We start from the raw sequence: 72,089 nt of genomic DNA on the forward strand, positions 1-72,089 counted from the left end.
AATTCGATGTTTTCGAATACGATTTTCCAAAGAGTACCAGATGTTTTGAATAGGATTAATGTATGGTGATTGCGGGACGTATGGAGTTATTTTTAATTCCATAACAACTCTGCACGTAAAAGATAAGATGGGTGTTTTGGGTCGTTATCCTGCTGCAAATAGAAGTGACCACTATTAACAGCCGATTTAAGCACACTTAAAACTTAATTTTTTTTCTTAAAATGTTCAGATACATATGCTTATTCATTTGCATATTTATTTATTATAGGCGATCCTGCTAGTTGCTTTATCAGCCCAATGGGTATAACCAAAACTTGCAAGTAAGAATACAGTAAGAATACTTGACTTTGAAAAAATTTTTTTTTTTTGATTTTGGAATATTATAGTGTGCTTGGAAACACAAAATAAGCAGTCGGCAGGTACCGAAATTTTTTCATTTATTTCGGTACCTATCTACATACATTTATATACCGAACTGTCTAACTGGTTTTTCGTACAGAACAGTTGGGTTTTTTGTAAGTAGCTGTATGCCGTATTACAGCTCAAACTGCATATTAACATACATACATACATATGTGCATAAAGAATTCTTTTAAAAATTTAATCGGAATGGACTCACTTTTTTCTCCGCCAAGGGTTATGGGTAGCAATACTTATGTGTATGTCTTCGTTCTTTCTCTGGTTTCTTCTCGTTTTCTCTTTTTGGTTTTTTTCTTTGTTTGATGTTTTCCGTGTCGAGTTTTTATTTTCTTCCCACGTTGCTTGTAATTCTTGTCTGCTCTGCTGCATGTTTTGGGGTTTTTTTTTGCTTATTTGGATTTTTACCGCGCCCGTATTTGAGTTTTGGTTTTTTGTATTTGTTTTGCTTTAGTTGGTTTCGCGCCCGTTTCATAGATTTGATCACTTAATATATGTATGTATTTATGTACGGGAGGATGGAGTCATGTGTAGAAGTTCACACAAGTGAGGAAAGTTCTCTGATCGCCATTCACTTGGGAGTGGCCAGAAGCGATTCTTTTACACATGGCTCAAGCAGCTCACTACTTCCAGTCTTTGACCAAGTATCCTCTGGGTAGCCTAAGAACATCCGTTCGAAGGCGAGCTAAAGTGAGAAGGCGAAACATCCCTTACATAGGGTTGTGCGCTGGGTTTGGGACCCGCCACGTAAAAAGCTCACCCCAATGAAAAACCAACAGCAGCCTCGGATGAGAGACCCCCCTATGATGACGACCATGGCAAACGAAATAAGGACTAAGAATTCAGGGCATGCACCTGGAATGTCCGGTCCCTTAATTGGGAAGGTGCCGCTGCCCAGCTGGTTGATGTCCTCGTAAAAACCAAAGCTGACATCACCGCCGTCCAAGAAATGCGATGGACGGGACAAGGACAGAGACGAGTAGGTCCTTGTGACATTTGCTACAGTGGCCATATAAAGGAGCGCAAGTTTGGTGTTGAATTCGTGGTAGGAGAGAGACTCCGTCGCCGAGTACTATCATTCACTGCGGTGAATGAACGTCTAGCCACAATCCGCATCAAAGCGAGGTTCTTCAACATATCGCTGATCTGCGCCCACGCCCCGACGGAAGAGAAGGACGATGTGACCAAAGATGCCTTCTATGAGTGCTTGGAGCGCGCTTGGCGACTTTAACGCCAGGGTGGGCAAAGAAGGTATCTTTGGCACTACGGTCGATAAATTCAGCCTCCACGACGAAACTTCCCCAATAGGTTGAGGCTGATTGACTTCGCCGGGGCCCGAAATAAGGTTATCTGTAGTACTAGATTCCAGCAGAAGAAGATTCATCAAGCTACCTGGCTGTCTCCGGATTGAAAAACTACCAACCAGATCGATCATGTTGTGATAGACGGAAGACACGTCTTCAGTGTTTTAGATGTGCGTGCGCTCCGAGGTCCTAACATCGACTCGGACCACTATCTTGTTGCAGCTAAGATTCGCACCCGCCTCTGTGCAGCAAAAAACGCGCGCCACCAAACACAAGGAAGGTTCGACGTCGAGAAGCTGCAATCACAACAGACAGCCGAACGGAAGCGAGACTCATTTGTAGACAGAAAAAAGCTCCGTCAGAATCGGGAAGGACCTCTCCGAGCCGTTCGATACCAAACGAGGTTTCAGACAAGGCGATTCCCTATCGTATGACTTTTTCAACCTGCTTCTGGAGAAAATAGTTCGAGCTGCAAAACTAAATAGAGAAGGTACCATCTTCTATAAGAGTGTACAGCTGCTGGCGTATGCCGATGATATTGATATCATCGGCCTCAACACCCGCGCCGTTAGTTCTGCTTTCTCCAGGCTGGACAAGGAAGCACAGAAAATGGGTCTGGCAATGAACGAGGGCAAAACGAAATATCTTCTGTCATCAAACAAACAGTCGTCGCACTCGCGACTTGGAACTCACGTCACTGTTGACAGTCATAACTTTGAAGTTGTAGATAATTTCGTCTATTTAGGAACCAGCGTAAACACCACCAACAATGTCAGCCTAGAAATCCAACGCAGGATAACTCTTGCCAACAGGTGCTACTTCGGACTGAGTAGGTAATTGAGAAGCAAAGTCCTCTCTCGACAAAGAAAAACCAAACTCTATAAGTCACTCATAATTCCCGTCCTGCTATATGGTGCAGAGGCTTGGACGATGTCAACAACTGATGAGTCGACGAAGTTCTGCGAAAGATTTATGGTCCTTTGCGCGTTGGCCACGGCGAATATCGCATTCGATGGAACGATGAGCTGTACGAGATATATGACGACATTGACATAGTTCAGCGAATTAAAAGACAGCGGCTACGCTGGCTAGGTCATGTTGTCCGAATGGACGGAAACACTCCAGCTCTGAAAGTATTCGACGCTGTACCCGCCGGGGGAAGCAGAGGAAGAGGAAGACCTCCACTCCGTTGGAAGGACCAGGTGGAGAAGGACCTGGCTACGCTACGCTTTTAGAAAATAATAGCGCAGCAATTTATGTATTTTTTGCGGGAAAAAAACTTCAATATAATTACAAATTTCAAAACCTTTACACACTATCTTTTTATTAAATTGTTCACTGTGGACCACAAATTCAACTAAACCTGGACGTGTGGATCAACCGTTGAAGAACTGGCGAGACGTATGTATCGTAACGGGCGTAGAAATTGGGGGCCACCCCGATCTAACCAATCCTTTTTGAAGGGTTGGGTGGTGAAAACCATTATGGTGTTTAGTGTGGTTGGTTTGTTGCGTGGGGTTGCGGGGTGTGATGATGTAAGTTGTGCGATGAATGTTGTGTTGTGTGTTGAATATTTTTTTTGTTTTTTAATAGTAGGAGGAAGCATCGAAAGCCGGTGTGCGGGACTTTAATCCGCTAAACCTAACCTACTCCCAACTCAAGACTCTCCCACGGAACCACCAGATAAGGTATTACATACTTCATGGGAGTGACAAGACATTTTACGTCTTCTCTATAGCACAGACGGGCTGAATGTTGTGTGGTGTGATGAATGTTGTGTTGTGGGGCGAGATGCCATGAAGTCGGTTACTCTGATACGTCAAAAGCGTACCGATTATATGACAAGAAGACACAAAAATTGATAGTGAGCAGAGATGTCTACTTTGTAGAGTGAACGCCGGCGTCAAAACAAGTATGTGACGAGTTGAATGTTAAGGTTGCAGAAAGTGGAAAAGAGCATCCAATTGAATAACGAAATGAAGCAACTGTGTGTCAATTCAGATGAAGTACCGATCAACGACGAAGTTGTAAATAGTGTAATCAACAGTGAGGATGTATTTGGGTCGGCTGAAGACGATCAAGCTATCGATATACCTTTAAGAAGGGGTCCTGGTAGGCCACAGTTAATTCGTAGTGGAGGCCCAGGTAGACACAGAAAACAATTCACGAATTTAAATTTGTTAAATAGTGATGAGCAAAAGTGATTATGATACAAGTGTACAATTAGAACAAACACTCGTGCCAAAAACAAAACCAAATCCATTCAGTTCAGCATAGACAATATTGTTGATCAATTCAAGTACACGCCAGCGTCAACTGATCTGATGCAACACGACCAATCTGTTCTTCGGCAATCACGATCGTAAATATATATATATATATATATATATATATGTAAATGAGTACAGCATACATACATACATGTACTATATATACAAACATATGAATTTGAAATAGAACATAAGTGCATGAGCAAATCAGTGTTTAAGGGATGATATACATACAAACCGAACGCTGTCGATCATTTCAATCATTGAAGCATGAGTTTGCCAAGCGAGTACTACGATACTTAAATGCAACGCAAGATAAGAAGCTGACTTATCCTCAAACAGGTAAAGAGATGGAATGCTGAACGCAGATTGGGGCGGAGATAGTATTGACCGTAAATCGTATACGAGGTATTCATTCATATTTGCTGGAGGTCTTTTTTCATAAGAATCAAAGAAACAATCGACAGTAGCCCTCAGCAGCACCGAGGCCGAATACATGGCACTTACGTCTGCCGTGAAAGAAGCAGTATTTTTACAAAAACTTTTGGGAGAAATAGGACTCGAATGTCCTAAGACGATTATGGTAAATGGAGATAATCTCAGTTCCATGAATCTTGTGAAAAAACGAGTGTATCACGCAAGAACAAAACACATCGCCATAAAATATCACTACATACGGGATCTTGCATCGATCTCAAATATTGTTGCAGTAGTGACATGATTGCTGATATCTTGACAAAATTTACGCCACGAGAAGTTAACGAACATGCTAGGTTTAAATTGATTAAAGGAATTGCATTTGTAATATGCATGCATATGAACGTTGAGGAGGCATGTTGAAATGCAATCCTGCATACAACAACGTGCATTGTTGTATTGTAACTGAATTTTTTATGTATCTACACATTTTTCATTCTTGTTTTAACCATTTCAGAACGTACCTGAAAGCACAAATTTTTACAGCTTTGTCTTCCTATTACTAAATTTTTCTTATTCTGAAAAGATTCTAATTAAATAAATATTAATAAAATATTAGAAACTTACCTACATTCTTCAATTTTTTCGAATGGCGATTCATTGTCAATATGTGCATCTCATTCTTACACATTCGAAAATTATTTATGACGAATATTGCTATTCTTACAACAGAATTTTCCATTTCTAAACAAAAAAGTTAAATACGGATATGAAGTAGTATGACAGGTGAAACTTTACTTTAGTTGTGAATTGGTTACCACCGTCTTATAGGGTACCGACATCTAATTCTAAAGAATTTTAACAACGCACTACTTTGGCAGTTCGTTTTAGCGCTATTCTTCTGGCATCCCGCCTTTTTCATTAACAGCTGATTGACGGGACCCTGATTGTGTTTTCTTGCCGGCTTAAGCGAGAGAATAACAAGTAAGGAAGGGCTAAGTTCGGGTGTCACCGAACATTTTATACTCTCGCATGGTAAAGTGATAATCGAGATTTCATTATTCGTCATTTAAATATTTTTCAAATACCGTATTTTTGTAAAGTTTTATTCCGCTATCATCATTGGTTCCTAATGTATACATATATTATACAGAGAAGGCATCAGATGAAATTCGAAATAGCGTTATATTGGAAGAAGGTGTGGTTGTGAACCGATTTCACCCATATTTCGTACGTGTCATCAGGGTGTTAAGAAAATATTATATACCGAATTTCATTGAAATCGGTCTAGTAGTTCCTGAGATATGGTTCTTGGTCCATAAGTGGGCGGCGCCACGCCCATTTTCAATTTTTAAAAAAAGCCTGGATGCAGCTTCCTTCTGCCACTTCTTCCGTAAAATTTAGTGTTTCTGACGTTTTTTATGAGTCGGTTAACGCACTTTTAGTGATTTTCAAAATAACCTTTGTATGGGAGGTAGGCGTGGTTATTATCCGATTTCTTCCATTTTTGAACTGTATATGGAAATGCCTTAAAAAAACGGCTCTGTAGAGTTTGGTTGACATAGCTATAGTAGTTTCCGAGATATGTACAAAAAACTTAGTAGGGGGCGGGGCCACGCCCACTTTTCCAAAACAATTGGGTCCAAATATGCCCCTCCCTAATGCGATCCTTTGTGCCAAATTTCACTTTAATATCTTTATTTATGGCTTAGTTATGACACTTTATATGTTTTCGGTTTTCGCCATTTTGTGGGCGTGGCAGTAGGCCGATTTTGCCCATCTTCGAACTTAACCTTCTTATGGAGCCAAGAAGTACATACGTGTACCAAGTTTCATCATGATATCTCAATTTTTACTCAAGTTACAGCTTGCACGGACGGACGGACAGACGGACAGACGGACGGACGGACGGACAGACGGACGGACAGACAGACATCCGGATTTCGACTCTACTCGTCGCCCTGATCACTTTGGTATATATAACCCTATATCTGACTCTTTTAGTTTTAGGACTTACAAACAACCGTTATGTGAACAAAACTATAATACTCTCGTTAGCAACATTGTTGCGAGAGTATAAAAAGAGTTTCATATTATTTTATCTTTGCAGCTTCTACAATGAACGGCGAAATATTAGTGGTACCTGTACTTTCTCGTTTTTGCGTTGCGTTTTTAAATATTAGTTAAATGAAGGAAATTCGAACATGAAAATATATGTTTTGTATTATTATTATTTTTTTAATTTTTGTAAAAAGGCCTTTATTATATGTTTTAGATTTTCTACTCCTGAACAATAATTTATTAAGTCAGAGCTTCCCTATAAACGATATTTGATGTTAATTTATTTGCGGCAACAATTTGCGAACCTCCGACTCGCAATAGACCAACTTACAGTTGGCTATGAGTAAAACATTTTTTTCGCAGGTCAATCCCTACTAATTTGTAAGTTTGACCTTGGGTTTTGTTTGTAGTTAGAGCGAAAGATGATTTCACTGCATTACTTGGGATCCTCGGTATATGAGCTAATAAGCAGTCTCGTCTCGTTGCACATGCTTGGAGGAGTTAAATTCCTCAAAAAAATAATTGGAATTCCCATTTTTAAAGCCTATTCATGTGGTGGCAGTCCAGAACATTTTAATTAATTCCAAAACTCCTTGGGATAATGGATTGCGTCATCGATATTAGTCACAGTGTCTATCGATTTGTATTTTTTTATAACTTTTCGAATAATTAGATCGTTTATTTCGTTGATACTATCATTCCTGGGTGATACTAGTGCCCAAGAATACAACCAATGAAACTCCTTTTCTCGATGTATATTGCATCTATTAAAATTTCTAAACTATGGACTATTTGGTCTATAAACTCATCCAGAGGAATATTACAACTATTGCTTAAATTTGGACTGGGAAAAATTCCTTCCCCAAGTTTAAGCAGTTGCTGTGGAAAATCGCCATCAGTGATTCCATGAAGATGAATTCGTAATTTCTTATCTTCAATCTAAGTCCATAAGGGCGACGAAATTAAGCATGCTTTGATAATATCTGCTCGCGTACCTCTGTTAACGGGGTATTCTGGTCTAGAAGCATGAATTTCAGGTAATTTTTAAAGTGTCGTAAAAAAAAGGCAATTAATATTTTTACTATCCATTTTTTTTATTAGTTACTAGCTTTTTACCCGCGACTTCGCCCGCAGTGGAGTCATTAAATAAGTATGAGAGATAAAGGGTAAGGGTATAATAATAGAAATGAGTCAAAATGATAACTAAATTTTATTGCTTGGCTGAGATCAACAATTTTTAAAAATTACTACAGACAATGAAGTTTCAACACCTTAAAATACATATGCGTATTGAGATGCAACAACAAAAGTTAAAATATATTTCACCGAAACAAAAATAAAGAATTCTTAATTCTAACAATTTAAAAAAAATAAAATAAAAAGTATTAATATAGGATATTTTTGTAGACAATGTTATAAGTTTTCCCGTCAGGTGCAAATATGTGTAAATTCTGGGCATTAGATACCCGTGAACAGGCTACATAAAGTTGACCATGAGAGAAGCATGGGTTTTCTAAATGCACTCCTGCTACCTGTAATGTTTGTCCTTGTGCCTTGTTTATAGTAACAGCAAAGCTTGTCTTGACGGGAAACTGAATCCTTTTAAATTGGAATGGAAGGTCAGTGAGAATAATTGGTATCCGAGGTATTATAACACTATTTCCCTTACCGACACCTGTTAAAATAGTAGCACCAAGTATGTTCTGTTCCAATTTTATTATCCGAAACTTTGTTCCATTACATAGCCGAGGAGCATCTAGATTTAGCATAAGCATTACTTGTACATTTATTTTCAATTGAAGTTTATGTGACGGTACACCCGATAGTTCATGTGAATTTAAAAACTCCACAGGATATGAAGTACTTAGTTTCGTATCTATAATTGTATCCATTGACAAATATTCCTTCATTTCTCCTTGAACCTCGTTTAAAATGTCAGTGTTGATTCCATTAACAATTTCTCTTGCACACAACCACTGATCACTACACAAATTTTGTTGCAATTCCGGAAAAACATTAGCAATGAGATCCACATCACTTTCTACTAAAGTACAAAATTCTCTTGACAGTAATATACATATAGCCTTCAATGTCAACATCTAAACAACCATCACCAATTTCCAACAACATTTCTCCGTAATGTAATGCTAGATGGCGCTCAAGTAGCTAAATTTGACGATTTTTTGACAAACAATTTTTTATCTTTCTTAAATTTTTTTTTTTAATATAAAGTACCCTATTTTACTTCTAATACCTTCAGGAGTATATGTACAAAGTTTCATGATGATCGGTTAAGTAGTTTTTGCGTGAAAGCGTAACGAACAAACTTACATTCGCATTTATAATATTAGAATGATTTGTTAATTTTAGAAGAGTACAGAAAAAATTGAAAAGTAAAAAAAGTAAAAAATTTCAAAAATTATGAGCTGACGAAGTGGGTCTCCAAAAATTTACACGTGACCACACCCATGATTTCAACCCTCCTAGTTATCTGAAACCAAAAAAAAATTTTATTAATCTAGAATAATGTCGCAATGGCCGGAATTACGGAAAAGTGGGAAAAAATTTGTTTCACAAAATGGCGATTGCCTGAAAAAAAAGTTTTTTTGGATCACTTTTTTTGAATATTTCGAATTTTTAAAAATAATACAAACAAAAGTTTGGGGATGGGGCTACTTCCAACCATAGAGAAGCCTATAAAAAAGACGAAGTAAATCGGTCCAGTAGAACTTGAGAAATCGTGGGTATCGTTCCGAAAAAGTCAGTTTTGAGAAAAACGCGTTTAAAGTTTCGCGTAAAGTCTTTTGTTCGATTAGTTCCAGCCGAACCAGTTTGAATGCTGGGTCAGAAAAATGCCTATATCTCCGAAAATAATTTGAATTTTGAAAAATCCTCTTGCACACATATTCTTGAATAGTTAAACTTTGAAAATATAAAAAAATCGATTTCCTTAAAATTTCTAGACCGGAATACCCCCTTAATGACGGGAAGAGCTTGTCGAAAATTTCCAGCAAATATAAAAGTTATCCTTGAAGTATGGAGTCATGTGTAGAAGTTCACGCAAGTGAGGAAAGTTCTCTGATCGCCATTCACTTGGGAGTACCAAGAAACAATTCCTTTACATATGCCTCAAGCAGCTCACAACTTCTGGGTAGCCTAAGAACATCCGTTCAAAAGCGAGCTAAAGTGAGAAGGCGAAACATCCCCTACATAGGGTTGTGCGCTGGGCTTGGGAACAGCCACGTAAAAAGCCACTCAAAATAAAAGATTACATACTGGACGATGTGACCAAAGATGCCTTTTATGAGTGCTTGGAGCGCACTTATGAAGGCTGCCCCCGCCACGATGTCAAAATCGTGCTTGGCGACTTTAACGCCAGGGTGGGCAAAGAAGGTATCTTACACACTGCGGTCGGTAAATTCAGCCTCCACGACGAAGCATCCCCAAATGGGTTGAGGCTGATTGACTTCGCCGGGGCCCGAAATATGGTTATCTGTAGTACTAGATTCCAGCATAAGAAGATTCATCGAGCTACCTGGCTGTCTCCGGATCGAAAAACTACCAACCAGATCGATCATGTTGTGATAGACGGAAGACACGTCTGTTTTTCCAGTGTTTTAGATGTGCGTGCGCTCCGAGGTCCTAACATCGACTTGGACCACTATCTTGTTGCAGCTAAGATTCGCATTCGCCTCTGTGCAGCAAAAAACGCATGTCAACAAACACAAGGAACAAGGAAGGTTCGACGTCGAGAAGCTGCAATCACAACAACACTAGTCAACAATCGGGTACCGTGGGACGGTATTTCAAACTCCTTACGTACAGCTGAAACCATTGGTTTTCAGAAAGCGCAAAAGAACAACTGGTACGACGAGGAGTGCCGTGTCGTAGCGGAGAGAAAACAGACTGCCTACCTCGCAAAGTTACGATTGACCACAACACGTGCGGGATGGGATAGATACCGAGAGTTGAAGAGGGAAGCGAGACGCATTTGCAGACAGAAAAATAAAGAGGCTGAAATGCGTGAGTACGAAGAGCTTGATAAGCTGGCCGACAGGGGTAATGCTCGAAAATTCTACGAAAAAATGCGGCGGCTTACAGAAGGTTTCAAAACCGGAGCATACTCTTGTAGAACCCTCAAAGGTGATCTAGTCACCGATGCCCAGAGCACACTTAAATTATGGAGCTCCAGCCTGCTGAACGTACAACGCCAGGAGAAGGCGAAACCGATTCCCCAATCGACGACGATGGAGCAGACGTTCCATTATCCGACCATGAAGAAGTTCGAATAGCAATTGCCCGCCTGAAGAACAACAAAGCGGCAGGGGCCGACGGATTGCCGGCCGAGCTATTCAAACACGGCGGCGAAGAACTGATAAGGTGCATGCATCAGCTTCTTTGTAAAATATGGTCGGACGAAAGCATGCCCAACGATTGGAATTTAAGTGTGCTATGCCCAATCCATAAAAAAGGAGACCCCACAATCTGCGCCAACTACCGTGGGATTAGCCTCCTCAACATCGCATATATGGTTCTATCGAGCGTATTGTGTGAAAGATTAAAGCCCACCGTCAACAAACCTTTCTCCAGGCTGGACAAGGAAGCACAGAAAATGGGTCTGGCAGTGAACGAGGGCAAGACAAAATATCTCCTGTCATTAAATAAACAGTCGTCGCACTCGCGACTTGGCGAAATCCAACGCAGGATTGCTCGTGTCAACAGGTGCTACTTCGGACTGAGTAGGCAATTGAAAAGTAAAGTCCTCTCTCGACAAATAAAAGCCAAACTCTACAAGTCGCTCATAGTTCCCGTCTTGCTATATGGTGCAGAGGCTTGAACGATGACAGCAACCGATGAGTCGACGTTATGAATTTTCAAGAGAGAAAGGCAAATATCGCATTCGATGGAACGATGAGCTGTACGAGATATACGACGACATTGACATAGTTCAGCAAATTAAAAGACAGCGGCTGCGCTGGCTAGGTCAAGTTGTTCGGATGGACGAAAACACTTAAGCTCTTAAAGTATTCGACGCAGTACCCGCCGGGGGAAGCAGAGGAAGAGGAAGACCTCCACTCCGTTGGAAGGACCAAGTGGAGAAAGACCTGGCTTCGCTTGGAATATCCAATTGGCGCCGCGTAGCGAAAAGAAGAAACGACTGGCGCACTGTTGTTAACTCGGCTATAATCGCGTAAGCGGTGTCTACGCCAATTAAGAAGAAGAAGAAGAAAAGTTATCCTGCCCATGAGAGCAAAAGAGTTTCTTACGTCTTTAAATGTTCTGTCTCCGGTCTCTATGGTACATTCATGGTAAGGCTGAGCGCAGGCTACTACCGGGATCACAGCTGGCGGATAGTGGACGGCCTACGCTAAGTAGGTCAGCTGCGAATAGTAATACGCAGCCCCGACCAAGAGCTGCAGGACAGGAGGGCTTGGCTCAAAATGCCTCACGCGCCCAATGAACCTACCGCGAAGAGGCGAGAAGATGCCGCCTTTAAATAAGCGTCCACAACCCCCACCGGGGCTGCACCGAGGGAGAACCCACCCACGAGAGGGAGGCAACCAAGTAAATGTGCATAGAAAACCCTGGGCAAGAGCCCATCAGAATCGAGGCCAGTAAGATTCTAATTATGGCGTACAGTAAAACCGAAACGGATCAGGTCGACAAAGGGCTGGGGAGGGCAGTGTTCTGTCACCTCAGTAGATAAGAGTGGCATCTTACTGAAATGGCTGGCAGGCTAATACCGCTCTCACCTCCGACTCGTTAAAACCATGGAAGGTCTTCAAGTACGTTCAATGCACGTCACCATAATTTCTTTGGCCGTACAGGTTCAGTTGAGATGAACTCCTGATTCGTGCCCGAACCTGGCTCTGAACATAACCTTCCATAAGCACTTGTGTCAACCCTTGCGAGTTATGTGTACACTATCACCCCAACTAGACACCACACAACAAAATATTGTAAATTGGTCAAAATAAAAGATTAAAAGAAAACAAGTAAACATTACTAGAACAGAAGAAACAAGTAGAGATAAAGAACAAAAGAAAATAAATGAAAAAGAAAATGCATAGAAACATGTTTTGGTCCTTATGTTTGACTGTAAATAAAAACCAGACATTATCGGGTAAACCACACAATCATGTTTGTTTGCATTCAATAGAAAATAAGATTATATTTCACAAATATTGTATTTCCTCCAATAATAAGAAAATAGATAAACAAAGAAATATATTAAGAAAATTGCAATCACTTTAGTAGTTATATAAGCAGAAAATAATTTGAAAAAACGGAAAGAATAAAATATAATGTTACAGAAATAACATCGTCGGCATTTTTATTTTCTCCTCCGTTCGAAGAACCAAAACTGGGGCAGTCGGTAGGATCAAACTGCAAAGTTAAGTGATACTAAAAATTCAGTTTTTAGTAGTTTCTTAAGCTTTAGCAACGGGAAGCAAATCCTAAGATTAGTTCCCATTTTAAAGATCTCGATTATACATATATATAAATATATAAGTCGGTCGGTACAGATAGCCAAGTTTAAGAAACTTAAGTTTCTACACTAATTATCTTGAACGTTGGAGAGCAACTCAGAGGAATACAATTTGTGAAGGCGAAGAATAGCTTCATTCCGCCCATTAGTATTACCATGAAAAGTGAGATTGAAGATTAGTGCCCCACACACAGAAGACGCAGAGAGAGCGAAGTGCAGATACATCAACAATGAATCCAGGCGAACAGCAACCACTTCAAATTATGATAGAAAACCTTTAAAACCAAAATTTCAATTAACGGAAACACCATCAGATATAAATGAAATAGTTCACGCAGATATATATGTACATAAATAAAAAATGTTACTTTCTTACTTTTATAGACAAATTTGCGAAATTTGCTACGGCATTTCAGCTAGAAGATAGAAACAGTATAACTATTATAGAAAAACTTAGACTACTTTTCTATCAAAGGAAGACCCAGAAAGTTAATATTAGATAATGAATTCAACTGAATTAACATAAAAGATTTTTTTAGGAAAGAAGAAATAGAAGTTCATTTTACAAAACCGAACAGTCATACTGGGAATTCAGATATCGAAAGATTTCATAATACTCTCTCCGAAAAAGTTAGAGTCCTAGAAATTGAAAAACCAAGCCTTTCGAAAGCAGAAAAAGTATTTCAAAGCATAGAATGGTATAACAAATCTTATCATTCTACAATTAAAACCACACCTCTTGAGGAAAAACTGATAAAAATTTAATGAAAGACACTATTCAGAAGACTAAAGAAAAATGCATAGGAAAACTAAATGGAAATAGAGAAGAGTTTAATAACCCTCAAAAAGAAGGTTACGTAAAAAATTATAAAGCGGTTCGGCACAAATACGAATCAAGATATAGAAAATTGCCATTCGATAATATTCACCCGTCAAATATTAAACGTCCAAATAATTTTTTTAGGTCAAATACATCTTCAAAATAACATTGATGATAGCAATCGTAATAGTTAGTAATGCAGCCACACTGGAAGTATGTATATCAAATACATACCGACCATGGATACGCAGAAATTATCACCAACACTAAACAGATTGTTACGTCATCTGACCTCGTAATTCACATAATTGACCCTCTTGAAATTCTTTACATACTAAATAATATACCAAAAATCTCGCTAACATATTCACATCCACATTACTACACCCTGTATAATGAAATTGAAATCTTGAGAGGTAAAATCAAAACATTAATCCTAAGAAAAGAAGTTAGTAGAAAAAAGAGAGGTTTAATTAACGGTATAGGTTCTGTACATAAATTTCTATTTGGAACGATGTATGATGGAGATAGGATAGACATTGAAAATCACCTTAAGAAAGTTGATAAAAATTTACATAATTCAATTACAGCTCTCAAACACCAAATAGAAATTAATAATTTCTTTTCGAACACTTTCACAAAATTAAAACAAATTATTGGAGACGAAAGAAAGAATTATTTAATGTATCGAAAGAGAACAGACAAAATATTGATTCTTCATGAACAAACAATAAAGATAAACATTCTCAAAGACGTAGTCAATCAGATTCAGGAAAACATTATTTCAGCAAAAAGTGATATTTTTCACCCAAGTATTTCAACAAATGAAGAAATTTATAATTACAACATAGACCTCAACAAACTTCAATATATAAAATTATGTGCCTTGGAATATTAAGAAAATTTATTAACGTTTGTGGTCAAAATACCAAAAGAATTTCAATCGGTACAATTAAAAACTATTATTCCTATACCATATTCAGCAGGTAGAGAAATAACAGCAGAAATTGAAAATGTTTTTGAATATAAAAATGTGTACTTATAAATTCGAAGTAGCTAATACCCTCAATGAACTACAAATTTCTAAAGATTGAATAAACTTATTAAATTCTGAACTTAACAAAAACAGCATTACAGAAACTTTTCAAATTGATGGAAAAACTATTTTAATAAAAAATGCAAATGGCATAGAACTAAACCCGAATTGCGACAACAGAAAAATTAAGTTGAAAAACACTACCTTGATTCATTATAATAACTGCACAATTAAGATCTTATACCAAACATTCTCAAATACTAAAATATCATACAATCAAAGATTTTATTATCCAAACTATGATACTCACAATTTCATTAATAAAATTACAATTAACGACCTTGTATTTAAAAACGAAGAAAATTTAAAAGAAATTAATGAATTAAAATATCACAAAAATATCTCTCATATTGGAATATCAATTTTATTATAATTATAATTTTAATATCTTATAAAGTTGAAAAAAGAAAAACAATACTGCTCAAACTCAGGAGAGTTTTCCATTAAGGGAGGGAGGAGTTATGTGTACACTATCACCCCAACCAGACACCACACAACAAAATATTGTAAATTGGTCAAAATAAAAGATTAAAGAAAAACAAGTAAACATGTATGATGGAAAAAAACATAAAAAACAATAAAATATGCACGAATATACGTACACGTAAATACAAAAAATTATAAAAAAATAACACACAAAAAATCGCATGCCTGGTAGAATAACATGAATAACAAAGAAAGTTGCAAAAAGTTGCAGCTGAAATCAAAAGCATAGACTTAGAAAACATTAACTAATATAAACAAACTTGATTCATTTAAGGGCGAGACAGGGATCACAACTTTTTGTATACCTTAAATCGATGTATAAGGAAAAACAATCCACTCAAAAGGGCACTTATAAAACAATTGTTTTAAAATAATAAAACAATATATTATTACATAAAAACTACTTTGTTATATAACATATGCCTTTATTATCAATACACATTTTGATTTATGGGGATTAAACACAATTTTATATCGCAATTTAATTTATTATAAGAGCTAATTTTTAAGCTATTTTCACTGCACAGTCAGTGTGTTTCTATTGTCTTACTTCTCTTGCTTTTCGTAGCCCCTACGAATGGGATAGACCAAAAATGTATTTACCGTTAGTTTTATTGGTATTTTAGGAAATAGCCTTGATACAAACAGTGGTAAATTTCAAAATTTAATTTTTTTATTTTAGGCCTATGAAACCGACTAGTGTGCGATGATGCGGAAGGCATTTGCCACCCCCTAACCCGCAAAAAAAAAAAACCAAAAAAAAATGGTACATTCATCCCACATAATCAATGAAGTGTCTTGCAATAGTTAACCAAGAGGCCCATTTTTGCGCATAGAACATATTGATTGTTGTTCAAGATTTATGGATAATGGAAGTTTAAAAGATGAGCGATTTTTCCATCCTTTAGAAGAGCTGCAGCAATTTCTGACGAAGCAACTGCTATCGCTCTCTTCCCTGATTCTCTTATTTTAGCAAGTATGTATTAAATTTGCAAGAAACGTCTTGGCGTATCCAAAATTTTTTTTTGCTATTATTCACGCTATACATAACTCGCCCTTTTCAGTTTGTTGTCATGTTAAATAACATTCTCTGTATAAATTTAGCATTCTATGTTATAAGTAAGTAATGAATTTTTTTCTTTAATTTATGTTCGTATGTCGCCAACCCAACTTATTTTTATATAAAGGATGTACCTCGTTTTGGAATAATAATAATAAGATTGTTTATTGAAAAAAAAAACTTTTTATAACTCTTTAATATTGTATGTCTTTTATTTTGTATGCGTCTTTGTGGTTACGTGGGTGGTGATCCGTAATTTGAAGAAAACATTCACCAAATATTTTTAAAGAATGATGCCGTTTTGATAGGGAAAACTTCTCATATAAAGTATGTATATAAGTTAGCACTCCACACATTCAAAAAGTAGCATATGATGCATTAATATCCTATGATATAAAGCAACCCTACAAGAATTGAATGATAGAAACTAACACAATAGCAATTTTCTCACTAACACAAATGCATAGACTTCAGAAATTATTGTATACCTATCCACAAGTAAGAAAGAGACGATTCAGATTATTTTCTTTCGGGCTATGATTACACGTGCAAAACTGAAATAGCTGATATACACACAGTGTAGAGTCAGAGAAACTAAAAACATATGTTCTCTGGACATATACTGTATGTATATATATCAGCCGTTATTTATTCTTATTAAACGCGAAAATATAGTGGAAGAAGAAGAAAAAAAGCGCAAACAAGTGTAAACAAGTGCAAGCAAGTGAAATAAAATTTTTAAATTTAAAAATTTCGAAGAGGAATCTATTTTAAAACATTAAAAAAAATAAGTGAAATGAAAAGAAGACATTTTGCTAATTGTCTTTCAAAAGAAAAAAGGACTTTCCAGTCCAATATAAAAGTTATAAAAAAATATTTGAAAGGTGAAAGTGAAAATGAAAGTGGAAGTGTTAGTTCAAGTGCGTTTTTTGAAGGGATTCCTCTTGTAAGTAATTGGGAACCTGATCCTTCAGTGTTAGGTTCAGTAGTAGCAAATTATGAAAGTGATGCTAGTGATACTTTGAGCTTTTCTAGCGATGTAGGTTCTGATTCTGAGCCCGAAGCGTCCACCTCTATAGGGTTTAGTGTCGTTTCAGAAAATAACGACGAAATAAATAAATGTAATGAAATTAAGTCGTGGGCTATCAGAAACAACATATCGCAAATCGCTTTAGAAGATCTTCTAAAAACCTTGCGCAAAGTAGGTGTTGATGGTATGCCACTATCTGCAAAAACACTACTAAATACTAGTAAAGAAAAAATAAATATCACTGAAATGCAAGATGGGGAATTTTTGTACCTAGGAATTCAAAACTATTTTGTTTCAAGTCCTTTTAATTACTTGGAAGGGAAAAATGAGGTTTATTTAGATATAGGAGTTGATGGGTTAAAATTGTACAAAAGTTCAAACAGGGTATTATGGCCTATCTTGGGTTCAGTTGTAGGTTTCCCTAATATAAGCCCGTTTATGATAGCATGCTATTCCGGGTTCAAGAAGCCAAGTAACATAGATCAATTCATGTCCGAATTTTGTGCCGAGGTCGTGTCGCTAAGGGCAACCGGCATTAAAGTTGGATTTAAGCCAATCGTTTTGAAATTTAACATTCGTCTTTTTGTTTGTGATTCCCCAGCGAGGGCTTTTGTAACAGGTGTTATATCACACAACGGGAAAAATGGTTGTCCAAAATGCTGCCAGGAAGGTACTTACCAAAAAAAATAGAGTAAGTTTTCAAAAAAAAATCGGTTCCTTAAGATCGGATACAACGTTTATGTTACGTTCAAATCCTGCGCATCATTTGGAAGATTTCAAATTCAAAAAGAGCATTTTGGAAGAATCAGATTTTGGGATGGTTTCTCAGTTTCCTCTTGATAGTATGCACTTAGTCGACTTAGGAGTAACAAAGAAATTACTTAAACTTGCAACAAAAAAGGCCAATCATACTATTATTAACGAAAAGCTTCACTATGTCTCTAAATTTATCCCATCAGAGTTTGGCCGCATATATAGAAGTTTAGATGAGATTCATAATTGGAAATCGACTGAGTTTAGGCAGTTTTTGCTTTATTCTGGTATATTCGTTCTTAAAGATTGTATCAGTACCGATCAATACTATCACTTCCTGCTGCTACATAGTAGTATTCGACTTTTGTCAAATGAAAAATCGCACCGAATCGAAGCCGATATTGCCCAACAAATGCTAACAGATTTCGTCAATATTTTTGGAATTTTATATGGTGATGAATTGGTTAGCTTTAATATTCATGGACTACTTCACTTGGTAGATTGCGTAAAACAGTTTGGACCATTAGATTCTTTTTTCAGCGTATCGTTTCGAAAACTATATGCAGAATATAAAAAAATTGTAAATAAACCCAATAAAATTCTACAGCAAATATATCTTAGACTTCATGAAAAACAGGATATTGAATCAAATTCAGAGAATGTGCCAAAATTTGCATCATTTGATTTAAATCCCAACAAGCCGAAAGATAGTTTTTGTTTTAGTGAGTTGACAGGACCAAAGAAGGTATTTAATGTCATAAAGTCTCAACAGTCGCATCAAATTGTCTGCAAAGTTTTCAGAAAGACTGAAAACTACTTTAATGAACCTGCAGAATCGTCAAGTGGCCTAGGGATTGTAGTCGCAAGTGAGTTAGATGAAGAAATGGTAACAGTTCCTATCGAAGACATTGATTTCAAATACTTTTGTATTCCTATCGAAGAGAAATATTTGCTAATACCACTTTTACCCCACCTTTTTAACACATTTTCCCATTAACCACTGATTTGCACATTCCACTTTCAATTCCACAACTTTCAAATTTAATATACAATTTTGGTTTTACTAATATAACCAAAACTGTATATAAATGCAATATAATAAAAAACATAATAACAAATATAAACATCATAAAAAATATACAGTATTGTTCATATGTTAAGCAACAAACTCCAAATGCAATATGTTGAACGACATTTTAACAATACTGTATATTTTTATGATGTTAACCTAATATAATTAATAAAATATAATATAATAATAATATAATTATTATATATACAAATGAGTAACATATTCGAGACGCAAGATGAAGGTGGTAAGTTAAAAGGAAAATACTCATCGAAATAAGTATAAATATATTAAAAATTATTAATCGTTGAGAGGATTGAGCGGCGCCAATATTCAGTGGGAATATCAAGAACGCAACAAAACTCAGGTCATTTTTAACATAAAGCTTCTAATAAAATATACTATATATTAACTTTTTAAATTTAAGATATACTTGAAGCGTTGAAAACGATCATTGCGGGCCAAAAGAATATTCAGGAAAGGCTGGAAAAATTGGAGGAAAATATATGTATAACTTTGCAGAACCAAAAAACGCTTAGTGAAGGCCAATCGTCACTGGTTCACAACCAAACTGCAATATTTGAAAAACTGAATGAGATGGAGTCGAAAGTAAGTGTTTTACAATATTGTATGTACACTCAGTAATAAAAGTAAATCTAAGACTTTATTTATATCTTTTCGTCTAAATTTATTTCTTAGATTGTCGAAAAGGCTGAGGTTTTGGCGCAAAATAAGTCAACCAGAGAATGCAAAGTTCTCTTAAAACGAGTTGAGCAGTCAGTGTGCCGCATGACTGGCGAAGTGACTGATAAAGAGCTGGACGACGTCGCTAGCACTTTTCCGATGGAGTCGCAAGCAACAGTTGCGGAAGTGGAAGATAGACTGCAAAGCCAAGACTATGCCCAAGCAATGGTAGCCTAAAAAATAAAATATAATAAGTTTACTACTAGTTACAATACTTTTACTTCTTTTAAGACTGCATTTCTCCACAAACTTAAAGGCGCCAGTGATAATGTGGCTGACGTAATAAATAAGGTTTTCTCAGATGAGCTCATGGAAGGTTATAATTGGGATGGCAGATGGAGCAAGAAATCCCTATGCAAGTTGGCGCTGGTTGATACCATTTTAAGAAGTACATACATATACATAATTGCAACTTAATGTTTACTTAAAATGTTTACTAATATATATTTTTCTTTTAATTTAGATGTGTTTCAACAACAAGGATGTAGGAGTTTTGAGCAAAATATAAAGCGGTCAATACTGCTCAGCCATCACATGTTAAAGCAGCGTAGTTATTTAAAAAAAAGGAAACAATAATTACATTTCAAAACTAAACAAATTAAAACCAAAAAATGAAGCTTTAATTTTATATTAATTTGTTTTTACTTTTTGTAGAATTTTTTTATAACATGTATTAATGAATATTGTATGAATTAAAATGAATTTTTTCTAAATAAAATAAATTACAATAAATTAATAAATACATAATTTTTACATGTGCTTACATCATATATGACTGTCACAACTGCATGATATTTACATCATATGTGATAGTCACACATGCCTGAGTTTTACATCACATATGATTGTCACAACTGCATGATATTTACATCATATGTGATAGTCACACATGCCTGAGTTTTACATCATATGTGATAGACACACATGCATGATGTTGACATCAAGCATAACAGGCATTCATGACAGAGATTTATATCATTAATGACACAAATTTTTATTCTAAACACCGTTGGAGTGAGCAGTGTAGCTATATGTTGTTCGGGTTGTTAAACCCAGTAAGTAAGAAAGAAATGCAATATCACATGTATACAAAAGTTTTTGTCAACTTTTTCATATTGCCCTTAAAAATGTGATAGAAACTTGCACTGAGCCAGTGACAGAAAATTGTGTCACTAGTGAATGTCATATGATTGATCATTTGATTATCATCGTTCTTGTAGGGCAATAGAATATGTCGCTGAGAGTGCGACATATGAGTGGCAACCTGTTGGAAGCGCCACCTTAAAAATATAGAATCAGTATTTTAAACCTTAGAAAATGGTAACATGAAAATCCAACTAGACAAATAAACATTTACAAAGGAAGAAGTAGAATTTTTAAGATACGTAATCAGCTCAAAAGGGATAAAAACCAATCCCGAAAAAGTAGAAGCGGTAGCTAAATTTCCAGTCCCACAAACTCTCAAAGAATTAAGATCCTTCCTAGGTATGTCAGATTACTACCGACGAACAGCTAAACCACTAACAGCACTAATAAGAGGAGAAGCCGGTGAAGTCTCCAAACGAAACTCAATAGAAATAAAATTACACATTAAACCGGACAGAAGTGAGAATTCCAAACTACAGCTATGCTACTCATTTTTACCTACGACAAAATATTTTTTTTTTAATTTTTAAAAATTAGTGTTTTTGTTATAGTGGGAAGGTCCAGTTATAAATTAATTTTTTCATTAAACTACAGGGTTTCTACCTCTGTTAAAAAAAAAACACGCTGTATTAGGTTGGTCACTTGCATTAAATGAGTACCGCTTTATTTATTTTTTTAATTAAATACTGAAATTCTGCTAAATTATTCTAGACGGGAGGTATATAGATGGTATAAGGTGTCTTTATCGGAGCCGGGGTGAAAATTGGACAATGGGCGTGACACCGCCCACTTTTTGTGGTAATCCCATATCTCGGAACCCGACAGACCGATTTCAACCAAATTATATGAATGCAGTATGTGGTATTCGGAGGATGGAGTCATGTGTAGAAGTTCACGCAAGTGAGGAAAGTTCTCTGATCGCCATTCACTTGGGAGTGGCCAGAAACAATTCTTTTACACATGGCTCAAGCAGCTCACTACTTCCGGTCTTTGACCAAGTATCCTCTGGGTAGCCTAAGAACATCCGTTTGAAGGCGAGCTAAAGTGAGAAGGCGAAACATCCCCTGCATAGGGTTGTGCGCTTGGTTTGGGACCCGCCACGTAAAAAAACACCCCCAGTGAATAAGTATAACCAGCCTCGGATGAGAGACCCCCCTTTTGATAAATCCAACGCAGAATAACTCTTGCCAACAGGTGTTACTTCGGACTGAGTAGGCAATTGAGAAGCAAAGTCCTCTCTCGACAAACAAAAACCAAACTTTATAAGTCACTCATAATTCCCGTCCTGCTATATGGTGCAGAGTCTTGGACCATGTCAACAACGGATGAGTCGACGTTGCGAGTTTTCGAGAGAAAAGTTCTGCGAAAGATTTATGGTCCTTTGCGCGTTAGCCACGGCGAATATCGCATTCGATGGAACGATGAGCTGTACGAGATATACGACGACATCGACATAGTTCAGCGAATTAAAAGACAGCGGCTACGCTGGCTAGGTCATGTTGTCCGGATGGACGAAAACACTCCAGCTCTGAAAGTATTCGACGCAGTACGAGCCGGGGCAAGCAGAGGAAGAGGAAGACCTCCGCTCCGTTGGAAGGACCAAGTGGAGAAGGACCTGGCTTCGCTTGGAATATCCAATTGGCGCCACGTAGCGAAAAGAAGAAACGACTGGCGCGCTGTTGTTAACTCGGCTATAATCGCGTAAGCGGTGTCTACGCCAATTAAGAAGAAGAAGAAGAGTATGTGATATTCTTTTAATATTTTTATGTCACAGTGTGAAAATGAACAAAATCTGACTACAATCACGCCTACTTCCCATATAACACTATTTAAAATTCCATTTGATTCTTTCACTTTCCAGGACAAATAGAGAACTAATTAATATAACGGATTAAAATTTTGCGGTATTAATTGCCTTAAAGTATGCCAATTTTTGACCAAAAATTGTGGACCCCGGTAGCTATAGTTGACTTTTGACCGAAAATATCGTTCAATATGTGATATATAATTTAAATTCACACAGAATCCTTTTCTCACAAAATAATATAAATTCATACCTACGGTTCATAGCGAAGAAAACTCAACTCATAATTTAATCCCTTGTACAGAAGTTGCAATTAATGTTTTCAAAACCAAATTGTTTTCAAACTTGAGGAAATATCTTCACATCAATTTAAAATATTTTTTTAACCGCTCATAAACAAATAATTACAGAACCAGTGTATAACGAACAGTTATTGGTTTCTTACATGTAATAAATATTATAAATGAATTCATACAGAAGAAAGGATAATGGGTATGATACAAAATATTTATCCTATTCTTTTTAGTAGCATTAAAAGCCGATATATCCAAAAATTAGTTGAAGATATTAGTAACGAACAAAGTAAGGAAGAAACTATTTTCCCGGTATGTTAAATAAAAGAAAATGAATAATGGCCAACTGAACTGTTTGTACATAAAATAAGTACGAGAGACATCCCACTCTACCGAAATTGCAGAAACTCCATAACCAACATATCCAGGACACACAGTCCATATCGATATATTTTTAACAGAAGGAAAATTAGTTAGCTTTAGATAAATTTACAAAATACGCAGTAACAAAAAGCATAAATAGCTGAGCAATAGAAGTCGTCAGAAGACCTCTAAGAGATATTATATTTTTCTTCGGAGTACCAAAATTAAGAGTAATTCCCATCTCTCAGCCTCTTTAAAATTTATCGAAAGACGAGTTAGGAATAGAAGTTTACACTACTCCTCCATACAAAAGCCAAGCGGACAAGTGGAACCTTCCACTCTACATTAATCGAAATAATGCGCTACATAAAAGAAAACGAAGAACTTTTAGAAAGAGTAGTATCTGAGTTCATTCCACAACACTTAAAAGACCGGTAGATTTATTTTTTCATAGAGATGTTACATTTACCCTCGAGAACATAGAAAAAACTATACAAAGCAATTTAGAAAAATTAGCTCAGAAACAAAGAAAAAATATCGAATACCATAATAAAAATAAGAAGGAAATCAGAGCATATTTACCAGGACAAATAATACCCTATAGTAAAGAAATACATAGTTAAAGGGGACAGAAATAACTAAGGTAGGATACGTAACTAAATATGTACTGACATTTTTTTCCAGAATATTACTACCGCTATGCCTGGCGGAAGTACAGATACTCGATTACTCAAACTCATAACTAACAGTAGAAAAGGGAACGGCTTCATATTCTACCTAATATTTAACACAAATAAGAGCCCAACTGAATAATTTAAAAGTAGAAAAATATAAAAAGGTCAATAAATTTCCTGAGTAGCGCATGGAAATGAATTGCAGGAAGTTCAGACCATGAAGACTAAGAAGTAATTTCAAATAATATACATAATTTCTTACAAAATAATATAATTAAAACTATACAAAATGAAGAGAGTTTAGAAGAAGAATCATTATTATAGCTAAAATACAAATTAGAAATAATTAAAGAAGAATTTTTAAGTATTGCATACGCAATACATTGGACAAAAGCCAACATAATAAATTCGTTTATCTTATCAAATGAAGAAATAAATACTGCCAAGAAAGTAATAGACAATTACGATATCCCATATGTAGATGAACCTCTCGAATTTTCAGATATAAAAATTGCAACTGATGGCAAAATTATAATCTATATTGTAAGCCTCGCAACCGTAGATAACCAAATTTGTAAAACTTTAGACATTAGAGCTGTAAAAAATTATGGGAAAATTAATAAAAAATGCGAAAAGAGAATCTATGGAATAAAAAAATATTGTAGAAAATATAATTTCCTACAAATATGTTTAACTAATAATGTAGTAGATTTAAGTAATGAATCGTATATAAACAATTTTTTAAAAAGACGTTTGCCAAACTGCACGGCTGTCAACAACCATCATATCTCAACTATAGAGCAAATGGGACCTGGAACACTACTACTAAACTAATTCAATGGACAAATTTCAAAAAATAACGAATCTACAACAGGTCATCCATTATTTTGTATACCATCGTAACCATTATTATCATGGTGGAAAAAATCTTTAACGCGGAAAGAACAGCAAGTAAACCATTGCCAGCCATCCTACAACCGTCATCCGCACCACTCAACATAGAGGAATTCCTCTCGCTGGAGATGCTGAAACAGCTAAACTTCAACAATATAAAAGAATTAAATAGAGCCAAACCTGCAACCAGCATCACCCTAATTGACATTATAATAGTGCTCGTCTGAATTATCGGCAAAAACCTTTTAAAACAACCCAAGGAAGATGAACATACACTATCACAACCGAATGTAAACATTTTTAATACCTAAAATACACATATGTATATGATATGTAGGAAAATCGTGTATATTGTGATTTTCCTGCGATATTCCATGGTCTGCGGTGTCTGTATCTCCAAATGTATCAGGACAATACCAACGTTCGTGATCGTTCAACATTTCAAAATTGTGAAGAATCAAGCAGGTTAACACAATTGTTTCGCATTTCTTTGGGCTAAAGTCTATGGACCTTTCGTAAAACAAGCCATCGAGCGGTTAAAATACCAAAACTATTTTCTATTACTCTACGAGCTCGCGACAACCCATAATTGGAAATTGCTTTGTTTCATTGCAGCTGTGCACCGAGATAAGATCGCAATAAGTTTTCCTTCAACGGAAACGCGACGTCAGCCACATAAAATTTGGAAAATCTGTAGTGGACTCATTTGATAATGGAATTCTTGGTAGTAGTGCCAATCTGTTTTCCAAAAATGCTGGACCAAAGGTAGATTGATGAAAACACCTTAAAATAAAATGTAATAATTATTCGCTCCTCCACGCCAATTTGTTGTTTTGGTTTTAAAAAAGGACTAATAATATTTATAAGAAGGTTGTATACTGGCCGATTCATCCGTGTTAAAAAAAAGTTTCTGATCGTCTTCTTTTAATTTAAAAAAAATCTTCCAGAACAAACCATTTGGCTTTCTTTCTAGTTTCGCTGGATGAACGCACCAGCGGTGTGTGCGCCTTGATATTATTTTCTTCTTTGAAGGCGAAGAATATTTAAATATAATAACTCGTGGAATAAATCGATATCCATTTTTAATGTAAATACATTAAAATAAATTCCGCAAAACAATTCGTGTTAATATTAATGCAAACTTCTCAACTCTTCTTCTTTTAAAGTAATATGTCACATTTGTGTGCTCTCTCATTATTCGAAAACAGCTGATTCGCAAGTCAAGTGTTTCTAAGCTTTGCTGAGTCAAGTATGCTGCTTTGGCCGCAAGGACATTTTTAATGTTCACGTTAGCACTTTTTAAAATCAATAGAAAAACGAGTTTATACGTATAGTATTTAAAAAAAGCGGATTTAAAAATTTGGTAAGCTTAAAAATGAGGGAGATGTTCTGACATACGTGACGTGATATGAGTGGGAAAACTTCCGACTGATCGCTGTTGTTACTGAAAAAGAAGTGTGGGGGATCCTCTCGTCGGACCTTTTATTCCCTTTCGTGTGACGAATCAGGTGGTGTGATTGTGTTTGATGTACTTGTGTGTGGCTGTCGATGTGAGTAGTACGTATATGGATTGTATGTGGTGATATGGTGAGTGTGGTGAAGGTTGCGTATCAGTGTTGTGAGATATTGTGTGTTCGCTTACCCTTACATCCCACGACCATGAAATTTGCTTTTATTGTAGTATACGCACTTACTTATCGAACATGAACGACATCTTTATATCACTTTTTCCAATTCAGTTTGGGAAGTGTAAATATTTCATTACAACGCCGCACTAGAATAAAATAATATCGATATTAATGACTTACTGTGTAGAAAATGTAAACTTGCAAAACTAAAAATTTTTATTTTGAATACAATTTAAAGCTCTTCTCGTTTGATGAGATGGCTTTTCCCAACTCATCTATTTAATTTTTTAACTCTTATTGAATATCAAGTTGTTTGCAGTCTAAATCACAGCTGTCATTTTAAATCATTTTTGGCGATTAGTTTGCGTGAGAAACATGAAGTATTAAACACATAGACGACGACAAGCGAGACAGGCCTCATCTATAAGTATAAGTATTAAATTACACACGTTATTATGGGCACAGTGATTTGGATAACAGCACAACTTCACGGCAGAAGGCTATCACTGTCCCTGTCCATTTCCAATTTTGCCGACGACAATGGGCGGCTGTAGTTATGTCCCTAACAGATGAAATGTTTTAAGCTTCAAAGCATGTTCATAGTTTTGTACTTCTGCACGTAACAAGCACTCCGGCTTCCTAGAATCATTTAAAACAATGAAATTCTTACTTTGGAATAAAATTGATTTTGCCATATTTATATTAGAATATATGTACACAATAAAAATTCATTCGGATATAATCTCTCATCTTGACTTCTGATTGCAGACTGATGTCCAATCGTAAGAGCAAGTATTGCCTGACAATTTTCAAGAAAAATCTGTCATGGAAAAATGAAACGAATTTAGATATTTACAAGTCGCAAAGGAATAATGTGTTTCATAATTTTGTCTCCTCTAATAACAACTACAAAATATCTTCGAGAATTTGTAAGACGCTGATTCGTTATAAATATATTTGCTGCCAAATTTATTAAAATGAGATATAAATGTATGATTTAAGTAAAAATTTAAGGATTTTCGATATGCTCACGATATCGCTCACTTCAATATTCTTTTTTATTGGCGTAGACACCGCTTACGCGGTCATAGCCGAGTTTACAATACGCGCCAGTCTTTTCTTACGACTGTTTGTTTGATGACAGGAGATATTTCGTCTTGCTCATTCGCATCCTTATTCAGTCAGTAGAAAGCAGACCTAACGGCGCCGTTGTTGAGGCCTGTGATATCAATATCCTCGGCGTACGCCTGCAGTTGTACACTTTTATAAAAGAGGTCCATCCCGATCCTGACGGAGCTTTGGTATTGCTCAACCTCAGTTTACACAGCCTTATTAGTTTTTCGAGGATACCAAATTCAGACATAGCGGCTTAAGGCAACTCCTTTTCGTGTTGTCAAAAGCAACTTTGAAATTGACGAATCCTCTTTTCACTGGTCTTTTCCTAGATCTGGGCGATTGTTTATTGTCCAGGCCTAAAGCCATACTAATAAGGTCAAATCAGAACGGAATATAACTTTATATGCGTTGTTGGGGAGGCTTTTCCCGTGGTAGTTGGCGCAGATTGTGGATTGCGCAGAGCATACTTAAATTCCAGTCGTCGGCCATACTTTCGTCCGTCAGTTCTTTGCCGCCGTATTTGAATAACTCTGCTGGCAATCCATCGGCCCTCGTCGCTATATACGTGACGAGTATTTGCTACATGAATTTCTTCATGGTCAGGCAATGGAACGTCCGCACCATCGTCCTCGATTTCGGAATCGTGTTCACTACCTCCTGGTGATATGCTTTCAATGTCATTCAGAAAAGTGTTCCCTCAATAATTTCAGAATGCTCTGGGCATCTGACTCTTGTCGGCCAGCTTGTTAATCTCTTTGTAATCACACATTGCAGACTCTCTCGTTTTTTGTCTGCAAATACCACTTCAACTCTCGGTATCTATCCCATCCGTTTTATGGGAGTGAGCGGGGTTATAATCCGATTTCATCAATTTTCACATTTTTGATAACAGTTCTTATAATATTTGCGCTGAGCAAATTCAGTTCTTGTACGATTTTAGGGGATACGTATTTTAACTAATTAGAGGATGGGGCCACGCCAACTTTCTGAGAATTTTTTGCCCACAGATGGTCCTACTGCGATCCCCTGTGCAAAATTGCAGTTATATATTATATATCTTAATTTAGTCCTTATTTATGGGACTTAATAGATTTTCGGTTAATGGCGTTATGTGTGCCGTTAGGTGTTTAGGTGAAGAAAACAATTATACTTTTGCAACATGTTGCTACAGAGTATAAAAATGCTTAACAAGAATAATTTATTAGCTTTACTCTAAGCTGACGCTGATGAGTTGGCGTATTGCAACTTTGTAGTTCTATATGCTCAGCTTTAGGTTTAGCAGTAAGTCAATTTATATTTTCAGTTTAATTTTTGTCATAAAGTTAAAGTGCAGCGATAAAATACTATCTTCGGCACTAAAGAAATACAAGGTTTACCGACATCTAGCCATGCTATTTTCGTATGTGCAAAATCAAACAGCTAACAAAAATTGTAAATTTATATATCAATTTCTACAAGTATTGCCAGATATCTGGATATTGAAGATATTTTTATATGAAATTTTATTTTTGTTTTAATATCTTCAGTTTAATATTTTGAAGCTATTTTTTGCTAAAAAATCGAAAGAGCTATTTTTAGGCTCTTCGTTGGCATCAGTTAGTGACAATACTTGTTTATACGTCTTCCCAAGAATAATATAATACAATATTACGCCAATCACCATCTTTGAGATGTAATCTTTAGCGGCCAACGGAAATCCATACAAGCTGCGATCCGAATCTGCTTACGGATGAATGGAAATTCGTTAAAGCCTTCGCAGATCCCGTAGTAGAATCTAACCATCGAAACACCAGCGAAAAGCGGCGGGGAAAATCAATTGCGTACAAGTTAGACAACAATGCTGCAGAGTCTTCATCGAGGTCTGGGCGTGCGTGAAAGGCATACAAAGAGCAGATAGCATACGCATCAGTGGAGCTCGCAGAACAACGTCAAGTTAGGTACAAAACGTCATATTACATTTACTGCAAACAAACTTTCTCTGTAAGCAATTGGCAGTAGAGTCAGCTTTTAGACTAACTTAGGCGCCCGCAATAAGGATCACGGTTTTTCAAAATCCTTTAGAATTGAAATTAAATTCGGTCTCCAATATTGCCTACCCTACCACAGAAGAGTGGGAAAGGACGCGAGGTGGACAGGGACGCAGGGTCAAAGATAGTGAAATAATGTCTTGATCTCTTAGCAGTTCTAACATCTTATTTCACGATAAACCTGCAATAGGTTTCAGGACAAAGCGATATCCTTGGTAACTGTAAGGTGGATGAATTAGCCAAAACAGTCACCACCCTACAATTCGACTCGAAAACGAGGGAATTTATATGGCTCTGACCACTTGTAGCTATTTAACTAACTAAGTGTATCATACAATGACTATCGTAGAAGTTGCCACGAGTTGAGACTCTAAAACATCTTCCATACAAGGCTCTATACGGAAAAAGAATCGCAACTATCGGTCGGGGTTTTTTGGACGACAGGACAGATGTTACACCAATAAAACTTTTTGTACTGATGAACTTCATCAAAAGCACGCGGTGGTTCAGAGGGAGACAATAGAATGAGAGAAAATTAGTCCCAGTGGTATCGCAATGGATCTCCTTAAGGCCTAGGTGCTTCGTCAGATAGTCCCTCTCTCTGCCTACCTTCAGTCGTTGTTGGGAGAGCGACGAAATAACATCTCGTATGGTTGTGCCGCTAATGCAAATGTCCACTGATGCAATTTTTTATGATTAACAATATTTTAAGTTATTTAAAGACAATAAAGGAAAGGTAAAGTTTCGCGGCCAATTAAATTATTTTAATCCTAATGTGTATAAAATTAATAAAAAAAAGCACGGAATTCCTTGTTTCACGAAAGAATAAAGATATTTTAAAAAAGTATGGTTGGATTTTATTTAGTAGTTTTTCACAAAGCCGGTCACTTACTCTCTTTTAGCACATCTTGCCAGTAAATGTCAAAATAGTTTATATACACTCAAAGCATTCACACAAACAAACATGAACACAATATAAATAAAGTAATCAAAAAAATTAAAATTTTTTGTAATATTAATGTTTATTTTGATTATTATTTAACACATAGCACACTATTAGTTTAATCAATGCACTAATTTTATCAAAATATTCAAAAAATGCCCTAACTTAGTTTTCTTTTTAAATATTTTTATATCAAAGTAGTTGTCATAACACGTTTAATTACAAAATAAAACAAGTAAGGAAGGGCTAAGTTTGGGTGCAACCGAACATTTTATTCTTTCGCAACGTGCCAAAAATTCATATATACGTTGGCTAAATGAGTCTTACAGCCCTATTCTGAAAAAACCTCTCAACTGAGTTGAGAGGAAAAATTTGGGAGATTTCTTGTGAGGCATATTTTGTGAGGCTATTCTTGCTCAAACCTCATAAGAAAAAAGCTTAAAAAGTCACCACGTGAGGTAAAAAGCTTTTCGCTGTCAAACAGCTGTGTTAATAAAAATAAGCAAAGGAAAATCCACCTACTACGTACATTGCTTATCATCTACATATGCATATCGCTGATAACCAATAAATCAAAAATAAATCCAATATTTGTTTATGCATTCATAAAAATATATGGAAATAATTGTTGCAAACAATATAAGCGATAGTAGAAAATCATAAAATTGAACTCTGGTGCCTAATGAAATATTTTATTTAATTTTTGTTCAATTACCAGATGCAGTAGATTTGAAAATGCTTTCTAAAATTTTTGCTTTAATTAGGCAGAGTTTGATATTATATTTCACACGCTGTTCTAATTAACTTATCATTAACTTATAAAATCCTTTCCGGTTCATGAAAAGTGAGAGAGGAGTAGTGGCGTCTGTGCTTGAGGGTGAAACAATCCCAATAAGGGTACAATCGATTGAGCCGATTGTGCCCTTGATCTCAAAGCATATAACTATTACCAACGCATTTTTTGTAAGAGTCATGCCCGTAAAAACACAAACGCCAGGAAACGCAGATCAAAAGATATACTCGACTTCTGCACATCATGCGGCACCAATTCACCTATAAGTACTTTACATAGCGATTTTAGGAATCGAAATGTGCTTATAAATGTTGTGTCTTGCATAGTAAAAGGATCGCTTTTGTCTCGTAAACCCTTCAAAATTTTCCTCCTACTCCCCGATTCCTCCTCCTCAACAATTGCCGCATACACAAAGAATTGTTCCTACATGCTAGTTATAACACTTAAATATTTTTTAAAAAATGTCAAATATTGATGTAAAACAAAAAAAAAACACACATGTTTTCTATTATGATGGCTGCTTTCACACGTCACAGTTATTTGTGATAATAGTGAGCATTTGAGCTTTTGAATTTTCGCCAGAATAAGGTAACCCTCACTATAGTGAGAAACATCAATGTAGTGAGGTTGGTGACTTTTGTGAGGGCACGAGAATAGGGCTGTTAGTCGCCTGCCCCAAACAACACCTACACACATCACTAAATTCACATCAATACAACCCACATGTGAGAGCATCTCACGTCTACACATTCAAATACACACCACACTCGATGAAACGGAACGGGATCGTCCCCGCTGCACAGCAGTTAGTTTTTTTGGATAACTATGGAGCTATATTGTGATTAGTGATTAAAACCTTTGAATAGAACGATACATAATGTGATTTTTCGAAACTAATATATTTCCGATAAACATAACTACTCTAAAGCATTTTCTGAAATAAAACCTAAAATAAAAAATTAATATAGGTCGATTATTCAAAATTAGCTGGCCAAAAGTCCATTTTTTTAATAAAAGGTTATCAAAAAATAGTACCTAAAATAGAAAGTGAAATAGCCTGGTTGTTATAAAAGTGCACTCACCTTTTATTTCTTCACTTCACCACTAATAACAAAAATGCAATAAATACCGAAAAAAAGGGGGGGTTTATCTCTCCTTGTGAATGGTTATACCAAAGAGAGGTTTTATTTAACCAATTGAGAATAAATACACGGATTTTAAGTTACGGTTAACTATTTAATAACTCGCTTGATTTCGTAAAAAGATGGCGGCGGATAGAAGCGAGACGTGCCAACGTATTACCGATCGATGCTAGTGTGGCAGAACGAACTGATTCGAATCTGTTCATCGGTCCTTCTTTATCTCCGTTGGTGCTGAATCGGATGGTGTGATTGTGGTTGGTGGACTTGTGTGTAGGTGTCGGTGTGTGGTGTTCTCGTGAGTAGTGTAGAATATGGGTTGCAAGGGTAATGTGGTGAAGGTTGCGTGTCGGTGGTGTTTTTTTTTTTTTTTTTTTTTGTATAGTAGGAGGAAGCATCGAAAGCCGGAGTGCGGGACTTTAATCCGATAAACCTAACCTACTCCCACCTCATGTCTCTCCCACGGGACCACTAGACAAAGTATTACTTCATGGGAGAGAAGAAGACGTTTAAGTCTCCTCTATTGCACGGACTGACTGACGCCTAATCTGTTCTAAATGTCTCAATTTTGTCATAATTTGATTTGCCGCTTTGCTGACAGTATTCCACTTTACAGAGGACTCGCACATAAGTGCTGTCAAATTTTCCACCGTGGTTTTCAGCTTTTCCCTTATACTAGAAAACCGAGGGCAATAAAAGAACACGTGTTCAGAGTCTTCTATACACTCTGTACACGTCGGACAGTATTGACTAAAGTCATGACGATATTTGAATAGATAGCTTCTGAAGCAACCATGCCCACTGAGTATTTGGGTAAGGTGGAAATCCAGGTCTCCATGTTGCCTACCTATCCACGAGTGTATGTCCGAAATCAGTCGGTAGGTCCACCGTCCTTTGCATTAAGTTTGCCACCGCTGCTGCCACATTGCAATGCTTTTTATTCTCTGATAAGTTATATATTCGCGCGAATTCGTCTCCCTGGATGTCAATCGGTGCCATACTGGCTAATACCTCAGCAGCGTCATTTGAAATGGTTCGGAAAGCACTTATCACTCGTATTGCTGAAAGCCTATGTACTGTGTTAATTGGTCTAGCATATGATTTTGTTTCTAGCGCCTGTATCCATATTGGAGCCGCATACAGGATCACTGAACTTATTGCCTTAGCTATTAAACATCGTCGGCTGGATCGCACAGAGCCTTTATTTGCCATCATTCTAGATAACGCATTATATATTTTATTAGCTTTACTTGTAGCATTTTCTAAGTGTTCTTTGAACTTGAGTCTTGAGTCCACTATTACCCCAAGATACTTCAACTGCGGCCGTGAAGTAATCTCACATTCTCCTATGGTCAGTGATATTTTCTCCTCAATTTTCCTTGAGCTTATGAGCAGGACTTCTGTTTTCTGCTCAGCCAGCTCCAGACTCTTGGTAGTAAACCATCCGCGCAGACCATTTATGCTGTCATTGCATTTGATCCGGAGGTCATCCAGATGTTTAGCTACAGCTACCACTACGAGGTCATCCGCATAAGCGATTGTTTTCACATTTTTTGGTTGCGGTATTCTTAACACCCCGTCGTACATTAGGTTAAATAACAACGGGCCTAAAACCGAGCCTTGCGGTACTCCACTGGAGATAGTGTAGCTCTGAGTGCCCTCGTCCGTCTCGTATAGCAATATCCTATTTTGGAAATAACTCATTATAATATTTATCAGATAATGAGGAGCATCTATATCGTGTAGAGCTTTTATTATATTTGCCCAATTTGCGGAGTTGAACGCATTCTTCACATCCAGGGTTATTAGCGCGCAGTATTTTTTCCTGCCACCTTTCCATCTTTTTCCACTTATTGCACATTTTGCAGTATCAACTACTTCTCTTAATGCGTCAATAGTGGACTTCTTTTTGATAAAACCGTATTGTCTCTCTGATAATCCGCCGGCTTTTTGGATTGCTAACTCCAAGCGGTTTCTTACAATGCTTTCGTACACTTTCCCAATTGTGTCGAGCATGCAAAGAGGTCGATAAGATGAAGGTTCTTCTGGTGGCTTTTTTGGCTTTGGGAGTAGAACCAGACGCTGTATCTTCCACGGATCAGGGAACACCTCTTCTAATATACACGCATTGTACATATTAACAAATAGGCTGGGCCTTAGAGTTATGGCTTCTTTAAGGGCTCTATTTGGTATACCATTTATTCCGCGCGCTTTAGAGTTTTTAATTTTTTTCGCATTTTTGGCTCCGTAGCTTCGTTTCGTTTAATATAGGAAATTGAGGCATGTGTTGGGAATAACGCTTCGACAACATTTTTCATAAAGGATGAGTTCTTAGGCTGCTGAGACTTATTTTTAAACTTCGACATACAAATTTTGTATGCCGTTCCCCAGGGGTCTATGTTCACTTCTTCACAGAGCTTTTCGAAACAGGATCTCTTACTACGGATAATGGCTAACTTCAGGAGCTTTTTTTGATATTTAAATGATTCTCTGAGTCTGATTTCGTTATAACCTCCCTGGTTACGCTGTAGGCGGCGTCTAGCTGAGTGACAGAGCTTCCTCAGCCTGGCGATTTCGTCGTTCCACCAGTACACCGGCTTCCTATTTATATTGTGTCTCGTCCTGCGCATAGTTGCATCGCATGCTGCAACTAGCTCCTTTTGCACAGCGGATACTAAGTGGGCGGCATCTTCGCCTGATGCCTTTGCCGCACTCCAGACGCTTTCAAAATCGTCAGTATCAAAGTCTTTTTGCCGCCAACTTCGTTTTCGAGAAGTATTTCTACGACAGAATTCCGTTTCCTGTGAGAACGAAACTTCGGCAATTATAGCCATATGGTCGCTATTTGTATACAAGTCTGACACCTTCCATTTAGTATGCCTGCTAAGCGCGTCGTTGGCAAACATTAAGTCTATTACTGATCCTTTATTTCCCTTTTGAAAGGTATTTTGTGTGCCACTGTTTAAAATCATAAGGTTTGTTTGACTCAAAAATTCTAGAATGAGGCGACCACGATGGTTTGTAATTCTGCTACCCCAAGCAGTAGACCATGCGTTGAAATCTCCCGCTATTCTTATTGGGGATTTGCTTCTGATTTCTAGAGACAACTCCAGGAGAAAATCTTCAAATTCAAATTAGGTCTATTACTGATCCTTTATTTCCCTTTTGAAAGGTATTTTGTGTGCCACTGTTTAAAATCATAAGGTTTGTTTGACTCAAAAATTCTAGAATGAGGCGACCACGATGGTTTGTAATTCTGCTACCCCAAGCAGTAGACCATGCGTTGAAATCTCCCGCTATTATTATTGGGGATTTGCTTCTGATTTCTAGAGACAACTCCAGGAGAAAATCTTCAAATTCGCTAATTGTTGCACTAGGACGAGCATAGCAGCTTACAAAAAATATTCCTTGTATATTCGCCCATGTAAAGCAATTATGGGTTTCATTGGAGCGAGATGTGAAGGCTCGTCCTTTGCAGGCCCATATTGCTGCTTTGGCACTTATATCTTTACACCAAGTGCTTTCCGAACGTTAAGAATATTGTTCGCTTAATATGGCGACATCTATGTTTTCTTCTAGCACTGTCTGTTTTAGAAGGTCTTGTGCTGCAGCGCAATGATTGAGATTAAGTTGCAGTATCTTCATTTTTTCGTTAACTTTAACATATCTGCGTATTTAGGACAGGCCGTACTAAGAACAGAGTGTTCCCCTTTGCAGAGCATACAACTCGGGGAATTCGTGCATGTGTTTGCCATGTGACCTGGGGTTCCGCAACGAGTACAAAGGGATGACCTATCAATGGGGCTGCTACATTTGGGTGCTATATGTCCTAGTTGGAAGCACCTAAAACAACGAGTAATAGGTGAAAATTCCCGGAGACGACAAATAGACCACCCGATCTTTACTTTACCGCACTTAAGTAAAGTTTTGGCATCCTCAGCTCGTAGGCATATAAGAGCTATTTGAGTGCCACTTGAGTTTTCCGCAAATATTTTATATTTTGCTTCCCAGGTTTTGGATCCCACACTCCTTTGTAATGCCTCACAGATTTCTTCAGGGGTGGTTATCTCATCCAAGTCTTTACACATAATGGTAATATTATGAGTTTTTGGCTGTATTACGGCCATCTCACCAATAACTCCTTCTAGGGCACTTTCTGAACGTGTCGGCTCTCTTTTCTGCTTGATTTTTTAGTTCAATTAGCAGGTCTCCTTTGAGGGTTTTTCTAATGTACCTCACGTTTGAACCCAGTTCTTCAAGGCCTCTGTCGCATTTTATTTTTTTTTTTCAAAATATCCGCATACGACGCTCCCTCCTTTTTTGTTAAGATTATAGCGTCTGGTTTCGATCTGATTTTTTTCACGATCGGTTTCTTCTTTCTTACGACGTCTACCCATTTCTCGCCAGCGCGCTTGTCTCCCACACTGTCTTTGTGCATGCATTCAGTGACCTCACTATATGTTGCTTGCACTTTATGACTCATGTTTTTCGGCTTCTTTGTTGGTGGCAAATATCCCAATACCTCGCGAGGTCTCTTTGGGGCATTTTTATCACTTTTGATAGGAGATACCTGCGACGCTTTTCCTCCCATAACTCTTTTCGACGGGTGCTCTTGCTTTTCTGCCTTGTCATACAAGCTTGTGATACAGCTTATTAGATCCCGCATAGCTTGGTTAATATGTCTCTGACCAGACATCATGCTTTCGAGCTTTTTGATTTTTTTTCCCAGTTTGCAGAAATTACTGGGATTTTCATTATTTTGGAGCTGCTCAGATTTGCCACCTTTGCCTGCTTGGTCGGGATTTTCGCATATTTTTGCTGATCCAGCAGCGGTGGCCCCTTCAGGTTTGCCTTTTGGAGGCGTTCTCAAAATTTTTGAGTTCCTCCGAAAAGGATTCTCTGGTGTACATCCCAAACTGTTCTCAGACTGTGGCAGAAGACTGTGACTTCCACACCGGATATCGTCTACATCCGTTTGCGCTTTTAAGACTTGTGTTGCCAGAGGAAATTCTGACTTTGTGTCTTCTTCCAGTTCGTGGAGTGTACGAATGGCTAGATATGGGGCACAGTGTACGCTAAAGGTAACTGTTTTCAATTTAAAGTCGCGTAGTGAACTACTGTGACATTTTCGGAAAATAATCCGCTGAAAGTCTTGATCAGTTTTATGTACGAATATTTGTCGATACATCTTTTCGACATCCCCATTGAATACGTATTTGGATATACGCTAATTTAATATGAGGAGCATTAAATCTGGTTGGAGCGTGGGTCCCGTAAACAGGATACCGAGCTAGTGGATCTTGAGGCGTTGAAGACAACTCTTACTTTAGTTGTTTTTTTATCTGGCTTTACTACTGCATGATGTGGCAAGCAAAATGAGTAGTATTTGCCATTGATGATTTTTTCGTACGAGGCTACTTCCTCCATGTGATCTAAATGGAGGTATTCTTCTAAACCCCAATCGTATTCTGTTGTGTTGGGAAATTGTTGTTTTAGTGGTAGTCGTACGACGTACCGACCATTATCTGATCTAGTAGTTGTGGCTTCTTAAAAGTCATCACAATACTGATCTTCAGGGGTTGTGATTGATATGGGGGGGGGAGTTCTTCTAATTCCCAAAATTTTTTCAATTGTGAATTGAGATACTCGTTTGGGATATCCTCAACTTGAGTTGTCATTGTTGTGACTGGTTCCGCAACTAGTCCACTTAGGACCCATCCGAAAATGGTATTTTGCGCCAGTTAAGGAACGTATTCCTTATAGTAGTAAAAAACCTCAAAACAACCTTGAGTTCGAACAATTGAAATGTACTATCACTACAACAAACAATCCTAAACAAACAAGTATCAAAACAACATTGAGTTTGAATACCACAACAACCTTATCTTAACACAAAGCAAATGAATTAAGCAAACAGTATACATATGTATATGTAAACAAACCTAAACAAATAATATAACCTGTATCTTAACAAACTATCAACTAGTAATAAGTAAACATACTAGTTAGTATAAATAGAAGTAAGAACTATGTAATAAGTGAGTATTAAGAGTATAAATAAAGAGTACACATTTCGGTGCAGCTCAAAATATATTCTTTTGACTCATTTTTACTTAACGTAAAAATTAACTGAAATTTATTTGTTATCCAAAAAGTCAGATTTTATTCCGAAAGGAATAAATCAAAAAATTCCACAGGAAGTAGGACTTCCAGCACTAAATGCCTGAAAAATGTGCAGAAACAAATGGCAATGGATATAAGTATAAGTCCTGTAACAGCGGACAATACTTCCAGAATGAATCAAAAGCAGATCCGGAAAAACGGATAGCGGCGAATTCAGCATGATTCACAACAGATCCTGGAACAGCGGACAGCGACAATTCCTGAAAAAGTGGAACAAGGAACAAAAGTATAGGTCCTGAAATAGTGGATAATACTGTAACCAAGATTCGCAAAAGACCCTGAAAAAGCGGACAACGTTGAATCCTGAAAAATTCTGAAAATTTGGACAGTTAATTATCAGTTAGGAAGAAGCAAAGACGGCCCAACTCCAAGCACAAGTAACCGCATTGATGGTAATCATAAACAAGCAACAAGAGGAATTTATACAAATTTATCCTCAATCGAAATGTGAAAATTTCCACAAGCAATACCAATTACCCAAAAAAAGGCAAGCCAAAAAGGAAAATGGTTGTTGAATTCTAGAAAATTAACGCTAATTCAAAACGAACTAAAAGAAGACATCATTTGAAACACGAAAAAATAATTAAGTATATAGTATAGAAAGGTATTAATTATAAACATAAAAAATTAATCAAACCTATACGAAAAGTGAAAATTTCCACAAACACAGCCAATAATTCCAAAAAAAAGGCACCGAAAACAAGGCAAGCCAAAAAAGGAAAATTATTGCTGAATTCTAGAAAATTAACGCTAATTCAAAACTAAATTATAAGAGAAAAGAAAACATCATATGAAACACGAAAAAATAATTATGTATATAATATAAAAATGTATTAATTATAAATACAAAATATTAATCAAACACATACATTACTAATTATACGCTGACTTCAAGCCTGGATGTTTTGAAATGAGGACATTTCATTTTAAAAGAGGGGGAGAGTTAAGGAACGTATTCCTTATAATAGTAAAAAACCTCAAAACAACCTTGAGTTCGAACAATTGAAATGCACTATCACTACAACAAACAATCCTAAACAAACAAGTATCAAAACAACATTGAGTTTGAATACCACAACAACCTTATCTTAAAACAAAGCAAATGTATCTAAGCAAACAATATATGTACATATATGTAAACAAACCTAAACAAATAATATAATCTGTATCTTAACAAACTATCAACTAGTAATAAGTAAACATACTAGTTAGTATAAATATAAGAAAGATGCAATAAGTTAGATCGCCCACTTCTGAATTACCGATTCCGCCCGGCATTCGTTTATCTTTAGTTGGCTTTGTTTGGACGACCTTCACGGAATTCGTCTTTGAGCGAGCGTCGGCCACGATTGAATTCGTGGTACCAGTTTTTCACAGTGCTATAGGATGGTGCTTCATAGCCATACAAAGATTTTAGTTCATCGATGCACTCTTGTCGTGATAATCCACGTCGAAAGTTGTGATAAACAATTCACGATTAAATGACAAAACGTTCTGAGTGATGTTATGCTAAAAAATGTCAAACTTTCCAATGGAAATGTCAGATTGCACCTGGCAATACTTAGTGTTGCCCTAGGCCAGAATATATATAGCAGCCCTCGTATAGTATTAGTAATTAGAGTATTTATTTTTGAAATTTAATGTACATACCTTAACAAATACAAACAAAATATAATTTAATTCTTTCTATTCATTTTATACATTTGCAAATTTGGGAAGGAAAATGTCAATTCGGACCCAATCACTATTATTAATATATTTAAATTGCTTAATACTAGGAGTTCTAAATTAATTATTTTAAAATGTTATTGTTAATTTACTTTGCACATGTTCAAATTGTGTTAATATTAAGAATTAGTAAATTGATGTATTTAGTATTGTAAATTATAGTTCGGACCGACATTGAAAACATCTTGAAAACACTTTTGTGGGTTGTGGACTCTAAGTTGTTCGGACTGACAATGTGTGTTCTCGATGAGCTCTCACTGACAACTCACAAATTTATTTGTTTGTTTACGTTTTCAGCAACGAAAATGGAAAGTTTTGGATGCCTTAATATTTGCGCGCGAAGAGCACTAATTTTGTTTTGCCACAATTCAATGAGTAGGGCTTCTCCCCTATCACTCCACAAATTTCTTTTTTTTATTTTTGCTTTTCCATTTTTCAATATCAATAGGGAGATTCTCTTGCTCTTGCAAGATTGCTCGATGACACAAAATTCAAAAATCCTATACCGAAATATGCAAGACCAAAAGATCACCCATTGCAGAATCTAGTTTTATATGACGGCACAAAAAAAACATGGGTTTTGGTCTGACATATTTTACAGCCATTCCAAATAATTTTCTGCGTGTGTTTGTTGTTGTGCCGTTGCACCAAGAAGAAAATTCTGCAATTCGTGCACCGTGCAAGGGTTTCATAAGAGCAAGAGAATCCCCCTAATGTGACAATATCAAGTGACTGCTGTATTTGTATATGGAATGTAAACAAATATCAAGTGACAATTTAGGTCCGGCAAAATATGTCTTCCAAAAAAAATGGATTTAACTAGAGCAGGCACCGATTATAATGAGTGGAATGTAAGTTTTCAAGTAGTTTTCGGAGAAACCTGGTTTTCAATGTGTTTTCATTGGACAGATTTTACATAGACGAAAACAAAAGTTTTAGGGCGAAAACCAATTTTTCCCACGAAAACATGTTTTCATTGTCGGTCCGAAAATAGTATAACATTTAAAAGCTTGTGAAGTGAACGCTGATCACCGAAAATGGCAGCTTGCTTCGAAAACCTGTCAGTAACCATCTCCGCGCTTTTATCTTTTGTTGTTGGATAGAGCCACACAAATTTTGTAAAAGCGTCGATCACAACTAGGATATATAGGTTTTCCGGTCGTTATCATTGAGCCTACATGATCTATGTGAAATGTACCTAAAGGATATTCTTCTTTCTCAAGTGGCTACGAAAATCTTTCCAATTTACTATACTTTGTGTTCATTATTAAATATTCGACACAACTGCTTACTATATTTTTGACTTTTCCCTCGAGACATGGTCTTTTTAAAAGGGCATTTATTCCCTTACTTATGTGCTACTAAAATGATCTCATTCCTCATTTGTTTTGGTACCGCAAATAGTTTCTTTGCCTTATCCTTGTACAATATATCACGAGAGATAAAAAAAATCTTCGTAAGAATTGTTTTCCATTATTTTTCTGGTGCCTTTTTTAATCTGTGCTGTGATAGTTCTCTTCCGCTGAACTTGTTTTCTGGCTCATGAATTGCACTGGATTATATGCTTCATTCTCTGCTTCATTCATACCCATGCTTTGATGCATCTGTATGAACTTCCGTTATTGCCTTTGGGTTATTTAATTCTAAAACTAAATCGTGATAGCGAGGACTTAAGTTGTTCGAAAGCAATCGCCTGCTCTTCCTCCCACTCAAAATGTTGATCTTTTCTCAGAAGATCTGATAATGGCTTAGCTATTACCGCATAGTTTTGAATAAGCCTTCGAAAGTAGGATGTTAACCCTAAAAACTGTTGTATGGCTTTCTTGTCTCTTGGTGGCTTAAAAGCTTTAACTGCTCGGGCTTTCTCAACCGACGGACGAATTGTGCTATCTTTGATTATATACCCCAAAAAATTTACTTTACGCTTCAAAAAATTACACTTTTTCCACTTAATTTGTTTTCCAGCATCTGCTACTACTGCAAGAACTTTCTTTAGTTTTATTAACCCCTCTTCCTCTGTAGATGGAATAATTAAAACATCCATGACTAACTTCCCTTATCTTTTAGGTCTTAAAATCGAATGAATAAAGCTACAGAATGCTGCTGGTGAATTTAAGATACCAAACGACACAAATTTAAATTCAAGTTGACCTTTCATTGTTACAAACGTTGTATATTTCTAGAACTTTCTTCGACAGAAACATGCAAAAATCCGTTAGCCAAATCTAATGTGGTAAAAACCATATATCCGTGGAGCTTCTCAACTACCTCGTCAATTAATGTCATTCGAAAATTTTCGCGCAAAATTGTCTCATCTAATTTGCGATAAGCGCAACATAACCGCTTTGATTTATCTTTTTTAGACGCAAATACAATCGGCGAGGCGTAATCGGATACACTTGGAGTAATAATATCTTCATCTAGCCATTGCTTTACTTGAGCATCTACGACTATTTGATCTTGAAATGATACATGCCTATGTATCTGATTCACCAGTACATGGTCCTTTAAAATAATTTCATTTCCACCGGGGAAAATTTTATTCTTTTTGGCTCATATTGAGCAATCAGCTTTTCCACTTCTAACATATTTTCCTGATCGAGATCTGACAAGTCATACGTTGGCTTCGGCTCCTGTTCATTTATACAAATCATACTAAAAGCTGTTATTTCTGCCTCTTCTGCAATTTCGTCATTATACACTTTGTTTTTTGCCTGACAAGTATCTGGTTTATCCTTCATTAGAAAGCTATCGCTCTCCTCGCTAACTATTAAATCGACTTGATCCAAAATTGAACGTCCAATTAATGCCGGATATTGAATATCCCTATTTTTGACAATATAAAATAAAATATTTATCTCAATATCAACTACTTTAGCTTTGGTTTCGAAGCTATCTAACGTAACCACTTCTGAATTACCGATTCCGCCCAGCATTCGTTTATCTTTAGTTGGCTTAACGTTGGTTTAACTTTATGAATATGTTTTTCGACTGTATCTATCCTGATCAAACACAATCGACTGTCCGTATCAACCAGCGAAGGAAAAATTTCGTTCCCTTTTTACCAGTTTTAACTTTAGTTCAAAGTCGGCCTCTGACGGTTGGAACATTGCTTCGGTAATTGTATTCAAATTATCTCTTTCACTTTTCGTTTCATCCGTCGGACATTCGTTGCGTTTATGGTCGACTTTCTTACACTTGTAACATCTTATTTGTTAATCTGTGCAATTCTTTGCTATATGAAAAATTTCATCACATTTGAAACATGCGCGGTTTACAATTGAACGTTGCTTATTTTCCTTCCTATCTTTCTTGTTATTGACTCCATTCGCAACTTCGACCTTTGGTTTATATTTAATTTTCTCATAAATTTTTATTTGCTCTTTTAATTTCCTTATACTCCTTGATTGGTACAAAACCGTTTTGTTCAATTATGAATCGGGAATCTCTAGTATGAAATATTCTATTACGCTTGTTTCCTCCAGTTTTACCCGCTTCCCTATTTTAATTAAGGCATATAAAAATTCAATAAATGTTTCGTTTTGTCTGTGTTTTCCTTAAAAGCCTATGTATATCAGCTGATAAAAATGATTTTTCGAATTCATAAATTAAAGCGTGTTTTAAAGATATTCAATCACGAATACCGATCTGGCTTCGAACAAATGCCCTAGCTGCTCCTCTGAGAAGCTGTTTTGCGTAATTAAATTTATGAATTACCGACCAGCCCACTATACAAGTATGTGCATTTTTTTCGAAAGATTCTGAACATTGCTTTAATTGCTGCCCACCTGTACCGTTAAATAGCGCCAAACTATCCTCAATTTCTCTAAATGTGAATGAGGGTTTCAGTGGACCTTTACCCAACACACTTTCACAAAGCGGCTCCACTCATTTGACCTCACTCTCGCCTTCATCGTCATCGTTAATAAGACCGTAGTATGTCAGAAGTCTGTATCGTAGCTCCTTTTTGCGTCCATTTATCGGTAGCTCTGCTTCTTTTAATTTTTCTTTTAACATTGTCACCGTCATATTCAATATAGTTTGAGCCTCCATTTTGAGTACTCTTTTACAATTATACAATACAATACAAGGTATAAGTATTTATAATCTTATATGATAATGTTAATTTAATATAAAGGTAACCTGTAATCCTCGTTGTACCAGAAACTGCCTCAGTCAAATGTTGTCGCTTGACAACATGAACCAGCTGCAACTTATGTGTTGCCAACTCTGCTACGCTGTTGCGGCGCAACCGTTTCGCTGCACTGCTTGTTAAACGATACGAATCAACGGCAACTTACTTATTGTCAACTTGTTGATGACGCTCAAATTCGCTGCTTTTACCCTTGCGCATGTGTGTTGCCGTCGCGCTTGCACTTTGCAATTTAGTGAAGTGAAGTGTCCGTTTCTTGTTTATTCCGTTCGCGTCCCTTTCGTTCAGTTAGAGTTGTCGTGTGTCAAAATCATTTAGTCCGCACGGTCGCATTTATTTGTCCTACATATTTGTAAATATTTATAAGCTAATCTAATATCATGTTCAGACCGACACTAGTCACACGATTCGGCTGTTGAGTGGTTTATCCTACTAATCCTATAAATTTATCAAGATTTCGCCATACAAAAATGACAGTTCAAAATCACTTCATCGAAGTGATTTGAAACTGATCCAGGCTAAAATGCGTCCATTATTTCCATTATATGGAAAATATTTAAAAGAAGACGGCTTTTATTTCAAAATAATATATGACAATGTTTTCTTTTGATAATTATTAAGCGATATGAATTCTTGAATGGCAAAAACAACTGTTTTTTCATCTTTTCAACGGCAGTGAGAACGGGGCTGATTAGTGACGGGCTTAAATGTAATCTAATTTCTTCAAATTTTCGGTCTGAACATGGTGTAAAAAAATTACGAAAAATTTGTAAAAATGTTTGTAAGAAGGAAAATTTATTTTGCAATGTACATATAAATGGTAATACTTAAGAACTAATCCTAAATGATTATTGGAAATTTATAAAAAAAGATAGTGAAAATATAACTGTTATATATAAAAATTTAAACTTAAAAAAAATACATATAAATAAATTGAATGAAAATAAATAAAATAAGGAAAATGACTGATACGATAGGCAATGGTAACCAATAAATAAAGAACAAATAACATATCACCAGTTTTCTGTAACACAATGTTGAACGTAACAATAACGAAACAAACTATTTTCCGTCTTTAAGGGTTCGTGATCGCATAACTTCCGGTAACCGACATCTTTCTTACAAGACTATTTATTTATCTCTGGTGTTTGTTTATTTAGGGAAAACCATAGAATAGTCCCCAGAACTTGAAATTAAAACAAAAAATCTATATGATAAGATATACCATAAATGCAAACATTATTCATGAATCAAAGGGTTTAAAAAACGTTGTGGTTCTTAGTAAGAAAACATGTCAGTATAATCGTCACCGATATCGTTTTAAAACGAAATAATAACGAGTATGTGGCATTTCTGCTGGCGTTATCGACATTTATCGAAATACATTGGTATTACCCATTTTGAAACGACGACAGTAACGACATCGTCCCACTGCCCAACTGCCAAAAATAGTGCTTGTTGAAATTATGTATAATTAGATGTCGGTAGTTTGTAAAATTATTTATATATGTATATGGGTGATAAAGGCCTTCTGGGGAACCGAACACCCAAAAATAATATGGTTAACGCATTATTTGCGTACCTCAGTGGTAGTGAGGAAATTTCAGGATACCCAACAGTTTTTTATAAATATTTTTCAGTAGTGACATCTTTGACAAATGTTCAAAAAGGCGAGCTCTCTCTCGATCTATGATTCGTCCTTTGCCGTTGTAATAATTGAGATCATGATACAGACAGAGATAAAGAGATGTCTAACTTATTCCAGTATGAGAGCGCTTCAAAATTAGCGTTTTTTATAACATTTTCCATTATGGCCAGATCGGACGGAATAATATTTTTTGAGAATTTAAATTAAAACATCCAATATTTAGTACAAAAAAAATTACTATGTAGTGGTTATTTAATATATGGAGAAACTATTTAAATCTTTTTAAGGTACGTTAAAACAAATGACTTTTGACTTTTCAACACCCAATAAAAGGCTTTAAGCTTTTTAGCTCTCAACCAATAAATGTTTCCAACCATTTTACATTGAAAATAATACTATGATGCTTCACATTTCGAAACGTTTCATCAAATACATTTAAATTTCACAAATCTATTTAATTTTCATTGTTTTACATATTTTATAAGTGGTCTTGAAAGATGCAACAAATCCCTCCGTTTACATATTTTTTTGGTAAAATTTCAATCTGGCCATCGCTCGTTTCCAATTGCTAAACGTCAAAACCTCCTGAATTTCGACAGCTGATCATGTTCAGGAGATTTTGACATTTAACAATTGCTCTCTCACTTTTAATTAGAGAATTTGATACTGATACCGAGATAAAGAGATGCCCAACTCTCCTATCACTGGAAATGTGAGAACCGCGCACCTACCAAAGTTTGACAGTTAACAGGCGTATCCTGTAGGTTTTGCCGTTTGCAATTGGAATGATTGGAACGGCCAGATCGAAATTATACCGAAAATATATGGATTTGCTGCCGCTGTCCAAAATCTTAAATGAAAATGTAAAACAGTGAATACTAAAGAAAATGTGAAATATAAATATATTTCTTAAAACGTTTTGCAATGTGATGCATAGTAATATTAATTTTCAATTACCAATGATTAAAAACATTTATTAATTGAAAACTAACAAGCTTAATTCACATTATTAAGTATTGATCGTTCAAAAGTCAAATGTTTTAATATATCGTAAAATCATAAAAAAATATTTAATTAGTTCCGCGGTATATTAGAATTCCAATAAAAAATAACTTTTAATTGTAATAAATGTTGGTTGTTTTATTTTAAATGCCTAAAAATCATTCTTTTCTCCGATCTGCCTACAATGAAAATTATATAAAAAACGCTTATTTTGATTCGTTCTCACACTGGAATAAGTTGGGCATGCCTTTATCCCTGGAATGGTATAAGGAGCATCATGAAAGAGGAGTAGAGAAACTATCAGCTGATACAATGTAAACAAAGGCACAGCTGAGAGGTGCCCATGGCGTCTAGGCTGGAGTTTCTAGTGGCTATTTGACCGGAAAATGGTGTGTTATTTTGATAAAATTTATTGAAAAGTTGTCCCAAAAATATTGGTTATATGTAAAACTTTGATATTTTTCATAATAAAATCGGGTTATTTTATTACTTATTCCTAAATTAGCAAATATAGGAATAATTTTTAGTTTAATATTTATGCCTTTTTTAACTGTAAATACTCACCACCGAAATATGTTAAGTTGATATAAGCAACCATGTAAGAAACGGGATTCAAAAAATGCAAATTTTACGAAACTGAGTACAAATTTCATAATTTACGAAATTGATTTTCATAATAAATGGATTTCGGGAAATTTGATAGTAGTATATCTCGAACACACAATACCCACCATAATAATCCGCATTAAAGATTTTCTAAACTTAATTTAAACATTTTGTCAGTATTGCTATTGAGCAGAGCAAGGTTATGGAAGATAATTTTAAGCTGCTTTTTATAAAAGAAATATATCTACTCTATTTTATATTATGACTTGTATACCATAGATAAGTATATGCATTTGTGTGGTTGTATTAGTTGTAAATAAAATTTGTTCATAGTTTCGTTAGTCCTGGCTACGACTTCTATAAACAATTTATTTAATAATATACAGATTATATTTAAAAACGAAACATAGGATTATATAATAAAATAGTAATTTTTTATGTAGAGATTGTTAATGAAATATTGCACATATTTCCATCACCTATAGACTTATGTATAATACTAAATTCTGTTACAGTAGTTATTTTTTCTGGTCCTCTAATTGTAAAACTGAATTTTCAGTTTGTTTAAATGAGTTCAACCTGCCCCCACTCTACCCGGGTAAATTGGCGCTCCCTAATAAAACGCAGCTCAATTCACCATCTGATGACCATACTAATACAATACCACTCAACACAACTCACCATACTTCCACATCAATCAACCCACTCAACAAAAAGGATGGGCAAAAGGGAAAGCGGACAATTCGATCTACACAAACCGCACATCAACTTTCGCTGAGACACTGCGCCGCTACTCTACCGCGATTATACCTTTCGACCTCCATCCGCAAGAACTCGATCGCCAGCTCCAGAAAATCGGAACAGGATTCTCGCCGTCCCGATTTTCGACACTTATTTTGATTAACATTAAATTGTGCAACATTTCTAATTATAAAAATTATAATTCCGAGAATGAGATTGTGAAAATACAAACAAAGTTCACGTTTATCAAAAATAAATTTCGTATACTTTTAATCATGGTCCTTCGAGCTATTCCGAATGGCACTATTGGTTTCCTCCAAGAAAACAAAAAATACATTAAAATCGTGGTGACAAAATTTTAAAAAGGTGAAACAAACCACAAACTAAAACAAAACAAGTGCAGTGAAGTGACAAAAGTAATAACTAATAACTTTACATACATTTGTAACATATACAAGATAAAGACAGACAACCAAAAAAACCGCTAAGATTAAAAAACAAAAAGTGCAGTGCCCCAAAAAAAAATACGTATACAAACAAAAAATAAAAAAAAGGGCAGTGAAAAAAAAAACAAAGCTGTAATGACAAAAAACATTTCAGTAAAACAAAAAGAAAAACAATAAAATAAAAACGTTTTACCTGGCTAAACCGCAAGCCGGGCGCGAAACCCAAAACATAAAATAAAAATAAAAACAAAATAAACAGGTAATTAAAACAAAAAGTTAAAACAACTATACATACAAACAACAACGCGCACGAGAAGCCAGGCAGCTGGAAGAGTAGAAGAAGAGTACGCACGTACTATATGTATATTATCCCCTCAAAAAACCCTTGATGAAGGATAAAGTGAGTCGTATCGTTTGCTTTTCATTTATTTCATGATGCATTTATGTATGTAAAAGATTGCAGTTTTTTAGCACAAAAACTGTAATAATAATTAAAATAGAAAAAACAAAACGGTTTAAAAATTTAATATACCGAACTGTTTTAAGTTACGACTTTATTTTGCGATTGTCTCAGATATATTATTAGTAAATAAAAATTTACTGCCTTCTATAATTAGCTTTGTGTATTCAAACAGTAAGTCATCCCAATTAATCTCAGAGAGCAGATTGTTGAATCGTTCAAAATCACAAAATGCAAAATTAAAACCAATCCCATCAATAGGTTTAACAGGAGCGAAAAGATAAGTATCCACCTCAAACGCTAGCGGAGAATGATGAATGGTGGCAGGAGTAATTGAAGATAATCCATCAAGAAATTTTAAATTATCACTGAGGAAGACTAAGTCAAGAAAACGATCGAGACTGTTTGAATAAGAGTTGATTTGAATCAGATTGAGACTAAGCAAGCTATCAATGAGAAATAACTCCTGAGAAGATGAAAAAATGGAAGGAATAAGAGCAGGACTATAGGAACAACCCGGCCAGACGATATTGCTTAAATTAAAATCACCCAGAACACAAATATTATTCTCTTTCACCTTATTTAATACCAGAGAGGAAATATTATTTGCGTGCAACTTATACAACTCTAGAGGACTATTAGGAGGGAAGTATGAGACTGCAATGAACAGAGCGTCGTTGATACAAATACATACATAGTTGGTCCAGAATAGAATCATCATTATTAAGCATAATTAAACGAGGACGATATTTAACAGCCATTTTTTTCATGATCTCTGTTGCGGAAGACATAATAGAGATTTGAGTCAAAATATTCACTATCAAAGTAACTGGAATTCAGCCAAGTCTCAACAATAACGATAATATCGAAATCCAAATGTCAAGAAATAATGCGAATAATATTTGACTTACACCTAATACCTGATAGATTTTGGTAGTACACCTTAAGACAGGAGCCAGTTCAAGAAGGTGCAGAAAACGCATGAAAAAAATCGTGACCAAAAGGCGCATCCACTTATCTGTAGCGATGTTTTCCCCTCCCTTTGGAAAAAACTTAAAGGGACGCAACTTAATGCCAGAAGGCCACACTGAAGAGGAGAAAACGGCATTAAAAAAAGATGGGGCACACCTAACTTAAAGTTTATCCTCTTAAGATTATTAATATCAGTATCTTTCTTAATTAATTTATAACATAAAAGATGTTCTCTATCAACATTAGCGACAAAAGATATAATATCTTCTTCAGTGACTGAGTTTTTAGAGGCAGACAAATGAATCCATTTTTTGGGTATGACGACATCGAGATCACAATTGGCATTAACACCAACAACAGCTGAAGCAGCTGGGTATTTTTTGTTCCTAGTACTCACTTTTAACTTCACATTTCCATTAGCAGTAATTGAAGTAGAAGAGTTTAGATTAACAGAATCATCAACGGTAACGGATTGAGCAGCATTGACAGCGACAGAGGGACGATCGGGCTTAGCAGCAACTGTTGGATTGCTTTTGGCTTTCGATTGAGTGTTGATATTACTAGCAACAGCGTCAGCATATGTACTGGCATAATTAACAGCATTGGGAGCAGCAGGAGGTCTAGTCGCAGGAGCACAGTAACCCTCGCTGACAATACCAGAAGAATCTGAAACAGCAACATTGGACGGGCTGTATTTGTACCATTATCAGCAGCTGTAGAGAGAGTGGAGCAAGCAGCAGACGGAGCGGCAGAGATTGCTTTCGGTGTAGCGGGGGCGAGATAGTCCATACTCACATTATCAGTAGGAGCTGAAACAAAAACGTTAGATGACGGAGCATTTGTACCCACAATAATTGTAGAAGTGGGAATGGAGTTAGCAGTAGTTGAACCTGTAGAGAATGCTTTCGGTATAGCGGGAGCGAGATAACTCACACTCACATTATCAGCAGAAACAGCAGCGTTAGACGGAGAAGCAATTGTAGAAGCATTGAGAGTGGAGTAGGCAGCAGAGAGAGCATTCGAAGCTAGTGCAGAGAACTTGCCGTTATCGGACAATTTCTTTTGCACAATGCAGATCTCTGATTTAAGTTTGTTTAGTAAAAACAAAAAAGCGGAGGCAAACCGAAAATAATTTAACAAGAAAAATGAATTAATCACACATAAATTTACATACATATATATATGCAAACACACATATATACAAACATATGTACATACCTGCATAAGCATAACTTCATAAAATAATTACAAAAAGAAATATTTGAAAATATAAAACCAAATATTAAAACAGAAACAAATTAAATATAACCTAAACGGATATATGTATAACTTTTTTCAATTCCGATTTTAAACTCTCTCTGCTTATCAAAATAAATATAATAACATTTATACAAGTTAAAGACGACCTAGTCGTTTTAATGCAGATTATATTCTGAGCTTTAATAAATTACTCCACGATCAACCAACCCAATATTTTACCAGATGCACCGATTGCCGCATTGCGGCTTGAGCGCAATTAGTAGAGTTTGGCAATAATTATTCCTCATTTTCCTAAGTGCCGCATTTCGGTTTGAGCTCTTAATCCATTATCCGCTAGTGGAGCGCAATGTATTGGTACTTCATTGGAGCACGACATCGTTGTTGCTATGCTCGAGTATGAAATGGAGCAGCGCACACCCGAGAAGCTGTGCTTGTTGTTGTTGTTGTGATAACGCATGCGCTGAGTGATAATGATGCTCATTATTGAGTAAAAGATCAAACCGCTCACTGCAGCCAAAGAAATTGTAGATGTAGCTACACTTGCTATCTTAATTACCCTCCTTATCAAGTCCGAAACGTCCCGTTGCGGTAATCCATCAAGCTTACGCGGGACAATTCAAGAGATGTCGTGTGTTGCTTCAAGTACTTCATAATATTGTTAAAAAGATATTGTGATATGTATTGTAAAGTATTGGTAATTGGAATGGCTTGGTTGATCATAATATTACATTTTAAATTACAGTATTACAGATTCAATTGTTTAGCGCTCTATGAATAGTTGCTAATATGCTTATAGTTATTACAGATTCCTTCTCGTAAATGTTAATGTAAAAATTCAAAATTGATATGATTGTATTTATTATTTATTTGTAAGGATTTTTTGTGTGTAAGTGTGTGGGTTAACGGAAAGTATCATCTGAGATTACTTTTATGGATTTTTTTCCATCTATTAGAACCGTGGTACCTAAATCTCTTTCCACTACCTTTTCGACATAAATTCTATCAAATTTATTTCCAAGCCGTTTATTTCTTTTCAAGAATACTTTCTCTCCCGATTCATATGTTTTCATGGTTTTATTTTCGTTTCGTTTGTCTAAGGTTTTCTCTTGCACTTTAAACAATCTTTCGCGTATTACTTTCAATTCTTCATTTGAACAATTTTGAAAAACATCAATTGGCTTGGCACTGATTGTGGAGTGAATGCTGTTGTAATATTTATATGTTGCTAATAGTATTAGATCTGTAGTCTCGCAAAACTATTTCCATTAAATTTGAATGGAATCTTTCAATTTGCACATTACTTTCACTGTGTAACGTCGGAATGAAAAATTGTTCAATTGAAAAATTGTACCTGAGGAAACTTTTTATTGTCATAGAATGAAAAGCTTTCTCATTATCTGAAATGATTGTTTTCGTGTTTTTAAATATCAATATAGTCCAGTCATTTAAGCTTAAATTAGGTAAGAATCTTGGAATCCGGGATACCAAGCTGTAAGTCTGTAAATACTTGTATATTGACACCCTAAAAGTTGTCTCAAAACCTAAATATGGTAGGGTGTACGCTACTATTAAATTTCAAGGTCAAAGGTCACAAAAATCGGTTTTTTGCGCTTTTTTGTAAATATCTCATTTCCTATGGGTTTTTTTGCTATTTGTATTTATTATCAATATTGTAGAATACAAAATTCTCTAAAAATTTTGTTTGAAAAAATTGTTCATACTGTGAACCGTTTTCGAGATAGAGGGCGGAGAGCGCGCGGTCACAGCATCACTTCAGGTCAACCGGTGCCTGCGGTCAAAAACGCGTCATATATAGTTGATGAACTATCGATAAATCAATGATTATAAATATTTGTCAATTTTTATTAACTATTATATCATATTTTATCATTTTTACCTAACCCATCCACTTTTTATTCAGTATTAATTTATTTAACAACACTTACCTGCCTATGTAATTGCAGAATTGCTAATGAAAATATAGGAATTATACTTGAATTTAAACCTAATTAATATTAATAACTTCTTACATGATAAAAAAAAGACAAATAAATTATGAATTTATTTTTTTATTAAAAAATATCATTCAACACATTTATTTTTATTAAAAGTAAAAAAATGGAATAAAGGGTACAAAAACTACAATTTATAATTTTAATCATCTCCTTCCTCTTCATCGTCGTCTTCCGGCTGCTGGTAAATTTCAAACTGGTCTTCATTATCGTCTTCAACGACATTTGTCTCAAGTTCTTCCATGATTTCGGGGTCAAAAGTTCCATCTTCGTTAATGTCGCTCTGATATGGTAGAGCATTGAGACAAGCTTGCCCATTACATTGGCCACAAGCTAAAGAGCATTGCATGCCCGCTTTCCTGCATCCGCATCGCGAACCACAACCACTCTTGCAGTTGCAGAAAATTGTATTTAGCAAATGTTCTGGAGCAGGTGGTAAAATTGTCATGATAGGTCCTGAAAATCGTTTCGTATTGTCCAACCCCATACCTGGGGTTCCAAATCATGCCCTAACCAAGTTTGAACTTGATAATATACACGTTCGAAATGTTGATGAGCAGCTGCACTTGTTGGTGGAATATTTGAAAGCTGCACAGGTTTATTAAGTTTTGTAGACTTGACGTAATGCATATAACGAAGATGATCGAGACTTTTCACAGATTTCGGAGCATTATAGTCTGCCAATAAGGTTTGAGTTCCACTATCTAATAATCTCTGGGCCGAACAATTTTCTTCCTCAAATGCTGCAGCTAGTTCATCCAAATATGTCAGTTTCTCAAAAACTTTGAAACATGATTTTTTTTCCTTTTTAAAAAGCGCAGAAGTTGCTTCACATCCACATAATGCGTGAAGAATTAAAATATGTGTTTTGGAATGAGGATAATTATCAAAACTTTTAATCGAGTATATCTCCTTTTTTCCATTTCCTTTCCCAACTTTTTTAAAGAAAATTTCTTGTTCGTAAGACAGTGTACGCCCAATTAAAATGACGAGTAAATCAATATCTTGTCCTATTGTAACTGCAGTTTTTTCAGATTTTGATTCTTCAATTGCAGATTCAACAATAAGAACATCCGCATCATCTCTGGCTTGTTTAGTAGTAATATTTGCAGATTGTAATTTTTCAATTAACATATTAATGAGCCTATCTTTGTTATTTCGATTTGATAAGAATTTTTCTTGAGTAATTGGTACAATTATTGTTTCGTCGAAACAGACTTCATACGTTTTTGAAAGTGCAACAGTTCTTCTCTGCTGCTCCATAGCTTTTACGTTCTTACTGTAGCCTGAATATCCGTCAACTCACCTCGTTTTTTACGGAGTACGGCACGATTCCGATTACTTTGGCGGAGGGGTAAAAAAACCGAATTTCCGTATAAATGGAGTATGTGCGGATAGGGGAGCTTCTCCAGAGAACAAATATCCAAAAATAATATAAAAATAACTTTCATTTTTTAAAATATTCACGATTAAAAGTTCAAAAATTTGCACTAATAACACATGGTATTTCTCTATGTTTCACTAAATTTTTTCACGTTTTTCACTCTGTATATTTAAATATACACTCTAAACATTAAAATAAGATCACATTTCACTTTTATTTTGGTATATTTTACCTAAATTTATTAATTTAAAAATCACTTAGCACACTCATCGTTGAAAAGGTTAGATTGTTTACAATTATGAGGAAAACGAGCCTTGCCACATCTTAAAGAGCAAATATGTAGGATTTTTAACAATTTTTCTTTGTTTGCTTTTTCGCGTGATTCTTTTTTCTATATTAACTATAAAAAAATTCTTTCTACATGTATATGTGTAATATGTGATTTATGTGACTGAAGTACTTTCGCATAGTACTCCTTTCTGCGTTAAAATAAAAAAAAAATATATTGAGTTTCGTTACAAAGTGGTTATATATTTTGGTTATCTTGCACTGATATTGAAACAAAATTTGAGTTTTCGTTATAAAATGGTTAAGTTTTGGTTATTATATCTGTCAGCGCTTTCCATTTATTTTTGATAATACGTTTTTTTGTATATTAGGTGACAATATATATAATATTATTATATAAAATTACTATATAATATTACTTATTTGTTTATTAAATTAAATAAAGAACATATCCACATGAATGGATAGAGGAATTTTTGGGAAAAAAGGCATTTCAGCGAATTTCCTTATTATCATATGGCAGCGCTCCATTTCGTCGTAATTTTTAGCACACACATGATGTTCACTACGAGTGTAAAATGTAATTTTTAAAATAAAGATTTCTTCGGTAAAAAGACTGTTAAAAGTGTAAAATGTGGATTTATTTAAAAGTTTATAGTTTAATTCAATTAATTTGAAATGAAAAATGTAAGTAAAGTGTGTTTAATGTGGTAAAATAGCTTGTTGAAATGTTCAAATTTTGGGAATTTTTGAACTTAAAGGTCGAATATCTCGTAAACTAAGCGTTTGGGGTACCTATAACCCTATATATTTTTTAATCAGGAGGACTTCCTCTCTCTCCAACGGTACCTTCAACTTATAGTTTCTCCTTCTTCTTGTTTCCGTTTTGCTGCTTGGATACAGTTTTTACTAATGTAAACACTTCGGCACTTTTTATGCACTTTAACAGAGGTTACTGATTTTAAATAATCAATTTTTCGACTCTTGCAGTTCGTAGAGATTTCATACCGCGCACTACTTCAATAAGCGATTCACCACCCGAATCTGACTTGTTCATAGAAAACACAAATCAGCCATAGTTTTTGAAATTGTACGTCCGTAGTTTACCAAGATACGATTCAAACTGAAACAAAGAGAAGACGGTCGTAACTATACATCTTGAACATCTGTCCCTACTGGTTATAAATAGAAAGGTCCGTAGTGTATAATAGGGGCTCGTATAATTCCCAGGTATAATTTTTTGACGTAGTGGAAGGATTTTAAAATTTACAGATTTTAAAGAAGATGTACTTAATTATTTTCTATTTAAAATGTCATTAGTGTTAATGGGAATATAATTATATTATGATTTAAGTGTTTCTTAATTATTTTTTAATTTTGGGAAACGGTGATCAGTATTATTGAATAGATATAGATTTAAGGCTTGAAGAAAATGATAAAATATAATATAAGAGTTAATAAAAATTGACAAATATTTATAATCATTGATTTATTGATAGTTCATCAACTATATATGACGGGTTTTTGACCGGAGGCACCGGTTGACCTGAAGTGATGCTGTGACCGCGCGCTCTCCGCCCTCTATCTCGAAAACGGTTCACCGTATGTAAAATTTTTTCAAACAAAATTTTTAGAGAATTTTGTATTCTACAATATTGATAATAAATACAAATAGCAAAAAACCCATAGGAAATGAGATATTTACAAAAAAGCGCAAAAAAACGATTTTTGTGACCTTTGACCTTGAAATTTAATAGTAGCGTACACCCTACATCTTCTTACATCTTAGTGCATCTTTAATATCTACCATGTGTCGTGAAGAAATAGGTTTAACAACCGCGTATTTGGAAAATTTGTAGATACATGTTAGGAAGTGTTGCTTATCAGTAAAAAAAATGTCGACGTGTAAGATCTCGCCTGGCATGGAGGGGATAGGAGTTTTGCCGATTTCGAGGTTGGACGGTTTACGCTGATATTTATTTTCTAAACAAATTTTGCAATTCGAAATTATGGATTTTAACAATTTTTTTCATATCGGGGAAAAAATAATCGCGTATTATTTGTTTGAAATTTTCTTGTAAGCAGCGATGTGCTCGATTATGCTCTGTAACGAGGGTTTCAAGTTCATCGATTTTGTTGATTAAGTCAATAACAAATGTTTCGGTATGTCGAAATTTTATACCAGGAAAAATAGACACGAGAATGTTTTGTAATTCCCCTAGGATTGTCAGATTACAGTGAATTGCATTAGTTGTATTGGGATTAATTACATTTTTTAAACTTCTTCTTCTTAATTGGCGTAGACACCGCTTACGCGATAATAGCCGAGTTAACAACAGCGCGCCCGTCGTTTCTTCTTTTCGCTACGTGGCGCCAATTGGATATTCCAAGCGTAGCCAGGTCCTTCTCCACCTGGTCCTTCCAACGGGGTGGAGGTCTTCCTCTTCCTCTGCTTCCCCCGGCGGGTACTGCGTCGAATACTTTCAGAGCTGGAGTGTTTTCGTCCATCCGGACAACATGACCTAGCCAGCGTAGCCGCTGTCTTTTAATTCGCTGAACTATGTCGATGTCGTCGTATATCTCGTACAGCTCATCGTTCCATCGAATGCGATATTCGCCGTGGCCAATGCGCAAAGGACCATAAATCTTTCGCAGAATTTTTCTCTCGAAAATTCGTAACGTCGACTCATCGGTTGCTGTCATCGCCCAAGCCTCTGCACCAGATAGCAGGACGGGAATTATGAGCGACTTATAGAGTTTAGCTTTTGTTCGTCGAGAGAGGAATTTACTTTTCAATTGCCTACTCAGTCCGAAGTAGCACCTGTTGGCAAGAGCAATCCTGAGTTGGATTTGCAGGCTGACATTGTTGGTGGTGTTAATGCTTGTTCCTAAATAGACGAAATTATCTACAACTTCAAAGTTATGACTGTCAACAGTGACGTGAGTGCCAAGTCGCGAGTGCGACGACTGTTTGTTTGATGACAGGAGATACTTCGTCTTGGCCTCGTTCACTGCCAGACCCATATGTTTTGCTTCCTTGTCCAGTCTGGAGAAAGCAGAACTAACGGCGCGGGTGTTAAGGCCGATGATATCAATATCATCGGCATACGCCAGCAGCTGTACACTCTTATAAAATATGGTACCTTCTCTATTTAGTCCTGCAGCTCGAACTATTTTCTCCAGAAGCAGGTTGAAGAAGTCGCACGATAGGGAGTCGCCTTGTCTGAAACCTCGTTTGGTATCAAACGGCTCGGAGAGGTCCTTCCCGATTCTGACAGAGCTTTTGGTGTTATTCAACGTCAGTTTACACAGCCGTATTAGTTTTGCGGGGATACCAAATTCAGACATCGCGGCATAAAGGCAGCTCCTTTTCGTGCTGTCGAAAGCAGCTTTGAAATCGACGAGGTGGTGTGTGTCGATTCTTCTTTCACGGGTATTTTCCAAGATTTGGCGCATGGTGAATATCTGGTCGGTTGTTGATTTTCCAGGTCTGAAGCCACACTGATAAGGTCCAATCAGTTTGGTGACGGTGGGCTTTAATCTTTCACACAATACGCTCGATAGAACCTTATATGCGATGTTGAGGAGGCTAATCCCACGGTAGTAAATTCCAATTGTTGGGCATGCTTTCGTCCGACCATATTTGACAAAGAAGCTGATGCATGCTCCTTATCAGTTCTTCGCCGCCGTGTTTGAATAGCTCGGCCGGCAGTCCGTCGGCCCCTGCCGCTTTGTTGTTCTTGAGGCGGGCAATTGCTATTCGAACTTCTTCATGGTCGGGTAATGGTACGTCTGCTCCATCGTCATCGATTGGGGAATCGGGTTCTCCTTCTCCTGGTGTTGTGCGTTCGCTGCCATTCAGCAGGCTGGAGAAGTGTTCCCTACATAATTTAAGTGTGCTCTGGGCATCGGTGACTAGATCACATTTGGGGGTTCTACAAGAGTATGTTCCGGTCTTAAAACCTTCTGTAAGCCTCCGCATTTTTTCGTAGCAGCTGTTCTTTTGCACTTTCCGAAAACCAGTGGTTTCGGTTGCAGCTGTACGTAAGGAATTTGAAATGCCGTCCCACAGTTCCCTTATACCGAGTTGTTGACGAGTGCTCTCAGAGAGCAGGAGTGCAAGCCGAGTAGAAAACCAATACGGCTTGTTTAAATATTGTTTAGCAACCGCCGACCTCTTCTTTTTATTAACCTTACTTCTGTATGGCGTACGACGTGCGATTCGTCTATGAAAACCAGCACTATTCAACACATTCCCTACTGTTTGGGATTTATTTTTTTTTGGTACATTTCAAAAATGGATAAGCATATGAAACTGAACATTTTAAGAAACAAATTTAAATTTTAAGTGTGCTTAAATCTGCTGTAATAGCAGCCACTTCTATTTACAACAGGATAACAACCCAAAACACCAATCTTATCTTGTATGTGCAGAGTTGTTATGGAATTAAAAATAACTCCATAGGTCCCGCAATCACCATACATTAATCCTATTCAAAATGTCTGGAACTTTTTGGAAAGTCGTATTCGAAAACACCGAATTTCATCAAAATAAGGCCAAAAAGCTGGATCATGGACTTAATGGGTCAGAATATCCGGAAATAATACTATAAATAGATTGGAGAGCATACGTCGACGTCTAGGGACAATAATAGCAACAAAATGTGGCCAAACACCGCTAAACCTATTGTAATTACTTTTAATTTATATAAATAATCATTGGTGTACGTAAACTTTTTTGATATGAATTAGGCGCATTTTTAGCTTTAGCAATAATTTTTTTATTTGTGTAAAAAACAAAAATATTTTGATATGATATATTTAATGTTAAATATGCATGTCTTGAAATGGATAGAAAAAAACTACAAAATTTATTAATTTTAAATCAAATAAACGTGTTGTAATTTAATAGAACTAGGTGTATGTTAACTTTATTGGTCCACTGTATACGTATATATTTTCTTGATCTGGAGGACCTCCTCTATCCGCGTATACCCATTTTAACCCCGAAATCGGGGGATGCTATTCTAAATCCCAGCCACAAACTTTGTTTCAAATGTCATAACAATAATATCTTTATTCATAGCACCTACTACTTTTTTTGATCGGTTTCAATTCTGATTCTGACAACTATCAGATTTCACAACACCCCTAAATAAAACAAGAAGTTTCAAACAGTTTTAAAAATAACGTGTTGATATACTTATCTATTATCTATATAAATAAAAATGAATCGTCAAACTGGATGTACGCGCATAACTCAATAACGCCTGGACCAATTTGGCCAATTCTTTTTCTTAAATGTTCGTTGAAGCTCAAAGATGGTTTTTACGGCGAGAAAAATTCGAATAATTTCCGGAAAACCCCTAAAAACAGCCCTTTCCTTTTCCCCATACAAACGTTATATAAAAATTAATGTTTGTTTGTTAGTAACACTAAGAGAGCGGTTGAACCAATCTTGATGAAATTTTTAAAGGTTGTTTGTTGTGGATCGGGAAAGGTTTAGAAACAAAATACCTTATACTTTTCATGAGAAGAAGTCGGAAAATTGGACAATTCCAAAAAGAAACATTTTCCATACACATTTTTTTCAATTTTTGTTTGTTTTGTTTTTTTCAATACACATTATGGTTTGTAAATTATTTGAATCGTTTAATTGCGGTCGCTTGCTTTTTTATTCCGGTTATGCAAAGGAAAAATTATTGAAAATTATTCAGTGAAGACTTTATGTGTGTTTCAGACGAAGTGATCAATTACAGATTGAAATTTGTTACGAAGCCACGAAGAGGTCGCGCTAATATTGGTCGGCGTTTTTTTTTGCCATCAACGTATGGCAGCCCACGGAAAGGCAAGAAGTACTCCCAAAATGCGATGACATATGTACGTGCGGAATTATGGATCGCGGTCAATCAGCTAGCGATTGTAACGATATCACAGCACGACTTTTTAAACAATAGCTGCGATGTTTGATGGTCTTTATCTTGAAGCAACCTATGGTATATATGGTGCTGTTAGATGCTGAATGTATTCTCTTGAGTAGCAAAAAAGAGGTTTGCCGCACGCACACATTCTTCTTTGGATGCGGATGGTGATTACACTAGATCAAATTGATGAAATCATTTAAGCGGAAATTCCAGATTCAGAGATAGATCCAGAATTATACGAAGTGGTGAAAACCAATATGGTTCATGGACCTTGCGAACCTTACAATCCCACTTTGGTTTGTATGTCTGACAATAAATGCACGAAACACTACTCATGTGCTTTTCTTTCGGAAACGGAAATGGGAAATGATGGATATTCACTGTATCGGCGTCGCTCACCAGACGACAATGGCAGAACATTTAGCATTTAGAGGCGTGAATGTCGACAACATAATAACAACACATCGAAGTTGACAACACATGGATCGTACTATATTCGCCATTTTTGTCTAATTCACATTCAAAACTCATGTCAATGTTGAATATTGCAGATTGGTGAAGTCGATCAAATACGTTTGCAAGTACCTCACCAAAGAAAGCAACATAGCGGTTATTGGCCTTGAACGATATGAGATCAGCAGTATCAAATGGGTCGATATGTGAACTGCAATAAAGCGTTTTGTAGGATATTTACTTTTGCAATTCATGAAAGATTTCCGACTGTTGTGCGTCTCGCGGTTCAACTTCATTTAAGTCATTGCGTATTGTGAATGGTACAGCGTGTGCAACTTTTTGAGAAGCATGCCAGCAGTTGCATTTGCTGGAACATGATAATCACTGGAAACAGACGAAGGACAATGCGATAGTTACTTCGCATGCAACTGAAGTTCGCATACTTTTCGCGAAGATCATTTCGACATATTAGCCTTCAAATTCGCGTTAATTATGGGATACGAAAAAATTACATTGCCGATGACATTTTACATAGTATTCGCTAAGAATTGGAAATGGGCAAATTTTGGTTGATACTTCCAGTGGTTTGATATCAATTTCACCTCCCTTTTGTCAATTCACTTCAACGGAAGATGAACTCATCACGAATGTTTCTCCGAACATTGGCCAAATTATCGTAACTACAATTGCTTGAGTACACGCGCAATTTTAGCTGTCAAAAATACCGATGTTAATGACTTAAACTGGAAGATTCAAAGTCAAATTCCGAGAGGTTTGCGCTCATATAAATAGATCGATCGTCTTGACAAGGAAGACGAAAATTATCCAGTGGAACTTCCAAATTCTTTGGAGAGGCTTGGTATGCCCCAGCATGATTTGCGTCTCAAAGTTGGATCTGTCATTATTAGGTTTCGCAATCTTCATGCGCCGAAACTGTGTAATGGAACCCGTTTCAGTTCAAACGTATTCAATTTCTAGGGAAAATTGCCTTTGCGTTGACAATCAACAGGACACAAGGAAATCGGGAAATGCTATGTTTTTCACACGTCCAGATGTATGTGGCGTGTTGACGAGTTGGAAACCCATCTTCTCTGTATATTTACGCACCAGAACAGAAATCAAAAAATTATCTTTATTAAGCTGCGCTACATTAAAAAAAATGTAGAAAAAACAAAAATAAATCATTTTCGACACAATATAATTTCAACTTTTTTTCATTTCAAAACACATAATTTTACGCAGGACAACGGCTGCGGGGTCAGCTAGTTTTTGTAATAAAAATGGTTTTGAAAAAATTGTCGGCTTAAAAGGCTATGTTTATCTTCCGTCTATTTCCATTGAAAAGATACAATCAGCAGTTTACCAAAATTTCAAACTCGCATAGTTGCCGTCTGTCACCTTCGGATCTGATTAATAGCAGAATCTGCGAAGCCCGCAAAACCGCAGCCCGAATCGGCTGATACGACATATCTTATGAGAACGCAATGTAAATGATCAGCCAACACTGCTTCTACCGCCTGCTTTACCTTAAAGTTGCCATACACGACACACATGAGCGTTCGATCCGTATTTGTGCGATTGCGGTTTACTCGTATATGGGCTTGTGCGCATACCAATCGATGTTCGCGAAAATGTTTGACTTTTACGATCGGTGTGCACACAAATACGTCGTGTGTGGCGCTATGTGCACACAAAATTTCATTTTTCTCGTGTTGCCGAATATGAAAGATCGCAGACGAACAATTTTTCGCTTGCTTGTCGCACATGTTCACTGTGTAAAGAACGAACGAAAAATGGATTGGTATGTATGATCAGTTGCAAAAAATGAGTAGTGCCTTATTTATTTTTTTAATTGAATACTGAAATACTGCTTAATTAGTCTAGACGGGTGGGAAGAGGGTAAACATTTTTCGAGTAGTACCCAAAATTACTGGAACTGAAAATGTTCAAGAACTACGTTAGGAATTTGTTCTAATATTTCGTTATTCCGGTTCAAAAACAAAAGTTATAGAGATGTCTCGAAAGACATTATATATGCTTTGTAGAGAAAGCGCTGCGAGAAAATGGGAAGATAAAACGTCATATATGGAAAAAAAGCTTCAAGAAGTGATGTAGTGTCCAGAAGGCGAATTTCAAACATGAAGCAATGATTTAAAGTATTTCATATGGGATTTAAAAAAGAAATGGGTATTGCCCAGTTATCCTGAAGAAAGATTTGTCAAAAAATACGAAGAATGGCCTAACGCAGAGAACGTATAATATAGAACGTATATATAAGCGTGTGAACTGTCAAGAGCCATGAATTTTCTATTAGTGGATTTCACCACTTTTGGCTCGGCAGGAGAAATTTTAACAGAAATGATAGAACAGAGCAGAGCATTGAATGAAAATGATGCTCAGAAATATACATTGTTTTTGTATTTTTATACTTTTACATATCATATCAATTGATATGAATATAATTTTGCGAATTTTTTTGAATTCATGGAAAATTGATAACATTTTAATTAAATCATGCTATTTTCATGGTAATATTTGTAGTTAATGGGCAAATGAGTTACTTTTTAAACATTCCTTATCTTTGATAATATTATATAATTTGGTATGCATGTACATATATATGCTATATATATTTCATATATGTATATATGCTACATATATTTCATATATGTATATATGCTACATATATTATCGTAATATCCTAAAAACATAATATATTACCATAATAATATATGAAATCATATATTATCATTTAAAACTTTCATACACATCTATCCTGCAGATATGTATGTATGCAAGTACAAATCAATTTCAAATCAAGATATTATCATTTATCAATAATATAAAAAGCGCGCGCTTCTCTATATTTACGTACACACATATGTATGCATGTAGGCATGACATTCTCACACAAATAATATATGCGTACGCATGTAAATCAAAAAATACAAATTCTTCTGGAAAAACAACAATAGTCTCAAAAATCATCATACATACTTACAATATGAGTACACATGTAAATATGTGCGTATGACATTCCCACACAAACAATGCAAACACAACATACAAACTTACAAGCATTCACATGTGGATATGTCACCCGCAAAAATTACAAATATTGTTCTACAAAAACAGCAATCGTTTGGAAAAGCATCATAAATCAATATGGCAGCCAAATTGCCGACGTCAAAATTTGTAGTAAATTACACAACAAGAAAATTTTCATTCATGAACGCAAACGTACTTTCAAAAAGCATATTCGATTCATTCATAAAAGCAGACGCCTTTACATCTCCCCGAGCATGCCTTGCCTACAAGCGTCTTTTCGCGACGATTTCAAAAGCTAAAAATCATAAATTGAATATATTTCCGAAATGTATGAGGAGGAAAAATTGACAACCTCGGAAATATAAGTCTTAAAAAATATTATAATACAATTGACAACATAGTTTATTTGTCGAATTTCAAGTCAAGAAATTTTTCAAAGAAAATATTCAATATTCTTCTGATTTTTGTGTACAGTCAATCCCGGTTATGTAGTACCCCGCTTAAATGAAAATCAAATCTCTCCCTCATCACTCTTAACAGCCTATATTATATCTTGCTGCATCTCACGATTTGTTTTTTTGAAATACCTAGAAATTACTGTTTTAAGTACGACTCATTCAAGTATCCGCACTCACTTTTGTACCATGTTATATTTTTATTTTTAACTAACTACAAATATCTGTATCTCTAAATGTGGCCCATAACCAGGATTGACTGTATTTGTCAAGGAATGTTAAAAATATTTTGTAATTCTGAAATATTTTTAAGCAGCTGCGTCAATATGTATGCACGCTTACACACAAACATACATATTTACGCTGGTTTGTAGGCGAAGCTGTACAGTGGCAAGGAAAGCGGTCATTCGTTTTTTTTTTCGGCACAGCTTGGATTTTCTACCAACAACACAGTGTTTAACTTTTTGATAAAACGTGAAGTTCGGCAATTGGTTGTCCGTGACAACGGAGTTTTTGCATGAAACAATGGGTGTATATATTTACACACAAATTGGTGTGTAGACAAATTTACAAACACTATGCGAATGATTCTTTCAAATTTGTTTACGTGCATACACAATTACATATGTACATACATACATAGATATTTCTTTTTTTTTTTTTATTGTAGGAAGCATCGAAAGCCGGAGTGCGGGACTTTAATCCGCTAAACCTAATCTACTCCCACCTCATGTCTCTCCCACGGGACCACTAGACAAAGTATTACTTCATGGGAGAGAAGAAGACGTTTAAGTCTCCTATATTGCACGGACTGACTGACGCCTAATCTGTTCTAAATGTCTCAATTTTGTCATAATTTGATTTGCCGCTTTGCTGACAGTATTCCACTTTACAGAGGACTCGCACATAAGTGCTGTCAAATTTTCCACCGTGATACTACCTCCAGTGGTGGTTTTCAGCTTTTCCCTTATACTAGAAAACCGAGGGCAATAAAAGAACACGTGTTCAGAGTCTTCTATACACTCTGTACACGTCGGACAGTATTGACTAAAGTCATGACGATATTTGAATAGATAGCTTCTGAAGCAACCATGCCCACTGAGTATTTGGGTAAGGTGGAAATCCAGGTCTCCATGTTGCCTACCTATCCACGAGTGTATGTCCGAAATCAGTCGGTAGGTCCACCGTCCTTTGCATGAAGTTTGCCACCGCTGCTGCCACATTGCAATGCTTTTTATTCTCTCTTCTCTTTTTGCTGTGGTAGACGTCTGTGATAAGTTATATATTCGCGCGAATTCGTCTCCTGGATGTCAATCGGTGCCATACTGGCTAATACCTCAGCAGCGTCATTTGAAATGGTTCGGAAAGCACTTATCACTCGTATTGCTGAAAGCCTATGCACTGTGTTAATTGGTCTAGCATATGATTTTGTTTCTAGCGCCTGTATCCATATTGGAGCCGCATACAGGATCACTGAACTTATTGCCTTAGCTATTAAACATCGTCGGCTGGAACGCACACAGCCTTTATTTGCCATCATTCTAGATAACGCATTATATATTTTATTAGCTTTACTTGTCGCATTTTCTAAGTGTTCTTTGAACTTGAGTCTTGAGTCCACTATTACCCCAAGATACTTCAACTGCGGCTGTGAAGTAATCTCACATTCTCCTATGGTCAGCGATATTTTCTCCTCAATTTTCCTTGAGCTTATGAGCAGGACTTCTGTTTTCTGCTCAGCCAGCTCTAGACTCTTGGTAGTAAACCATCGGCGCAGACCATTTATGCTGTCATTGCATTTGATCCGGAGGTCATCCAGATGTTTAGCTACAGCTACCACTACGAGGTCATCCGCATAAGCGATTGTTTTCACATTTTTTGGTTGCGGTATTCTTAACACCCCGTCGTACATTAGGTTCCATAACAACGGGCCTAAAACCGAGCCTTGCGGTACTCCACTGGAGATAGTGTAGCTCTGAGTGCCCTCGTCCGTCTCGTATAGCAATATCCTATTTTGGAAATAACTCATTATAATATTTATCAGATAATGAGGAGGCATCTATATCGTGTAGAGCTTTTATTATATTTGCCCAATTTGCGGAGTTGAACGCATTCTTCACATCCAGGGTTATTAGCGCGCAGTATTTTTTCCTGCCACCTTTCCATCTTTTTCCACTTATTGCACATTTTGCAGTATCAACTACTTCTCTTAATGCGTCAATAGTGGACTTCTTTTTAATAAAGCCGTATTGTCTCTCTGATAATCCGCCGGCTTTTTGGATTGCTAACTCCAAGCGGTTTCTTACAATGCTTTCGTACACTTTCCCAATTGTGTCGAGCATGCAAAGAGGTCGATAAGATGAAGGTTCTTCTGGTGGCTTTTTGGCTTTGGGAGTAGAACCAGACGCTGTATCTTCCACGGAACAGGGAACACCTCTTCTAATATACACGCATTGTACATATTAACAAATAGGCTGGGCCTTAGAGTTATGGCTTCTTTAAGGGCTCTATTTGGTATACCATCTATTCCGGGCGCTTTAGAGTTTTTGATTTTTTTCGCAATAGCCAATAATTCGTCTTCTGTGACTAATAGCGGTGGCTCCGTAGCTTCGTTTCGTTTAATATAGGAAATTGAGGCATATGTTGGGAATAACGCTTCGACAACATTTTTCATAAAGGATGCGTTCTTAGGTTGCTGAGACTTATTTTTAAACTTCGACATACAAATTTTGTATGCCGTTCCCCAGGGGTCTATGTTCGCTTTTTCACAGAGCTTTTCGAAACAGGATCTCTTACTATGGATAATGGCTGACTTCAGGAGCTTTAAATGATTCTCTGAGTCTGATTTCGTTATCACCTCCCTGGTTACGCTGTAGGCGGCGTCTAGCTGAGTGACAGAGCTTCCTCAGCCTGGCGATTTCGTCGTTCCACCAGTACACCGGCTTCCTATTTATATTGTGTCTCGTCCTGCGCATAGTTGCATCGCATGCTGCAACTAGCTTCTTTTGCACAGCGGATACTAAGTGGGCGGCATCTTCGCCTGATGCCTTTGCCGCACTCCAGACACTTTCAAAAACGTCAGTATCAAAGTCTTTTTGCCGCCAACTTCGTTTTCGAGAAGTATTTCTACGACAGAGTTCCGTTTCCTGTGAGAACGAAACTTCGGCAATTATAGCCATATGGTCGCTATTTGTATACAAGTCTGACACCTTCCATTTAGTATGCCTGCTAAGCGCGTCGTTGGCAAACATTAGGTCTATTACTGATCCTTTATTTCCCTTTTGAAAGGTATTTTGTGTGCCACTGTTTAAAATCATAAGGTTTGTTTGACTCAAAAATTCTAGAATGAGGCGACCACGATGGTTTGTAATTCTGCTACCCCAAGCAGTAGACCATGCGTTGAAATCTCCGCGCTTATTGGGGATTTGCTTCTGATTTCTAGAGACAACTCCAGGAGAAAATCTTCAAATTCAAATTAGGTCTATTACTGATCCTTTATTTCCCTTTTGAAAGGTATTTTGTGTGCCACTGTTTAAAAATCATAAGGTTTGTTTGACTCAAAATTCTAGAATGAGGCGACCACGATGGTTTGTAATTCTGCTACCCCAAGCAGTAGACCATGCGTTGAAATCTCCGCTATTATTTGGGGATTTGCTTCTGATTTCTAGAGAACAACTCCAGGAGAAAATCTTCAAATTCGCTAATTGTTGCACTAGGACGAGCATAGCAGCTTACAAAAAATATTCCTTGTATATTCGCCCATGTAAAGCCATTATGGGTTTCATTGGAGCGAGATGTGAAGGCTTGTCCTTTGCAGGCCCATATTGCTGCTTTGCCACTTATATCTTTACACCAAGTGCTTTCCGAACGTTGAGAATATTGTTCGCTTAATATGGCGACATCTATGTTTTCTTCTAGCACCGTCTGTTTTAGAAGGTCTTGTGCTGCAGCGCAATGATTGAGATTAAGTTGCAGTATCTTCATTTTTTCGTTGACTTTAACATATCTGCGTATTTAGGACAGGCCGTACTAAGAACAGAGTGTTCCCCTTTGCAGAGCATACAACTCGGGGAATTCGTGCATGTGTTTGCCATGTGACCTGGGGTTCCGCAACGAGTACAAAGGGATGACCTATCAATGGGGCTGCTACATTTGGGTGCTATATGTCCTAGTTGGAAGCACCTAAAACAACGAGTAATAGGTGAAAATTCCCGGAGACGACAAATAGACCACCCGATCTTTACTTTACCGCACTTAAGTAAAGTTTTGGCATCCTCAGCTCGTAGGCATATAAGAGCTATTTGAGTGCCACTTCGAGTTTTCCGCAAATATTTTATATTTTGCTTCCCCAGGTTTTGGATCCCACACTCCTTTTGTAATGCCTCACAGATTTCTTCAGGGGTGGTTATCTCATCCAAGTCTTTACACATAATGGTAATATTATGAGTTTTTGGCTGTATTACGGCCATCTCACCAATAACTCCTTCTAGGGCACTTTCGAACGTGTCGGCTCTCTTTTCTGCTTGATTTTTTAGTTCAATTAGCAGGTCTCCTTTGAGGGTTTTTCTAATGTACCTCACGTTTGAACTCAGTTCTTCAAGGCCTCTGTCGCATTTTATTTTTTTTTCAAAATATCCGCATACGACGCTCCCTCCTTTTTGTTAAGATTATAGCGTCTGGTTTCGATCTGATTTTCTTCTCGATCGGTTTCTTCTTTCTTACGACGTCTACCCATTTCTCGCCAGCGCGCTTGTCTCCCACACTGTCTTTGTGCATGCATTCAGTGACCTCACTATATGTTGCTTGCACTTTATGACTCATGTTTTTCGGCTTCTTTGTTGGTGGCCAATATCCCAATACCTCGCGAGGTCTCTTTGGGGCATTTTTATCACTTTTGATAGGAGAAACCTGCGACGCTTTTCCTCCCATAACTCTTTTCGACGGGTGCTCTTGCTTTTCTGCCTTGTCATACAAGCTTGTGATACAGCTTATCAGATCCCGCATAGCTTGGTTAATATGTCTCTGACCAGACATCATGCTTTCGAGCTCTTTGATTTTTTTACCCAGTTTGCAGAAATTACTGGGATTTTCATTATTTTCATTATTTTGGGGCTGCTCAGATTTGCCACCTTTGCCTGCTTGGTCGGGATTTTCGCATATTTTTGCTGATCCAGCAGCGGTGGCCCCTTCAGGTTTGCCTTTTGGAGGCGTTCTCAAAATTTTTGAGTTCCTCCGAAAAGGATTCTCTGGTGTACATCCCAAACTGTTCTCAGAGGCCATAATTCTGCCAGAGAATAGTTGGGAACACCTGTCAGTGGGTACGTTCAGCCTTTGCCCTAATAAACCTTACTTATATTTTGATGGTTGGCAATGCCGTAACCGAAGCAAAACGAAGAGGGAGAAAAAGGAGAAACAAAACAAAAAAAAAACAGCTGATAGACTAAGTCAAAACGGCAAAAAGAAATTAAGTGCACGTTTTGATACGCTGTTATGTGGGGAAATTCCTATTTATTTTTGTTTTATGTATATAAAATTTATCAAAAAAGGGGCAGGTAAGTGCCAAATATATTCTATTGAAACCAAATCAAAGTACTTATCTAATTTTTGGTACTAGCACCCACTCAATCAGAAGTCCAGTTCCAGTCTCCCGGTAAGTCTCAAACAAAAACACACAAAAACAAGTCTGCTACCACTTTAAAAATCACCAATTCTTTCTGATGTTTTAGACCACTAAAAAACACGTCTACTTTCACTAACATGCTCATGTATAAACATCTGTATAAGAGAAAATGCCTTCGGCCATATGTATGTGAATATGTGAACATTATGCGTATGGTTTTATAAAATCTTTTTACATACTTATGTGAATCTGTGCGACGGCATGGTCTTTTAAAACGTTATCAAAACCTATAATGACCAAAGCAAACAAATACATAAATCTGTATATAACACCATATAATAACTTAACAAAACTTTATTAATTATAATTATATTAATTATAAAATTTAGGTAATTATACAAATATGATTAATAGGATTCATCATTAAATATGTCAAATTGCACATATGTATGTACATGAATAATTATGTGGTTTGAAATCAAATATGTACATACATATGTATATCTTTCATAATATCTATAAATGTTATCCATAATCGTTTGCGCATTGTAAACTCGCGAATCTGTAAGCGTACATTTCTAAACATTGAAATTAGCATTACTTTTCTCATTTAAGCTTAGTACGCAGCTCTCAAGAAACGTAAAAACTTCATATAAAAAAACGCTTAAGAAACTGTCAAGATTCTTTCCTGCGACAAACTTACTTGTGCTAGTACGCAGCTCTCAAGAAATCTAGTACCAATTTTTGATACTTTTTTCAGTAAAATGTGAATATGGCAAACCTTGTTTTGCGAAGAAACATCAAATCAACAATTGTTTCTTGAAGGAAAATCGAAGTAATCGTCAAATTCATCCTAAATTAGTTGAAAT

The sequence above is a fragment of the Bactrocera tryoni genome, unplaced genomic scaffold, assembly GCF_016617805.1.
Source record: "Bactrocera tryoni isolate S06 unplaced genomic scaffold, CSIRO_BtryS06_freeze2 scaffold_953, whole genome shotgun sequence".
NCBI lineage: Eukaryota > Metazoa > Arthropoda > Insecta > Diptera > Tephritidae > Bactrocera > Bactrocera tryoni.